We start from the raw sequence: 69,454 nt of genomic DNA on the forward strand, positions 1-69,454 counted from the left end.
TTTTCACGGACAGGATATCGGGCGTTTCTCTTTCGGTTTACAACCGCCGCATGTGTCAAAAACCGGCCGCGCCGCGCGCTAGCTGGTTAGCATCTGGCTGACTGCCCACCTCGCCACGCTGCTCCTCATCTCTGCTAAGCTAAGTAGCTAGCTGTGCGGAAGAAAACATCCGAACTAATCAATGGAACGACGCACGCCGTGCAGATGCGTGCGGAGGGAAGCCTGAAACCAACGTGCGAGCTACCACCCCAACAGTCAAATTTAACCCTGAAAAGACTGTTGCGAGCAAAGCTGAGTCGAGACGAAGGGCAAGTAATAAGGCACGCAGCTTTCAGGCTTCCGGCCGGTGCGGCCTCCCCATCAGACAGATGATCCCATGACAACACCGCGTCCCGTACGTTTTCCCCAACCGACCAGATCGATCATCTCTGCAGCGCCCCGGCCTGCTGCCTTAGCTTGGGGACAACACTAGCCGCAGGTTGGCCAATTCCTTCCGTGCCCACGCTCCAGCGTGCAAGGGGCTCCCATTCGTCATCTCTACCTGGGACTGGGACCTGGCCGGCCATGCGGCCGTCTCAAAACCACGCGTCCAGGCAAGTGAAAATGCAGATCACCAGGCTTCTGGATGGAACGCTAGAATTTCAGATGAAACGGCGATCTCATGTCCATATGATCTATCGAATATTGCAGCGATTAATGATAGTACAGTACTAATTAGTATTTGGATGAGATCTGCTGGCCAGCTGGTACACGAACGCTGTACTGTACTGTACGACAAATCTAAATTTGGTTGGGAGAGCCAATTAAGAGTTTCGTGGTGCTTGCTTGGTCTTTTCTCTGCACGGTAGTAGTGTACACGAGGAGCATCACGTCCCCCAGCCAACCCTTTTGGCAGCTAAAATCGACAGCCTAACCGACTTGATCAGGCGCACTTGGCTCCAACGCACAGCCGCCTGAGTAACTCGTTTTGCGCAAGGATATCAATAATCAATTAATTCCATTTCCATGGAGTTGGCACCACGTACATGTACATGGTTATAAAGCAAGACAAGAAAAATGGCTTCTAGCTTTGTGGGTGATGAGTAGTATCCTGCAAATGAAGCTACGTACGAGGCTAATTTGGATATGATTTGTTTGGTTGCTGGGTTAACACACCCGAGGTAGTAGTACCTTTTTGACTATCATTGTCCGTACGAGAGCTTGTCGGTTTCACCACTAATTGAAGCAAACCAAAGTGGAAACATTCTCCATGCTTGATAAAAGTTAACTGCTCTTTGTCCCTTCTTCGGCCTCCTTTCGCTAAGGGAAAATGATACATGTTGCTGCGCGGTCGTGTCTAGATGGTCCTTTTTTCCTTCACGGAATGGAGAAATGTTTTTCCTATTGTTATGCTAAAATGTTTTTCTACTCTTTTCCGCCGAAATTACTTGTCGAAATATTACATGTATCTAGACGCTTTTTGCACATAGATACATCTGTATTTGGGCAAATTTGAGACAAGTAATACCGATCGGAGGAAGTAAATTTTTTTACTGGGACAACTATTATTACCATTCTTATTGTTATGTCAAAATGATTTTTTTAAATGATTGTTTCTAAAATGAAGTACAATTTTCTTGGTTCAATCATCTTAAGGCTTCATTTCGAACGCAAGAGAATCGAAGTATTTTGTAGGTTAAAAGCTTTCAAACATACCCATTATCCCTTTGAAGCAAATAAATGGCTCTCAACAATTCTAGCTATAGAAATTTTCTGTTACCTACACATTTTGGATAAAACCAATCGGATTAAACATATTAGAAATTTTGCTTCGAGACAACTCCCATGGTAACCTCCTTTGTTTCTCTCTTCTTCTAAATTCAAGTTGACATTTCCCTCCCATAAATCCGGTGTTCTTTTTCTATCATGTGTTTCAAATGGCTTTCTTTTTCCATTCGGGCTTTCTATTTTCTATCATGTGTTCCAAAATGGCTTGGTCACAAACACCACCGGCTCAAAGTCCGATGCCTACAGGCAACAGAACAATACAAAGAGTTTTAGAATGGATTTTCCTCTGGCAAACTTGCATGATACCTTTTCCAAACTGTCGTTTATCTTCTGCTATTTTAATACTACTCAAAGCACAAAGTTTAAAAAGAGAGTCCTTAATCTTGACACACCTTTTCAATCTTTTGTATCCTTTAGTGTTGACTATCTTCAAGCATAAATACTTAATAAAGCACTAGTCCCCTAAACACGTTTTCATAAATAAATTCAAAATCCAATAGGGGGCGTAGATGCACTTTCAATTGGCAGGTCCGGGATTTCAAACAACTAAAAAACATAAGATAAACAAAACAATTCAGCTTGAATTAATTGCTTGTATCTTATTAAGCTTGTTTGCTTTGGCTATGCATTTCATTCTATTGTTGCATTCACTCATTCGATTTAGTGAACCCTTTAATTAATTGCTGGTATCCCCTCAAGTGAAAAGTAAAGTAAAATAAAATTTGTTAGTCACCTATTCAATCCCTACACACACACACACACACACACCCCACCACAGTCAACCATACCGATTTTTCTTCTTCTTGATACTTGTCGTATGCTATACTAATTGTGGTTCAGTTATATAGGGAGAAGTTAGATCTGTATTGTCGAGAGTGAAAATTAGGACTGATATTTTGCAGCCTTATGTTTACACCCTTCACTCTATACCTTAGATTTTATACCCTTCACTCGATACCAAAGATTTTACACTAATGCAACAATACCTTTCTCCGAGGTGAGTACCATCTCATGTCCTTTGAAAATAAAATGGACACAACAACAATGATGCACACGTATCATCCCTTTGTGAAGGCAGTGTCATGTTGGAGAGTTGTTCTTTATTTAGTTTTAGCACCAATTAGGTAATTGTGCTAACTGTAAGATTATTGTGTTGTCAAACTAGCCATGACGTGTGTTTCCGCTAATACGAGTCATGACGTGTTTCTCTGCTCAGGCGAGCCACATCGTGCATGGGCCACATCATGTCACTTGTTCCGTTCTATATAGCTTTTGTCATTCTTCTCAACACATAGGACATTCCATGAGTCATGTGGTTAATGGTGTGGCACATACTCTAGCTCGTTCCTATGAGCATGGTTGTAGCGAGGTGTATCAAGGTATAGTTCTTAATCATATCAGAGATGGGGTTTGTTCTGATGCTATTTAATTAATCGAATGTCGCCAGTCTAAAAGAAATTGTTTCATTTCTTTAATATTTCGAAGCAACATTGTCTCAACCTTGTAGTCTATGTATGACTTAGATGATAAAATTTGTGCAATGCGTGGTATAGGTGATCTGCGGTTTTCGAAAAACTTGACAACTAGACATGAACAACTTTCTATCACTCATGTTGTTTGTAACTCATGTCTCCCTCCGTCCCGAATTAACCGACACGAAAATATATGAAAAAAAAAAACACCCAGCCTCTCAAACACGTTAAAAATACCTCGTCTACCGACACGAAAATCCACGTCACAGGACGCGCACTCGCTGCTGGTAGTATGATTCTTAAACTTGGCACTAATCCGTTGATTTAGTGCAGCAAAATTGACTTCTCGGTGCTAAACGCCATTGTTCCCTAGTAAAACAACGGACAACATGCGCGGAAAAAAAAAGCAGCAGCGGCGGCATTCACCCACTCACTCCTTCCTCCCCGCTGCTGCTCCTACCACCTTCCAGCTCCAGCAAGGTCTGGCAGGATTTTCTTCCGCCTCGCTCCGCGGCTCGTCTTCCTCCTCGCGCGAGCGACGGCACCCCTCCCTCCCCATACCCCTAGCTCGTCTTCCTCCTCGCGCGAGCGCCTCTACCGCAGGTTGATCTCCGCTTCGGTTCTCTCGCTCCCGACCGTTTCTCCTCCCATCACCCCACGAACGGATTCCGCCTTTTAGCTCCCCGTTTCATCTCCTCAATCTTCCCCAATTCGTAATTGAGGCAAAAATCAAGGTATGCCCTACTGGGTCCTCCACCCGTGATCTAGATCCGCTTGTTTCCTGTGCTTTCTCGGGGTTTCTTATTTTGGATCTCGTGATGCTCGAAGCCCTCTTCTCGCAGTTGGTTCGCCTTTTCGGATTCTTGGTGGGTGAATGCTTTTCTTTTGTCGGTTGGTTGATTTTTCAGGGGGAAAAAAGGGAAGATTCCAGAGTGGAGTTATTTGGGAGAATTGTTGATAAAAATTACCATCGTTTTTGATCTTTCGCCTACAAGAAAATCGAGCCATAGAAAAGAACAGAAGGAGCTTTCTTTCCTCCCTTGAACACAGTGATAAGATGTGAAAGTTTCTCCAAATTTGGCTAGCTGCTTGGTTACTTGGTACTAGTTTTGCTGTGGATTGCTTCACGTGTAAAACGCCCTCGCGCCATATGATCCAGCCACATTTCGTCCACGGCCACTGGACACACGGAGAAAAATTAAATGCGGGCTAGCTGTTGATCCTTGCCTCTGTCGGTACTGCGATCAATCACCATCACAGGAATTTATTCCCCTTGTACAGCCTCCGAGTAACACCTTGTCTTTGCTTCCCATCCAACTTATGTACGGCCTATCTTAACTGTTACTATTTAGTTTGGGAACCCATCCTTCTTATTATGAGCTTACAAGGTGAATGCAGAATTGCAGATGCTCATGCTCGCAGTTGTGTGTTTACTTACCTCCTAAGAGATCCCAACATAAGCTCGATAGTGCCTGCATTGTGTCATCTGTGGAGCTGAGCTAGACGAGCAGCTAACATGTTCACCTGAATCTTTTGCTTCTTTGTAGGGATCAGTAGGCCGTGTCACATGATGGAGTCGCCTTCATCGTCCCCTACTCTACAAGATCATCTCTCCGTGACGACTGGTCCCTTGCATCTCAAAGTATGGGAGGTCGTGTGCATTGCCCTGGGAGCATTCATGGTGGTTGTTTTTTTCCTAACAGTCTGGTTCACTATCCGGAGTAGGAAGAGGATCAGACGAGCATCTGCAAATATCCCAGTCACCCAAATCCCTGCCATTTCCAAGGAAATTAAGGAAGTCAGAGTGGAGCAAGTCCCAGCAAGTGACTTCGGGGCACACGACGGAGTCCTGCTAACATTCCAAGATAAGGCTGGTGACCGGGAATCGGATAAGGACAAGGTCATGGTCCATTTGGGTGTCAGCAAATCAAGGCGTGGGGACGAGAGCAACTCGGGGTCATTCCGTTACATGGACAAGGATGCAGGCTTCCAGTCAGCTGAAGAAGGAGGGTCAGGAACTTTTCGGCAAACTTCAGCTCATGCAATAACCGCTCCTTCACCTTTGGTTGGCATGCCGGAGTTCTCGTACCTTGGCTGGGGTCATTGGTTTACTTTGCGGGATTTGGAACTTGCTACTAACCGTTTCTCAAAGGATAACATTATTGGTGAGGGTGGATATGGTATAGTTTATCGTGGCGAGATTGTCAATGGCACTCCTGTTGCTGTCAAGAAGCTTCTCAATAACCTGTAAGACTTGCCTTGCTTATCACAGTTTGATCTGCCCATGCATTGTTCCTCGTAACAGATTATCCTGCTTTATATACATTTGGTTTTCCCGTTGATGTTTTATGATCTTGCAGAGGGCAAGCTGAGAAAGAATTCAGAGTAGAAGTTGAAGCTATTGGTCATGTTCGCCACAAGAACTTGGTCCGTCTTCTTGGTTACTGTGTGGAGGGTACTCAGAGGTACTCATACTGTCCTTCAGTGTCATATTTTTTTATGCCTCTATCATTTGAAGCTTATTTTGAAAAGGACTGTAATAATTGATAGACAAAAGAGTCATTACTATCCTGCATAACTAGGTTCCGCATGCAAGCAGGCACATCACTGTGCAACACATCCCCAGACAACACTAGCAGGCGCAAGCACAGGCGGATATCGCTGATAATAATTCCACTGGTAGCAGATTTACTGCTTGCTTCATTCTGAATGGCTTGAATGCCTCATTTGTATCGTTGCTACATGTATTACTAGGAAAATAATTCTGCCCGTGGAACATAAATTCGTCAACTATAGTATAATTGTATAGAATTCTGTGACATCATTCCTAACTTCAAGTAAACTTTTCAGGATACTTGTCTACGAGTATGTAAACAATGGAAACCTAGAGCAATGGCTCCACGGAGGTATGAGTCACCGTGGCTCCCTTACATGGGAGGCCCGCATAAAGATTCTTCTGGGGACAGCTAAAGCGTGAGTTTGTCCTGGAAATGCCCCTTGTTTCGCTACTGCTGTGTCATTCTTTTCTTATCTTGTCAGTACAACTTTATATATGCTCATCATAAGGGTTCCAAAATAGCATCGTATTTCTACCTGGAGCTAATTCTACCAAAAATTAATTGCTCTATAACATAATGTCCTTCATGTCAGAAGTGAGTAGAACAGATCTAAACTGAGGGAACACCTAATGCGATGTCTATCTCCTCAGCTAAAACACTCCAATTAAAACATTTTGTCCTTTCTGAATTAGCAGTTTGAATGCTTGAACTGAAAAGAGAGTTGTATGTACCTTTTTGCAGACTTGCTTACTTGCATGAAGCAATTGAACCAAAAGTTGTACACCGTGATATCAAATCCAGCAATATTTTGATTGATGATGATTTTGATGCGAAAGTATCAGATTTTGGTTTAGCCAAGCTTCTTGGTGCTGGCAAGAGTCACGTCACTACTCGGGTTATGGGAACCTTTGGGTATGTTGTGTAACTCATAAGCAGAGTTCGATCATGCTATGATAGTGCTAGTTAATGATGTGCCACATTTACATATTGCAGCTATGTAGCACCAGAATACGCAAACACTGGACTCTTGAATGAGAAAAGTGACATTTACAGCTTTGGAGTTGTTCTCCTAGAGGCAATTACAGGAAGGGATCCTGTTGACTATGGCCGCCCAGCAAATGAGGTATTCATGAGTGGTCAAGCCATGTACTATTTTGATAATATTTGCATGTATGATGTATTTTCCTTCTGCATAATATCAAAATGGCAAGACATGATTATGGTAACATTAGGATGGCTGTTATCTCTCTAATTGAGTCCTGCTAAGTTTAATTTGTTTCTATTAGGATTTAGAATGCTTAGTACTGACTCGAAAGTATTCTATACATGTGTTCTATGCTATGTACTGACTCGAAAGTTTAATTTGTTTCTATTAGGATTTAGAATGCTTAGTACTGACTCGAAAGATTTCTTTTTCCGTATGTCGTAGCAGAACATAATGTTTATTATGGGCACAGACATTTGTGATATTCACATGACTTGATGTTCTTGCTTGTTTATCTGGCTCTTGGCTATTTGTGTGCGGTGTGATGCATCATACATGATACATATAAATACTATGTTAATGTTAAATAAACATGTCAGCAATTTATATACAAAATCTTTAGCGTAGGGTATACCCCACAGTCCACAGAACAATGTTGTAGATTGTTGTATTAAACGGTCAGATCATGTTCTGAGGCTGACTGTAATGCCTCAAGGGCCAGTTTATGGCAATTATTGGCTACATAATACCTAATAGAGGTGGAAACAGATCGGATAGTCCCCTTCTCACTTTCATTTCCATATCTTATTAATTTAATACAAATGCAAGATCGCTATAAGGAAGTACTCAACTCATATTAATGATTGGCTAAGCAAGCAACCTTTCAATTCTAAGTTCTCTAGTTTTTCTTTTCCTTTCTACAAAATTATGTACTAACTTATATGGAATTTATCAAAGCTGGAGTTGGAAATTTTCTTACTGTTTTGCATAAAAAATAACTAACAAATAGGGTTGTTCAAATTCAAATACAAACTGAATATCTAGTTAACCCCATCAGATGCAAATATCCTACAACTTCCTTGGAGAATATTTCAAAACAAACTTCATAAGATGGAAAATTGGAGGCCACCTTGATATCCGCCTCGTCAAAACAATCAGAACATGTATCTTGTTTTCCAAAATTGGAAATAGGATTCCACTCAGAATCTGGAGATTAAATATATTTACATCCATATTCTACACTATTTGCAGAACCATATTTGTATTTGTATATGTAATTATAATCTGGATAGTACATTTATTTGTATACTTTTTATTTGGATGCCGATTTTACTTACCATATTTGTGCTTTCCTGATTATGAATACTGGCTGATAATATAACTTGCTACATGTTTACACCACTAGTAACTAGCTAGAGTTCATCATATATGCATAACTCTTTTTTAGATCGACATATATGCATAACTTAGCCATTGGAGTCTTGTGTGTGCGCCAAGGGGGCAGGTTGCAGACTTGTCCTTGCCTTCAGGCATATGTGCTAAGGGGCAACTCATGCATGTCTGTGCATCTAAGTTGTGACCTAAAAATGGCATCCTTGTCTATATGTATGATAAAGGGCTATTACAAGTTCAGATGTTACAATATACATCATATCTATCTCTTCTATGTGATGCCCTTGTACAATGAAATCATGAATCATTCCTTGTGCTTTCCCAACCCAACACATGATTTTGTGCTATTTGCAGGTAAATCTGGTTGACTGGCTAAAAATGATGGTTGCCAGCAGGCGTTCAGATGAAGTGGTGGATCCCACCATAGAGACACGGCCTTCGACAAGATCTCTCAAGCGTGCACTTTTAACAGCCCTGAGGTGTGTTGATCCGGATTCAGAAAAGAGACCGAAGATGGGTCAAGTTGTGCGGATGCTGGAGTCGGATGACCCAATTCCTCGTGGGGTACGTATTATTGACAAAAAAACATGCTCTTTACTTCATCCATGTATTTCTTCGATCCTATTTACTGCTTCCTGTTTTTTGAAACATTTCATCTGAATGCGTATACTAGTTGACCCTTGATCCATTATCATATTGAAAGCCATAAAACTGTCTGTAAGCAGGACAGAAGATCTAGGCACAACCGTGGAGGCAGCACTGAAATGGATTCCCAAAGGGACAACTCCGACACAGATAAGAGCGACAACCCGGATTCCAAACCGAGCAGGAGCAGAGCCTCGTCTTCCAAATAAGCATTCCATCCTATCACATTTCTTTGCAGGCAGACAGGCCAGCTTACCACTATTAAACATTGCTGACGATTTGGTGACGAAGAAGACGCTGGAGTAACAATTTGTGTACTATGATTTATTTGTAGAAAGGGTGTTCTTGGTTTCTGCTTAACAATTTATTTCTACTTACACCAGTGGTCCTGACAATTTGCTGCTGTAAGTTGTTAACAGTGTGTACAGTTGTAGTAGTAGCTTCATGAATATACTGGCTGAACCGAATATCTGTGAATGAGAGTTTTTCAATGCAAATCCCCAGTCCCCAGCCTGGCAAAGATGGGGTCCTAACAAGAAGCACATAATGCATTGCTCACTATGAGAGGTCGAGAGAGGCACCACATAAGATGGATCCAACAGGAGAGCACAGCAATGCCCCATGGAAGAAGAAGAAGAATTAAGATCGCACGCACCAACCCCCAAAATGTACAACACCAACCCACACGATCCAAATGGCAAGATGACCAGGGCAACAACGAGATAGGAGAAGACTGGCAGGATCCCTCAGATGGCGGTGGAAGCGGAGGCCGAGGCGGCGGGTCTTGACCGGGTGTGCAGCAGCGGGGCCAGAGCCTTGACGACGATGCTCATGTTGGGCCGGAACTCCGCCTCGTACTGTACGCACAGGGCGGCCACGGCAGCCATCTGTTTGCCAAATCACGGTCAGTATCACAGACCACAGTAGAATTATATCATATACTCCTATGTTTTTACCTTGGCGACAGCCTTAGGAGGATAATCCGATCCAAGCCTTGGATCCACACATTGCCTCACCTTGTCTTCACTTAGCCTTGGTGTAGCCTGCACAGACCCAACAGTTGAGGTTTTTTCGCTCTCTTTACATCTTGTCAAGAACCAAAAAGAATCTGAAAAAGCTCTATACCCATGTCACAAGGCTCTGCTGTCCACGTGGCAGTGTATGATCAACTGGTTTGCGACCAGTTAAAAGCTCCAGCAACACGACTCCAAAGCTGTAGACATCACTCTTCGCGCTAAGCTGCCCAGTCATCGCGTACCTGACAGAACCCATAAGGAAATAACAAGTATCAGAGTAGACCGTCAATTTTCTGGCAGATTTGAATCTTGAAAGCACTGAAACAGTTTGGTTGCGTACTCGGGAGCATGATAACCAAAGGTGCCAAGAACACGCGTAGAGTGAAGGCGCGCAGCCATGTCAGGTGCCTGATTGGAGACATCAAAGTCTCCTATCTTTGCAACATCGTTGTCAAAGAGTAGTATGTTGCTGGACTTGATGTCACGGTGGACGACACGAGGCTCTGCCTTCTCATGGAGGAATTCGAGCCCTCTTGCGGCATTTACGGCGATCCTCGCCCGCTGCATCCATGATAGAACTGGTCCCGGCTGGGCGCCCTTGACACCCTTTTTACCTATGATCATGAACCAGACATACATCATCTTTGCTCAAGAAGCTTGAATGGCTCTTATATTACTAATAGCAACAAGGTCAACTACAAATGGTATCTGATCTCATCATATGTAATGTCATTCAACAGATGCAAAAAGCTTCTTTCTTGAGGCATATTAGAATGTAACAAGCTAAGGATTTACTGAAATAGATGACTTGATTTGTTTTATCCTCACCGTGAAGAATATCATGCAAAGATCCCCTTGTCGCATACTCATAGGCAAGAAGGCGTGTGCTCCCTACAGCACAGTATCCCATAAGTTGGACAACATTGTCATGCTTGAGTCTTGAAACGGCGGAAACCTGCAAAAGAAATAAAATTGAGAAGGGCAGTACTGTTGGGGGCACAAGCACCTACATGAAGGAAGGAAAGAGGTTTGAACCTGCGAAAGGAATTCTTGGTCAGGCTGTTTGCTGGAGTCGAGCTTCTTCACCGCAGATTTCTGACCATCTTTCTGTACACCAAAGAAAACTCTAGCATACGAGCCCTCTCCTATAAGAGCATCATTGCTGAAGTTCTTGGTTATTTCCTTCATTTCGTCTAGGGGAATGGCTGGTACTTCAATTGGCCGAGTTTTGCCGGTGCGGATGGCAGGGGTAGGGGCTGGCCCCCGGCTATATCCATAGTTAACCCCTGCAATTGGAGAAATTAAAATACATGCTGCAATCTGCGCAATAAAGAAGCACATTCTAACGAACAAGATGAATTTCATGAAGTTTATTCCCACACAACTGTTTAGATTTGAACTAAATCAAAAGAAAATATACTTCAAAAGTGAATAAAACTTATATTGTTGTCATGTGCCGAAAGGTTGTTGTGTGACTTGTGCCACATGATAAAACCATAATACCGCAGTCCAGAAGATTGTTAGCAACCAGTAGGAAAGTTTTTGAAGCTACAAATTGGTTAGACCAACAATTGTCAATTTGCATGTTTTTTCTAAGATTCCTCGATCGACATACTGGGAGTGAAAAACAATCTGCCATGTCAACTTTTAAATCAAGTGATAACCCCCATAGATTTAGTACCTGGCTGATTAAAAAGGAGCTTGAGTATGGACCGGAGTTGTTAACAGGTTAGTTCTATCGAAGGATTCTGTAACTGTTAGCATACAAATGCAGTACTTACTAGACAAGATGCAACTGGTTCACATGTGTAAAAATGTTAAGCAATGTTTAACACGTGTACCAATTTATTTTCTATTAAACCAATTGAATATTCCGTCCAGTGTTCATACTCCCTACATTTCATAAAGAATGGCGCTCACGTTTTTCAAAGTCAAACTTTGACCAACGATTAGATCAATTGTATGCAGATCATATGTTACAAATTTTATGTCGTTGGAAAGGTTTTCAAATACGAATCCAATGATATAATTTTTGTAACACATAAGTCTCAAATCATTAGTCTAATCGTTGGTCAAAGCAAAATTTTGAAATGCGTGCGTGCATTCTTTGTGAAATGGAGGGAGTAAATCATAACCATAGGTTGACCAGATTTTACAGCTGCAATGCTGTTCTGAGTCTGTCAGTTTGGGTGCAATATGGTAATACTTTTTAGGTACTTTTAACCTAGTTCAACCCATCTTTTTTTACAATTACAGGATTCACAGTGGTATTCAAACTAATTGGATGCTGTTAATCGTAATTGTTATGTAAGAGAATTCTCTGCAGATTTACAGTTATATCATTCATATATATTCAACAAGAGAAATGATCAACTCTTAACCATCAAACCATAGACAAACCAGGTCTGATTAATGTGAGAAACGCTACAAAATTATTTTTCACAACAACGAGCAGAATGTGCTGGAACAAAGAAATAATTAGCTACCATGAGCAAAATGTGATGGAACAAAGAAATAATTTGCAACCTGGAGCAGGGGCAGGAACAAGAGGATCGTCGTGCTTCTTCCTCTTGCCAACAGCATCGGCTCCGCAGCATGAAAAACACCCCATCGCTCCCTACAATTAAACAAAATAATATACATTTGCATCATAATATATCCATTATTGAATGCAGACGTGCAAAGCAGATTGCGTTAATCTGACATTAAATCCGCTATCGAACCCAGCAAAACATAATTTTTTGCTTTCAGAACGGAATCTGGTGATATTTATCTAAGATGCAACTGCGACCTCTGCCCATAAACATTCTTAGCCGAAAAACTAGCGAACATAGGCGCTTCTGGGGAAAATCGCCATGAACAATGAAACATCAACAGAAGAAAAGGCGAACACTGAAAACACCGGCAACATTCGACAGGCGATGAAAGACAATACAACCGCAAAATAAGGGGTGTCGTTCTTGGGATTTTTTATTGCACCAACTATTTAACGGTTATTCTTCTTCCCCTTTCCAATATTTATATTCGCCGGCAATAATGAGTTGATCGCCCAAACAAACAAAATCGCGCGCATCCGAGAAAGAGATTTCATTTTAAGCCAAATCTTGGATCGAAGGGCCGTCGATAATAAAACGGGAATCCGATCAAAACCAGAAAAGAAAGAACAAGAACGGAGGGGGTAGTACCTTGCGTTTGGTTCCTCTTCTTTGGTTGAATCGGAATCCTAAGAGCAATGCGAAGGGGATGGAGAGGAGAGGAGACGGGACGAGGAACACGACGCGGTCTTCCTCGCCCTTCCCCTTCCTCCGTTGGCTTGCTGCCTTGCCCTTGGTGGCCTCTCTCTCCCCCCCTCCTTCTCTCTCTCGCCGCTTCTTGCTTGTTGGTTTGTTTCTTTTGTCCGGCCGTTTCCTTTTTCTACTGCGCAAAGTCACACCCTCCCTCCTCTCGTGGAGCCCCTTTCCACCATCACCCGCCAATTGGAATTTTTCCGGGAAACCCACCGTCCCCTGCTATTCTTGCCATAATGCCAAGAGTTTTCTTTTTCTTCTACTTGCAGACAAAACTGGAGTATACGTAGCAGATGATGTTCTAAAAAAGGTAACGCAATATTCAGATTGGAAGGTAAAAATAGTAGCAGCTCTAAAGGCTGTTGTTTAAACATCGGCACAGTCTTCAAAATAGAATTCTGGTCATCATTTTTATAAAATCCAAAAGATTTTATATGACGAAAGCATTTCATGAGAAACTCAAACTTATGATTTGCAGGAATCATTTGCACGAAACAATTGTAGGAGCCAGGAAAATTCCGCGTAGAAGCACTTCCTCTTAATACCTAGCAACATTTGATCACATCTTCCTATTTTCTGTCAATTTTATAGAGAAGAGGAATGTGGGCTTCCATCATACTTCAACCTGTATGTATATATGTAGAACTGTTCTACATACTTTGTAAGGTCATGTGCCGAGACAGAAAAAATACATGAGGAAACCAGAATAGAAGAGACAAATTATTAGGGGGAGACCAAGCACATATGAAGCTTATATACTCCTAAGTATAAAAAAACAGGGACCTAAGTAGAATATCTCTTGCTCCAGGATCTCCTCGTAGACTGGACTATCTTCCTAGAAGCGGAGAAAAGGTTAAAAAAAAGCATCTGAAATAGAATTGCTAAAGTCTCACCTTATTATTTTTAAGAGCAAATGCAATGTGAAATGGGGGGTTTGCTTTTGTCCTTCTCCTTTGTAAGGAGTTCTGTTTTCTTGCCGTCCTTGTGGAGATCATAAAAGAAAGAGGACAGGATAAACCGTCCTCCACGTTGCTTCCTGAAACAATATCAGATGTAGGGCGGCAAACTACCTCTATTTTTTTTTTCTTTTGGGCAAACAGCTGTTTTTGTTTTAAGCTACACGACGCCAAATTCAAAGGGAACATTAACTTCGTTCACTAGTTAATGGAATTACAGGACAGGAGGATGAGTACATGGCAACAAATTTACATACAACAGGTCAATCCAGGGAATCTGCAAATTATTCTTGTATTCATAGGAGCTCTCATTTGTTTCATGTATCTAAGCTGATAATATACTCAAATCTTAATTGCATTCAAAAAATTGCAGTGCGTTGTTTCATGTTAGGTATTTTTCTTTTCAAGACCAATTAGTTGTACACCCTTCTAGAGAAGTTCTTAATCTTCAATGTCAAAAAATTTGTGTTAATCAAATACAAGTGAAAACATACATTTTAGTCAGAAAGGGTAGCAGGTTTCAATTTTTCCCAGGTCGAGACATCAAGCCATGCAAACCCTGTTAGTTGGAGTTACATTTGCAACTTTTGGACCCTGACCAGAAAGTCCCCTAAAATATGTTGACCCGGTGACACTTTTTTTCAGAGACAAGGGGAGAGAGAGTTTGAACTCGTGAACTTTGGAGATTTTAGAGGACGACCAATGCTATTTAGTTTCTACACTTCTAAATATAAATGTTGTACTCTCTCCGATCCATAATAAGTGTCTTGGGTTTAGTACAACCTTTTACTAACTCACTAAATCTGATACGCTTATTATCGGAGGAAGTAATTTTGTTTTGATCTATAATATCAAATAAACACACTATAAGATATATATCACGAGGATTTAACAATTTGACTATGGCAAAGTTAGAACATCTTAAAGTTTGACTTGAGACAAAGTTAGAACATCTTATATTTGAAACAGAGTGAACAATTGTTAAAGAAAAGGTAGAATATGGAAAACTAGGCCCGCCGAGGGAAAGACCTCCCCAAGGGTAGCGGCGCCACGTGAGATCAAAACCCGCCTTAGAACTGTGCTTTGGTATGGGACACAGACAAGGGATTTTTTTACCCTCCGGCCTGAAATTCGCTCCAGAGGGGAGTCGAATAAGGGATTTTTTTTACCCCTCGGCCTGAAATTTACTCACGAGGAGAGTCGAATCCGGAACCAAAGGGGTGCTACTAGAGCCCCTAGCCATTACGCTAGAATATGTAATTTTTTTAAAGGGAGTGAATAGTTGTTAAAGAAACTCGAAGATTTCAAGAGATATAAAGTACGCAAATCTTGTAGGTGCATGTGTTAGCTGTCGTCGGCAGATGTTTGCTGGTTCATGAATTTCGAGCAGAAGCCTAGCGAGACACAATGGTTATTCTGTTCCTTCCTCGGCCGGTTAGCTTCTCGAGGACGATGGAGTGCAGCATATAGGGCAGCTCTCATGTGAGAGGGTAAATTTAAGAAAACTGCAGTTTTTGGGCAGTTGTGTCACTGAAACACAGTGAACGGAAACTGTTTGCAAAACTGTTTTGTGGTTTTGCTTTATTTCTTACAGGTCGGACCCACCCGTCGGATGCCACGTCCGCCCACCCGATAGCCCACGATTAAACCCCTGACATCTTTTTCATTCCCGCAAGTTTTCAAGGCCGACGTGGCATCCGATAGGTGGGCCCCACATGTAAGGATTCAAGTAAAACGGCTTAAACAGCCAGTTCCAGGCTAACTGATACTACTTGACTCAAAAGGTGTGGTTTTGCAAACGGTTTTCGTAGCAACACGACTGCCCCAAAATCGTGGCATGTGAAATTTACTTCACGTGAGATCCCCTGTCTCACATTTATTGTGTATGTTATTTTTAAAAAATAAGGTCGCCTCGTTGATTCACACAAATAGAAGAGCAAGATCCAGGATTCAGCTACGGATATAATGCCACCTCCCTCACTCACCATTAGCCACCGCAACCCCCTGCTTGCTGCCACCGGAGGGCGCCGTCGGGCATTGCCCGGGGGCCTGAATCGAGGTGCTCTTGTGGGGCACCAGATTTGAGAGGATCTGACGGAAGGGGAAGGGGAAGGGGAAGGAGAGATGGTGTGTGAACGGTCGTCCGTTGAAGAAGGCGAGGACGGGGCTAGAGGCCAGAGACTTTATGGGGTCCCTGGCGGCCACGTGTATGGCGAGGCGTTCAGGCTCGCGCAGATGCTACCGCTGCTCTCCATCTTCTCGCAGGAGGCCGCGGCCACTCTGCCACACTTGTTGTCGCTGAATCAGCACCGATGTGGCGACGAGGGATCGACTTGGGGTGGTGCGCGGCCGGCTTTGCACGATTGTATCTGCCCGGTGGACCCAAATGGTAGTAGGATGGGGCTAGATGCCCATGGATGTGATGCGGTGGTGTGGATGCTGCCGCCGAACTCGGAGGTCATGACGCTGGCTTCGGTTGCGGCAAAGGTATTTGCTCAGAGGAGTGGCTAGGTTCCAAGGAGATCGCAAGTTTGAACTGAAAACTGAAGCACAACCATGGACCCCGGTCCGGTTGTACCGGACGACCCATGCCCAAATGTACTCCCCATGAGGGCAACTCCAACAACGCGACCCAAACGGACCACGTTTTGTGTCCGTTTGGGTCGCGGGCCGAACGCAAATCTCTTCCGTGCCCGGTCTTCATCCGTTTGGATCGCCCACCTTTCTAGTGTTGCGACCCATTTTGGGCGACCCATATTTAACGCCCGAATTCAAATGCCTCCTCTCTGTTCGTGGGTCGATCCCCTGTTTATTTGCCACCGGCAACAATTGAGTCCAATCGATGGCCAAATTAGCAAGCAAATTAACATATCAATGTTTAGGCCTCACTAGCAGACAAGTATAGTTCATTAAAAAAACCTAGCTTTGGCACCAAATGAGGGCGATCAACTAGAGGACGATGCCGCATCTCGATCCTGCTAGGTCGCATCTCGATCTTGTATCATCTTCCTCCTGGGCTTGAACAAAGCTCGCCTCCGGGCTTTGCTATGCATCCGCCGTTGCCCCTTCTTCTGGGACTCCATGCCCCTCGCCTCCGGGGACATCTCTTTCTTCGGCTTCTTGAGATTCTCCTGAGCGGGGGCAGGGCCGGGAGCTGGGGCTAGACCACTGGTGGCAGGGGAGGGTAGGGGGCCGGTCGCGGGAAGAGTGGCGCCAATAATTTCGTCCGCCATGGCCAGGGCGTCCGAGATGGGCAGTGGGGGGAAGATTGGAAATGCGTCTCGATGTATCGAAATGTACCGTCCAGCCAAAATGGACGGAAATGAGTCGTCCGCTGGACCGTTATTTGGTCCGTCCGAACCGCTCCGGCCGAAATGGGTCGCGCCGCTGGAGTTGCGAAGGGCAGCTACACTACTGCAGGACGGATAGTGGTAGCTCTTCAGTGAGGACGTTTTGGCGGGTGATGCAGTAGGGGGTGGAAAAAGATAAAGCCAGACGAAGGATTTCGAAGAAAAAGCACGCACGTTGAGTTCAAATCGGACGGCAGACAAAATCGACGATGACCAGCGGAAATATGCGCCACCATAGATAGAAAAACGAAAAATCCAGTGTTCCTGAAAATCTATTCGTTATCTCCTTCCGTTCTGCCTCCGCCACCGCGCAACCACTTCCCGCCATGGCGCCGCCGCCGCAGCGCCCATTCCCCTCCCGTCTTGGCCGCACCAACCTCTTCTCCTCTCCTCCCGCTCCCCTCCCTAACCGCCACAACCCCAAGAACCGCTCCCTCCCTCTCCCTCTCCCTCCCCTCCCCCCTCGCCGCCGCCGCCACCCCAAGAGCCACCCACAGCAACCTTCGCGAGAACAAGAGCCACCAATGCCGGCTCCAAGAGCCAGGGACACCAACCCCGCCTTCCGCTCACCCCACCTCCGCACCGCCTACCGCAAGCCCGTGCCCCCGGCCGGCAAGGGCGAGGCCCTCCTCGCAGCGAACCCCACCGACGCCGCCGCCGGGCGCTCCGTCGTCGTCGGCCCTTCCGGTGTCACCTTCCGTCTCCCCGGAGCGCCCTTCGACTTCCAGTTCAGCTACTCCGAGGCGCCCCGTGCAGCGCCGCTGGCCATCCGGGAGCCCCCGTTCCTGCCCTTCGCGCCGCCGACCATGCCGCGGCCGTGGACGGGGAAGGCGCCTCTGCTGACCAAGGAGGAGAAGGCGCGGCGGAAGGGCGTGCGGCTGCACACGCCGCTCGGCCAGGAGTCGCCGCAAACGGTGAGCCCTCACGGGATCATGATGGAGGTGAGGGGGAGGAGGCAGCTGGACCTGGGCAGGGTCAGCCCCGGCGACGGCAGGAGGCGAGAGGAGGTTCTAGGGGAACCGCTCACCCCCGCGGAGGTGCGCGCGCTTGTCAAGCCTCACATGTCCCATAACCGGCAACTGAACATTGGTAATTAGCTACTACGCTGCAGTTTTCAAGAACAACAACAGAAATTTAATATCCTTCTGCTATTAGTTCAGACTTCAGATTAAAGTGACATCAAATCTTAAGGAGAATTATATATGCATGCTAGATTCTCATATCATGCATGCATTAATAATACTCTTTGCTGTTGGTCTTAATTTTATGAAATTCAAAGTAACTAACAGGGTGATGCCGAAAGATCGTTGAAAGCTGGAAGATTTGCTGTTTTCTCAGTGTTGGATTGAGTAGCTAGTAGTTTTGTTACAATGAACCCACCATTAAAAAAAATAGCATGCATACTCTGAAGTTATTTCTAAAGATCCTAGCCAATTTTTAATTCGAAGTCACTCTTCTTGCAGCAGCATAACTGCCATGCCATAATGAATAGGCAGGGCTCCTGCCGGTTTCTCGAAAAAAACTACCATGCCAGGTCTACCAGATCTAGGATACGAAGTCCACCATATGATCCTACTTCACTTCTTGAACACTGAGTTTGGAATAGAGCCAGGCGATTCATATAGTTTTACACTCTGGAGAATGACATTTTAGGAATTGTCATTTCTTATTTCACTGACATGTATGTCTTGAGGCCACATTTCATTTGCAATGAAGTAGCATTTTCTAAAATGCCACACCGAAGAGTGACAAAGTTCTAGTACTGTTGCTTGCACATTAAGAATCAAGTTTTTTATTCAGATTGGAATCTGGGTAACAAATTGGATAGAAAAGCTGCCCTGAAATACTGCAGATCGAGGGCAGACCTAGGTGGTACTCAGTGGCGGATCTAGGATGCTAACGCTGGGGGTGCCACCTTTGATTGTTTAGATCACATAACATCAAAATAGTAGTACATAAAGGTACAATTTTATCGTCAACTACATCGGTATTATTTTCAAAGTCATGAAAACTTTGGCTAGAAAGCATTTTGAGGCTATGGGCAGCTAATTTGCTATATTAATGTACAAATATAACATGGTATGAGTTTTTTGCAAAATTTTAGGGGGTGCCATGGCACCCCCCCCCCCCTCCCCCTAGATCCGCCCATGGTGGTACTTGACATAATTAAAGAAAATAACTTGCTCTGGCAACCGCTGATAGGTTTCATTTCAACAGATCGAGGTATTGAGACAACATTAGGACACTTTGAGAATAGCGCAACTTGACGTTTTCCTTGATAAGCTTCTGCTGTTCTGCAGAGCTGAACTTTGTTGAAGTCTAGAGCTAATAATGCATTTTTCTGATTAATTTACTGTAGGGAGGGATGGTTTGACCCACAACATGTTGGAAATGATACATTGCCATTGGAGGCGCCAGGAAATCTGCAAAGTAAGATGCCGAGGAGTACCGACTGTTGATATGAAAAACCTTTGTTATCACCTTGAGGTATGCATCTTTACTTATATAAGAATTCAGCTGCACTCATGTGCATGTGTTAGTGCCACTCTCGTGGTATCTTCCGACATAGAATTCATCACCAGTTATGACTAAATTCATCAGGAGAAGTTGTTTATATGTTTGCTGTTAGGCCTTTGTGTTTCTTAGCAGCTCATGGAATAAGACTACTATCATCATCTATGCATGCTTGCATTTTTTTTTCCCAGCACAAGCATCGTGGCTTTATTAGGGTGCGCTCTCAGACATACAAGTACATATCATCTGCTTTTTCAGGAAAAATCAGGTGGAAAGGTCATTCACCGAGTAGGGGGTGTTGTTTTCTTATATCGTGGAAGAAATTACAACCCACGCACTCGTCCTCGTTATCCACTCATGCTTTGGAAACCAGCCACTCCTGTCTATCCAAAACTCATCCAGCTAGCTCCAGAAGGGCTTACAATAGAGGAAGCTGCTGAAATGAGAATCAGAGGGCAGAATTTATTGCCAATTTTTAAATTAGGTATGATCTTATGGGTCTGGATGCGGATTTGTATTCTGCGCCATTGTTCAGGTTCCTTGAACAGTTGAACTGGGATCAATCCTGGAATCTGGCTTCTTTTGAAATTAACCGACTCTTAGTTTTCTGTTTTTTTCCTGTGTTTTTAAATATTACATGTTTCTTAGTGTATAAACACTAGGGACAAAGCTGTGTGCATATATGATGCAGAAGCCAGAGATAATAAAGCTCCCATTATCTAAACAAAAGTGGATAAACACCAGCGCGCTGTGCACATACTTTGCTTGAAATAGTGACAATAGGTATCAATTCTGGTCAGAAACACACAAAACGGTTCATGATTTATTCTGGTTAAGTGGTTGCTTTCAGTGTGGAACCTGAACCTTCTACAAAAACCATTTAATGCATTATTTTAAAAGGTTCACTAAATCTCATTAGTCAGAGGTAATTGTTAAGTGCTTTTCTAGCCCATGGTTCTGTATTTGGCTTTCACTTTGCATTTGTTTGCAAGATCTTATACCGAACACATCAGATTATAGAAATGTTACTAGTGCTATAATTTGTATTTACCTCTCTCAGAATTATGTTAAAGGGTACATATTTTTATTTACAGAAATTTCTGGTACATAAATTAGACTAGATATTATGTGCTTCTTACTCCATATTGAAGAGGACATGTGAATAAATAGATGCATTTCTAATACCTTAATCTTGCAGCAAAAAATGGAATATATCTCAATCTTGTAAAAGATGTTCGGGATGCTTTTGAGGGAAATGATCTGGTGAAGATTAACTGCGAGGGTTTAGAACCAAGCGATTACAAAAAGATCGGAGCAAAGTTGAGGGTATTTATCCCCCCACACATTTCTTTGTTTCCGTGCCATTTTAGAGGATTGAAGTTTATCCTTCATATGCTTTCTTGTCCCCTAGACTAAAGTTATGGTTCTAAATACACAGGATCTTGTTCCTTGTATTCTTTTGTCATTCGACAATGAGCAGATATTAATCTACAGAGGCAAAGAATGGAAATCCAGATACTCGAAGCCTCTGACTCTCATTCCAAAAGTTCAAAAGAGTGATTTGTCAGTTTCATCTTTTGCGAGTAGCTCAGGTGTGTATCTTTGAGTTCACATTGATTATTATACACAAGGTCCAGTAAATTTTAAGACAATTCTGTTTCAATCAGTACAAGATCGACTGGAAACGATGCAATCTTGGTCTCACTGATTTAAAAATTAATGCTTATTTCTTTTTGAATATTGCACGTTTATTTTTATTTACAGTTTGCAGTTTTTGTTCACATCATGCTGTTTATTCAACTTTACATTTTACACTCTCAGGTGTCAAGTGTTATGTGGATAACACTGTTCCTTGTTTATGCACTTCAATAAGATCGCTTTCTCCAGCCTCTGACCTCTTTTAAAGAGCTTTGTACTCTCTGGCTGGACATAACAAGTTAACTTTTTGACGAAACATAAGAAGACGACTTGTTTTTTGATGCAGATGAATCCACTGATGCCAGCGATAATGTGGCAATAAGAGAAGTATTGAGACCCAGGATGTTTAAACTATGGAAGCGTGCAATTGAGTCATCCATAGCATTGTCGCTAGATGACAATGAAGCCGATGCACTTACACCTGACGCGCTTCTCGCCAGGGTGGAGGAGTTCAGTATCACATCTCAGGCTGTGGAGCATTCATTTCCAGCTTTGCTTGTGGGCAATAGCCCTGAAGTTGTAAATGCTGGATACATGGAAGATGAGTCTGAAGATGAAACAGGTAACCCCCAAGTGAATCAGTTTGAGCAATCACCTGATGTGAGCGAGGATGATCCCTTTGAATACGACATGCTTGAGCGTTTGGAGTCATCAGCACCATTGGGATCATTGCCAATCGATTCCGTCGTAGACCAGTTGAACAGTGAGTGAACATATGATCAGGAAATTGAGGTTTCAAGCTAATGAAGCCTATTGAAGCATCGAGCGATGATAGTAACGCACCTGGAATCGTGTGCTCGCACTGTATAGCCGCTTTAGCCTTCATCCAGTTGTAGTCTAAATGATCATAGTGCCAGAGGATTTGAAGATTGCCAGCGATGTGCCACGGAGAACCATGAAAAGGGACCTGATTGTAGTCTGCAAGCGCATCCTTTTATGTAAAGAAAACCGATCAATTTCTATAATCAATACTCCCTCCGACCCATATTCTCAAATTGCCCAAATATGTATGTTTAAAAAGCGTCTAGATGCATGTAATATTTCGACAAGTAATTCCGACCGGAGGGAGAACTAAATATAAAGCTTTGTGCATGCAGTTGTGGCAGTGTTGTGCATTGGTGCTTGAAAAGAGGGACAAGGGATTCTTGATTTGCCAGAGATGTACTATCTGAGCTCCCTGTATGTATATCTCACTTACGGAGGGTGTATCACTTGATGCATTATTCTAGTGTCCATTATCAAAACGGTCCTGGTCATCCCATAGAAATTTTAGCACGTGACGTAGAAAATTGTCTTCCCGGGTTTACCATTTTCTTTAGTTGACTAGACTATTTATGGACCGTTAAGGCTTGGCTCCGCGGCTAAGCTTACGGATCTGAACGCAAAAACAGTTTATATTGTGTGTGTAATGGCAGTCAGCTTATAGTTTTGCTGTAAAATTTAACTCCATGAATTTGGTGTACAGACTAGGCGCTTGTCAGTTACGCGCCGAATGTCCGGAAACCCGATCCACTCTGGGCCAAAGTCCCTGGCACCGGCACTGGCAGTTATCGCCAAACTGCGTGGGCCGATTCTTCACACGGCAAGCCTTATTTGACCGGCTTTTGGTGCGTACCGTCAGGCTCAGCCATCCGCCGCAGCTTACTCCAACTTCTTCTTCTTTTCTCGAAAGTACACACGTGTCCCAACTTCACCGGAAAGGTGGAACAGAGAAATGGTTGTGGAATTTGCACCCACGCCTGGAGAGAGCCAAACGACCTGCTCATGGATCTTTGCACGTATGTTAGTTCAGTACTTCACTTCAGCTCGATTCTGACCCGAGACAGTTCAGCTTGCACTTCCCTTCTTCCATTCCGGACCGTTGAGCTCCCTTGTTTCTTAAATTCGTGTCGACCATCATTTGGTCAACGTCGTCGCCCTGACCTGTCCAGGTACAAGGATCTTTCTTTGTACTAGAGGTTGCTGGTTGGCACTTGGCAGCACGCGCTGCAGGATGTAGTCAAAGCTTTCGTGCCTACCCTTAACAGCATCTGGCATCAGTTCCCCTAATAAACAAAAAGTGCTCAGTACAGTTCCCCTAATAAACAAAAAGTGGTCACAATCAATGAATTGAATTAAGAAACATTCTACTGCTAGTTCATTTTTTTTACTCCTAGGTCACATACTAATTATCTCAAATTTGCTTAAATACATATGTATCTATATCCAAAATACGTCTAGATACATGTAATATTTCGTCATTTAATACGTGACGAAAGGAGTATTTGTAGTGAGAAAATTTCGACAAGGAGAAAGACCTCATGTCAATAGAGCAGGAAAAGAGCAAGAAACAAGTAAGGATTTATGCTAAAAACTAAATCCAAAAACGTTTGATTTGGACAGGCAGACAGCACCACGATGAATTCTTCAAAACATGTGTAGGTAACAATGCAATTTTGAGTGATTTTGGGTGGCAGGTTCTAGCGGTGCAACATGGATGTACAAAGTTGCAAAAGGAAACATTCAATGTAAAATACTTCCTCCGATTCATAATTAAGTGTTGTTAATTTAATACAACTTTGAGTACAAATGTCCAAATTAAATAGATAAACAAATAAATACATCAAGTCTTTACTGCTCATTCTTGAAGTCAAGGCCGGGCCGACGGGAGTGCGGCCGCACAGGGCCCCAAAATCTGGAGGGCCTAAAGTCTCGAGTTTCTGTTATAAAAGCATGTAATCGATCAGCACTTTGTTTTTATAAAAGCATCTGACTTGGTGAAAAGATGTTAGACAGGCCTACCTGCCTAGGCGTATGTGTTCGTGAGAAAAGGCTCGCCTTTGGGAAGGGTTGTCCAATGTGCAAGTGCAACATGTAGGGATTTCACTGCGTTTCTTACTTTTGCATGGTGATTTCGTTGCATGTACAATTATTCAAAGATCTGAATGTTGAACTAAAATAACTTTATAATGGTGCGTTTGAATTACAAACCAATTTGGGACACACATGCATGATCAAGTCAATAGCATCGCTCGAGCCCTTTGTGTTTCTCGCGTTGATCGTCGAAACTAGATCTCATGTTGATAGGTTTTGATAAACTTTTTTTCCTACTAAAGAAAAACTAGTATACAGTGCTTGTACTCTGTACATCAGCAAGGATCGGTCCCCAGGTCTTTTCATTCTAGAGCAGTGCCGTAGCAGTTTGATGAGGACACGAGCTAAGTTCCGTTGTTTGCCTAATCACTAATTTTTTTCCCAATTCTCTATTAATACCCAATTAGATTGATGATGTGCCTAGTATTTCAAGAATCAATACCTACGTTATCATGAGAATTTTGCCTTATAATTGGCATCGGTTTAATTTCTTTTTGTGAGATAGGGCCCATTTTCAAATTTGGCATAGGGCCACGGATTTTGCCGGCCTGGCCCTGCTTGAAGTGTATGTCAAATAATAAGAGTGGCGTTGCATTTTTTAGAATCCTTCAGTGGCCCATGGCAAAATCCTCACCACGGACAATTTGACCATCCAGGGTTGGGCCCACAACCTTTGCAGATCCACTCGGAGACCATCCTCCACCTCAGTATGGATTGTAGCTTCACCAAGGAGGTGAAAGGGCTTATTCAGCAATGGACTTAGGTCATTCCGAGCATTGGGAGCTCCTTCTAGGGCTCCCTGAGAAGGAAAATAGAAGCGTTAGTGGGCAGGTCATTTACGCTTGGTGGGGCATCTTGAAGAAACGAAACAGGAGGATTTGCCGGCCCTCGAAATTGCCTATCCTTGGTAGGACTCCGGCATGCTCCATTGACTCAGGGGTCCTTTGTACAGTACATTTCATCCAGTTGAATGATGGGAATCGACCCGTCTTACCCCTAAAAAAAATTAGAAAGCTTAGGAGCCGCTGTTACCAGACGATCAAGTTGTATCTTATGGCAATTCAAGACAAAATATGTGTTTCTATCATGATCTTATATCAGTATACGACTTCTTTTGCTACTTCTTACGGAGTACTCCCTCCGTCCAAAAATACGGGGCACATTAGGATTCGGTTGAACAAGCCTTTGACCACAAATTACTTCATGAATATGTGACTAATGTGATCGAAATGATAACCATAAGCAAATATACTTAGTAGGAATATAACGGAAATGAATCTATGTTATATAATTATATATTAATAAAGTAATTTATGGTCAAAGCATTGGTCAAAAGAAAACTAATACGTCCCTTATTGTTGGACGGAGGTAGCAGTTCATACAGATTTTTTTTGTTTGGCAAATCATTTAAGCGTACAAAAATGGTACCCTTTGACGCAACGTAGGACCGTGCTGACATCCATCCATCGCCTTCGCCTGAAAAAAAATAATAATACGCGAGCACCACGAGGGAGCTAGAAATTCATTTCCCCGAGGAATGGACAAGGAGTAGACGATCTACCATGCCTGAACAATACCGATATGTCTGCACTTCCGGGCAGAACAAAATGCACTGACGACGACGACGAGCGATGGCAGTTAAAGTGATGAGGTCGTCGAGTTGTTGTTCATGGACCTACCTCACTCTTCTTCTTTCTTTTTTCCGGAGAAATGGACCTACCTCACTCACCACCCACCTACAGCTGCAATTGCAAGCGATGGCGAAGGTTGCTGTTGTTGGGTTTGGTAACGGCAGGTAGAATGGAGCCAGGGCCACAGCTCAGTGGAATCAACGCGCCATCACGACAACACCAACCCCGGTTAAGTCGGCATCAGCCTTTCGATCGCCGGCACTAGGACGATATGACGTTGGGTCGGGATCCTGGCAGGTGGAGCCACGCAACAACTTTAGGTGAACCATTTTTTTCAGTTAGTGGTTACTTAGGCAGGCTGCGCTCAAAGTAATGCTCCTATGCTTTGTCACACAACGAGTGGGCGCTTGGCCGTTGGATTGCCGACAAGAGCACAAGATCACGATGATCCCGGCTGATATTTATGCTGGATGATGATGATGGATGCGCACACCGACGCCTTGCCTGGTGGTTGGTTCTTCACCAGACACCCGTCCGTCCTCCAGATCGATCACATGGTGTGATTAAAATCTTCTCCTCCTCAAGACGAGCAGTCATGGCATCACCTGTCGACTGTTGTCGCGTAATGGCGCTCACAGAAACGACGGCCCAACACCTACGGACACGGTGCCCATCACTCAGTGCTCAAGACGGAAGGTAGTTCGCACGTTTGTAGTTTTGCACTAGTACCAAATGCTCTGCGTGAAGCGGACAAAATCGATGGCCAAAATGATCGATGCTGATTACCAAGAACAAGAAATGGACAGTGCCGTTTAAAGAAATCTCATTTGGGGAATAAGAACATGGTTATTTCACATTGAATGGATGATTGATACACGCAACGGAATCTAGAAAAGAACAGACCGGTTGACAGAGCGGCAAACTGCACGTACATCACTTGGCAGTTTCAGCACACCGACTCAAAAAGAAGAAGATATATGTAAGGAAACTTGGCACGTGATTCTGGTTGGCCACGACGCACCTACACCAAAATACCCATCATCAATTGACGAACGCCCACCCAGCAAGCGTAGCGTGTGGAATTTCCTTTAGGCAGACGCCGGCTTGTCAAACTTGAGCGGCTTGACCACCTCCCAGGTGAAGTCAGCATCGTCGCGGCCGAAATGGCCGTAGGCGGCGGTCTTGATGAACCTGTTGCCGCCTTTCTTGAGGTCAAGGTTGATGCTGATCATGCCAGGCCTGAAATCAAAGTTCTCCTTGACAAGCCTGAGGATCTCCCTGTCGGGGATCTTGCCGGTCCCATACGAGTCAACAAAGACAGACAACGGCTCCGGCACACCAATGGCATAAGAAATCTGAACGATGCAGCGGCGGGCGAGGCCACTGGCGATGATGCTCTTGGCGGCCTGTCTAGCAATGTAAGCACCACTACGGTCAACCTTGGTGGGGTCCTTGCCAGAGAAGGCACCCCCGCCATGGGCTCCCCATCCGCCGTAGGTGTCGATGATGATCTTCCGGCCCGTTAGGCCCGCGTCCCCATGCGGCCCACCGATGACGAAGCGGCCCGAGGGGTTGAGGTGGAAGATGGTCTTCTCGTCGAGGTACTTGGCGGGGATCACGGGCTTGATGACGTGCTCCTTGAGGTCAGCGGCGATCTCGTCGTTGGTGACGGTCTCGTCGTGCTGCGTGGAGATGAGGACGGTGTGGACGCGGACGGGGACCATGGCGCCGGACTCGTTGCGGTACTCGACGGTGACCTGGGTCTTGCCGTCGGGCCTGAGCCAGGCGCAGGTGCCGTCCTTGCGGACGTCCGTGAGCCTGGAGCCGAGCTTGGTGGCAAGCACGTGGCTGAGCGGCATGAGCTCGGGGGTCTCGTCCGTGGCGTAGCCGAACATGATCCCTTGGTCGCCGGCGCCGATCTCCTCGGGACGCCTGGTGAAGTGGCCGTGCACGCCCTGGGCGATGTCCGGGGACTGCTGCTCGATGTTGACGAGCACCTTGCAGCGGTCGGCGTCCAGGCCCACGTCGTCGGAGACGAAGCCGATGTTGCGGCACGTGTCGCGGACGATCTTCTCGTAGTCGACGGTGGCCTTGGTGGTGATCTCGCCCAGGACCATCACCATGTTGGTCTTGGTGCACGTCTCGCAGGCCACCTTGCTGTCGGGGTCCTGCGCCAGGCACGCGTCCAGGACGGCGTCCGAGACCTGGTCGCACAGCTTGTCTGGGTGCCCCTCGTTCACGGACTCGGAGGTGAAGAGGAACGTCTCCATCGCCATTTCTGATGAAGAAGCTACACGTCCTGTTGTTGGGGCAGGCAAGAGAGGGGATAGAATGGAATGTATGCACGGTTGATCTAAGGCTAGAGTTGGGTCATTTATAGCAGCGGAGGCCGTGCGTAGGTTAAGTTGCTGGTGGGATCGCGGGACTGAACAACCATGGATTGTTGTTGCCGCTGAGCCAAAGCGGCCCCGTCCTCACCAACCCAAAACCCATGTTGCGGTGGGCCACGTCACCTACCATCTACTGCTTAATTCCCCTTTCTTCTTCTTCTCCACTTGCCTATGTGAGGTGTTTCATACGCTCGCATGGTAGGCGTGGTTACACTCTCAGACTAAACAAAGGGTAGAAAACAAAAAGGCTGATGAGCTGTTTCAATTCGGACGAAACTGCACAAACTACAAAAGTGTTTCTGAGTGGCCATGCTGGCATGGACTGATGGCGATTGAAAATACTCGGAGATTTTTTTTGTTTGGCTCCCTGCCAGCCTATTTCACCGCGTCAAGTGTGGTTGGTGGAGCTAGCACTGATGACTGGTGGGTGGATTTTTTTTTTAATATTCTTCGCTAATTATAAGCAACTCAAAAAGTCAGAAATATTCCTCTATATTATGGGATTGGGCCACCCATATTTAGCCCCACACTTGTGGATGCTCCCACATACGACTATACGGATATATGCAGCAAGCCGATGCTCTGAGGTTATTTGTAAAACTGCTGGTATGTGGCCATGTAGGGGTCAATTAATCTGTCAATAGTTTCTTCAAGTTTTTTCATTTCTGAAATCAATACAACCTTTGTTTAACTCGGGGATAACGGTTTCGTTTTCAATTAGGAGGAGAGCAAGATAGATTCTTCAAGTTGGTACCAAGAGCACCAAATCTTTTTTTGTTTAAAATTATATTTTTCAGTGCATTCATTTGAAATAAAATTGTGCCTAATAGATGTTACTCCAGTATGTTTGTTTATAAAATTGGTCAAACTCTAAAAAGTTAGGCGGTCAACAAATTTTATACATTTTGTTTGTGGAAGTAAAAAATGGATTGTCTCTTCAAGGTCCAAAGCGTTGCCGCGCGCAGGATGCAGCGTGGTTATCGCCTTGCTGGCTGACATGTTCCTGAACACCATCGCTACATGTCCTGCATAATAATTCAGGCATCTATGAGAGGATGAGCAACCGAACTTGGAGTGAACAGCATGCTTCATGCAGAGACATGGAGCATGCTTCAAACCATGCCGCTTTGAGTAATCCGGCTGACGTGTAGCTGCAGGCAGAGTTAAGCATGCTTCATGTAGCTTTGAGTACCTACCGTACCGATCCATCCATACCTTTTAGGCTTTTACAGTTATAAGCAAGAATAGTTGATTCATGTTGCTTCATAAAGAATAGTTGGTTCCTAGTCTCAAAAAAAGAAAAGAATAGTTGGTTAATGGAATAAGATATTGGTCTTAGTGCGGTATCTAGCAGGTGCAAGGCCGGAGCTTGATTGATTGTCCTCCTTTGGTTTTCTCGGTAATAATCAATGTTCACGGCCGGGACCTAAACTTTGGGCGAAGAACACACTTCAGTTTACTCACTCTGTTCCGAAATAGACATAACAAGATCTCTGCTCCAGAATACAAATATTATGAAACATACAGTAAAAAATATCAATATCTACAATATCAAATCATGATCATAAGATCTTATAATAAAATAGTTTGATATATTTAGGAAGTTTAACAGTGAACATCAAAAGTTACACATCTTGCATTTTGGAAGAGAGGGTATGAAATTGTTTTCAGAACTAGGTTCAGGGTTGCCAGCATAATACAGGAGAACACAGAAAATTTTAATAGAATGCAAGTGTGAAACAAAGGGATGCAACCGTAACACGTTTAGATAAAACACATGAAAAGTGTAGCGATGAAATGAGAACGAAAAAGATGTAAGAGTGGGTGCTGAAATTGATGCATAAGAAACTAACCCATAATGGCCTCTTTGATTAGCAGGATTTTCAAAACACATGAATAGATAAACATAGGAATTTTAGTTTGAGTGGACGTAATTTTTATTACTAGCAGAAACGAATTATATGGAAAAATTCATACGGTTTGCAGGTGAATCAAATGAGTTACATAGCAAAAATTCCTAAGTATTAGAATTCTCCAGAAATTATTCAAAAATCCTTTGAATTGAAAGGCTCTTAGAATTTTGTAGCACTAATTGTGTTGATTCAGATGACATTTGTCCCGTGGATTAGGTTCCTTTGGTTTCAAGGATTGAAGTTGGAGGAAAGAATATTCCTATTGAATGGGCACCATGAATGCATTGAAACAAAGGAATGGATCCTAGGAAATTTGAGTCGAAGGCAGGAATTTAAAAATGCAGGAATAAAAGAAACGAAATCACTATGCGTACGACACTTCCGTGTCCGAAATTGGTACGACACAACGATGGATGGTTGTAGCCAGCTCGGCTGATGCGATGGATGGCTAGTACTGATTGTCGTATGAAAATCGTACGCATGATGTCGTACGTGTAGCAGTGTCGTAAAAGGAAAAACTCATGCTTACAATGTTATATCCATTTAATTTTACAGGATTAAATTAGCACCTAAGCATGTTTAATTACAACAAAGAAATTTTGTGTAAAGGTTCATGAAAGTTCTGCTATGAAATGCGTGGCAGAGAATGCTTACAAAAAGTTCGCAAAAAGTTTAGGTAATGTTCCAGATATAATTCCAAGTACTCCTACGATATTTTTCCCTTAAGATTCTATTCTTTTCATTTCTTTATAAAACTTTTTCCGAAGATTTCTATTTACAATTTTTTTTACATGAAACTGCTACCATCATGAATCTCCGATATCAGGAATATTCCCCATTTTGCACCGAAAGCAGAAAAGACTTGTCCCCAAAATGATTAAACCAGATTCGATGCTCCTAGAGAGAAGCTCATACCAATTACTAGCCACAGGAGGCCACCTTTCGTCATGCCACAAGATAGCAGAGTAGGCTGTTGTTAAGGCACAAGGAAGTTACATTTTCTTGTTGGTTTGCTGAGCCAAGTGTTTCCTCAGTAAGTTCTACAGTTTATTTATATTAAAACGCCAACGGAAGTTTTTGTCAATCAATTACACTATATAAAAGAAAAGTGCGCTCCAAGGTCCAAGCAAATTCAAGCTGACCAAGCATAAAACTTCAGAATTAGGTGCTTAAAGTATTTGGAACTGAGAATAACAGGGTACGAATATCACATATGGTATTACTGATGCAGTTTCAGCATACTAAAAAATAACAGGACGACTGATAGAGCAAACTGCACAGCTATTGCAGTTTTAGACTCGAAAACGAAGGAAAACCACAAAAGATAACAAAAGACCCGACTAGTATAAACTCAGCACGTAACTCTGTCTGCCACACCAAAATACCACTCACTAGACGCCAATGCAGCGTGTCCGCGGCGATATCAAACCCCTTCTTCCTTCTAAAGAGCAGCAACTCATTAATCAGAGATACATCCAGCAGCAGTGAAACTCACTTCCAGCAGCAGTACCAGTCCTTAAGCAGAGGCCTTGTCAAACTTGAGGGGCTTCACCACCTCCCAGGTGAAGTCAGCATCATCACGGCCAAAGTGACCGTAGGCAGCGGTCTTGATGAACCTGTTGCCACCCTTCTTCAAGTCAAGGTTGATGCTGATCATACCAGGCCTGAAGTCAAAGTTCTCCTTCACGATCTTCAGAATCTCCTTGTCAGGGATGGTGCCGGTGCCGTAGGAGTCGACGAAGACAGACAAAGGCTCAGGGACACCAATGGCATAGGAGATCTGCACAATGCAGCGGCGTGCAAGACCACTGGCAATGATGCTTTTGGCGGCCTGCCTGGCAATGTAGGCACCACTGCGGTCAACCTTGGTTGGGTCCTTGCCAGAGAAGGCACCACCACCGTGGGCTCCCCAGCCACCGTAGGTGTCGATGATGATCTTGCGGCCGGTGAGACCAGCATCACCGTGAGGGCCACCGATGACAAAGCGGCCTGACGGGTTCAGGTGGAAGATGGTCTTCTCGTCCAGGTACTTCTCAGGGATCACAGGCTTGATGACATGCTCCTTGAGGTCAGCAGCAATCTCATCGTTGGTGACGGTTTCATCATGCTGGGTGGAGATGAGGACGGTGTGCACACGGACAGGGACCATGGCACCACCCTCATTCAGGTACTCAACAGTGACCTGGGTCTTGCCATCAGGCCTGAGCCACGCACAGGTGCCGTTCTTGCGGACTTCAGTGAGGCGGGCACCGAGCTTGGTGGCAAGCACGTGGCTGAGGGGCATGAGCTCAGGGGTCTCGTCAGTGGCATAGCCAAACATGATGCCCTGGTCACCGGCACCAATGTCCTCAGGGCGCTTGGTGAAGTGACCATGCACACCCTGGGCGATGTCAGGTGACTGCTGCTCAATGTTGACGAGCACCTTGCAGCGGTCAGCATCAAGACCAACATCATCAGAGATGAAGCCGATGTTGCGGCAGGTGTCACGAACGATCTTCTCATAGTCAACAGTGGCCTTGGTGGTGATCTCACCGAAAACCATGACCATGTTGGTCTTGGTGCATGTCTCGCAGGCGACCTTGCTGTCGGCGTCCTGTGCCAGGCAGGCGTCAAGCACGGCGTCAGAGACCTGGTCGCAGAGCTTGTCAGGGTGGCCCTCGTTCACGGACTCGGAGGTGAAGAGGAACGTCTCGGCCGCCATTTCTTGCTTGGTGGAGATACCCTTATCTACCTCTGCGGATTCAAACACGACGACCATATTAGAAATTTAGAATCAAAGCACAACGGCGAATGGCTAGAACTAGCATGTTTTGGCTGACTGTAACGACGAAATACCAGATCTGAGGAATAATATTTGTTTTTTCATTCGTAACGAAGACTACTGTCAATTCCAAACAGACATGTCCACAGAAATTTCAATCTGTCGACCGTACTAATTAGCATATTAAGAAAAACTAGTACAGAGATCTGAAAGTGGATCGCACGACCGTCAACTAATTTGCAAATTAAAATAAATAGAACAAAGATCTACGAGTGTCCCGTACGACCGTCAACTAGTACTGATTTGCAAATATAAAAAGCCGTATCAGATCAGCAGTTGGCGAGATCCATATGAAGAACACCATGGGGAGAGACGCAATTTCTCGGCCACTACCCACGGGTAACTTCCTATCCCCGCGAATTTCTAAACCGTCCCTAAATTTCAGAACCAAATTTCTTAAGTTATCAACTACTAATAACAACAAAAGCAAGAATATTCCCAACTTTTCCTTTCCTCTAATGAGGAGTCGAAACAAAACAAAAACAAAGCGCGCTGAGACCAGATCTACACGGAAGAATCACCCGCTTCCAATCGCGAAAGCAAGAGTCCCTCGCACGTGAAAACTATCGAATCCAACAGGAAGAGAGAGAGATCTAGCAGACGAGAGACGGCAAACGAAGTACCGGGCGGGAAGGAGGAAGAGCTCACCTTGGGCTGCAGCTGCCGCCGCCGCTTTCGCTCCTGGAGGTAGAAGAGGGATCTAGTGGGGAGGGGGTGGTGTAGGCACGGGGGTCTCTGGGAGCGGCTGGAGCCCCGGGATTTATAGCAGCAGCGAGGGCGTGGGGTGTGGATCGTGGGGAGGAGGATGGGTCTCGGATGGTTAGTCCAGAGGGTGGGCCCGACGCGGGTGTAAGTTCTGCTGCGTGCGAAAAGTATTTTCGCCTAGGAGACATGCACGTGAGGGCCGCATCGCCAGTGAGTTCTCTGTCACTGACTGACTGGCTTGGCATGGAGTACGTTTTTTTTTGCTTCTACGCCCGCGCTGTCTTCCTCCTTACCAACCCCGTGGCCACCAACCCCACGTTGTGGGCCCGCCTCACCAAACATCTGCAATTTTTCACCTACCCCCCTGTCACGATTAGTGGCAAGTGCGAGTCAATCGTTTCCTTTTCCTCTAAATCCATGACCGAGATTACTGCGCCACGTCAGTCTTAATTCCCTAGATTAAAGAGAGGATGTGTTTAATGCTTGCACAAATCACGAGCTAAAATAAAAAGAGGTAAAAGGTCTGTATAAAGTAAAGCTGTTTTTACAGCAGAAATCCGCAGTTAAATGAAAAAATGGTATCCTCTCTCATATCCAAATTAATTCTCGCAGCTTTGTCTACATACAGACGCATGTATCTAGATGCGTTTCAGTGGTAGATACATGCGTATCAAGACAAAACTGGAACAATTAATTCAGATTAGACGGAGTGACACGTCTAAAAAAATGTTGTTTTTACCGCAAATCACAAGCTAAATGAAAAAAAAAACATACTCCGCAAAATATATATTTTTGCCGCAAAAATCACGAGCTAAATGAATTAAAAAAAGGTAACATATGTACAAAAATGTTGGTGTCACCGCAAAAATCACAAGCCACCGTAACATGTCTACAAAATGTGACCATGAATTCCTCGTTTATCTCTAGGAACATGTATAGAAGATAATTAATATTGAGTGTGACTATATCTAAGTTGCCTGATTTTTAAATAAAAGGCTTAAATCTAAGTTGAGAAATCACAACCGTAGTATTTAGATCACTTTCAACAAAAAAATACACCAGTATTTAGATCTCATTTTACAATTTTTTTCATCATCCGTTCCGAATCTTAAAACATAAATCATATCCAACTGCTAAGTGATCGACTTATCCCTAATTAAAAAATCAAACAACTTAGATATAGCAAAACTCATTAATATTTTATTACCCCCTCCGTCCAACAAAAGATGTCTCAAGTTTGTCTAAATTTGGATGTATCTAAACGTGACTTAGTGTATAGATGCATTTAAATTCAGTCAAAGTTGAGACATCTTTTGTTGGATGAAGAAATATGTATTTTCATATAGCACGTCTTTTTTAGAATCATGACGCATCTACATTCCTCGACGGCGAGGATAGTAAAGCCGGGATGCATTTCCCGTAAGACAGATTATGATTAACTTTTTCCTGGCGTACGTATGGCAAGTCCTAACACTAGGTTTCACAACAGGGTTGCACGTGCACCCATATGGGCAGAGGATTCACTCTCGGATGGAATGGAATATTGAAAAGTGATATCCATATGCTGCTTGACTTGTGGTGGAAGTCCTCCTAAACCCTTTTTCAGTTTCAACGTTTCTTCAAAGAGAGGAGTGGTTCTAAAGAGATTCGAATTTTACTTGTTGTTCTAGCAAACTCTGCGGTCAACGTGATGCGAGCAGAGCAGGCAAAGTGCAAGTCAAAACATACAGAGCAACACACGGGTTTCATTCATGTAATGCAAGATTTTTTTTTCATTTCTTTTTGTGGCTTTCGAATGCCATCTTCCCCACCACCATCGCAACTCCCTTTGTAGAAAGAGAGATTCCAATTGACATTCTCTATGAGAAGCCTTTCTCTTCTGCTATTTTACTAATGGCCATGGCTATCGTATGCGTCTGTTAGCTAAACGCTGTGACGCACCTCGCTAATATAGATCAGGCTCATCAAACTGCATGCATGTGTTTCATGGCGGAATTGTGCCGCCATGATGCTAATGATGAGATGTAACCAGCATGGTTCGTGCCGAGAGGACGCGCCGGTTGCACACCTAAGAGTTGGTGTAATTAGTATACCAACCGGCTTGGTTTGGAGACCTGAAATCAGTTTATTTAGATACTCCTCCATATTAGTTGACGAAATTTCTTCACAAAGAATATTAGTTGTCAACATATTACATGTATCTAGAAACTTTTTAGGTATAGATATGTCCATATTTTGATAAATTTGAGACAATTCATATGGATCAGATGGAGTAATTAATTCATGATTTAGTTTATACATATTGGCCTTGGGTGAGGTAGATAGAGTGAATCGAGAATATCTAGCATTCAGTTCTTCACGGAATTTTCCGTGTTGATTTCAACGATTAATTATATTACTTCCTCCGTCCAACAAAGGATGTCTCAACTTTAATTAAATTTAAATGCATATATGCATTAAGTTATGTTTAGATACATTCAAATTTTAACAAACTTGGAATCTCATTCGATTAATTTGTTTTCTTCTCTGCAAAATGCCATTTTTATACCTAGGCCCCTTGTGTCCCATTCAATTTTGTTCTTTTAGCCATTGATCTCCTTACTGAATTCTGGTAGCTCTCGGTCTTAAACTCTTCCCCCGTTTTCTCTCGTCGTTACAGCATTGATTCCCCTTAATTCCTCTGCTAGAGTAGGTCTAACATACATTTATGTACGGTGTATACAGACCCGCATGCGTGCACAGGTGAATGGTATCACACCAGGACAACTGTAAGTCCAGGTTCATCTGGTACCAAAAGAGGCAAGCATGGAAAGCCACGCGCTTGTACGTTGCGAAATTGCTATAAATGAAAACGGGGAAGGTTAGTTTGACGGCAGCACATTTTTTTTTTGTGAGAATCAACCGCAGCACAGTTTGGTTCCCGGCAGGCCACAGTGATCTACTCCAGTATGCCGCTGGCCCATTTGGCAAAGCCAAGGCGGATACTACAATTTGTTTGTTTCTTTTGTGTCGAGCCCACCGGAACATATTACGCCAGTCAGCCTGAATGGGTCCATTTAGGCGAACCGTCATTTAGGCCCGGAATCTCTACCTGGGCCACACATGGGCATGATAGATGAGTGGTCGGCATGCGAAGCTACAAACTCCTCTCATAAAAAAAAAACGCTCAAAAAAATTCAAAAAAAAAAAAAACAAGCTACGAACTCCCGGCCACGGCGCTCGGATTGAGCAGCATGACGGCTTTATCAAGAGGCATCGCCTCCGTCCATCAGCAAAAAAAAAAGGCATCGCCTCCGCCGGCGCCACCGCTATGCATCCCAGGCGCTTGAGTCTATCATATCAGGTTGTCGTTCTTGAGTCTTTCGAGTTGTTACTGAATATAAGGCGAATCCTAGTAATGTGTTGGTCATATTGCAGTAGGTTTGCGTCTGTTTAAACTGAACATATTGTTTTTTCTAGAACAAAACTGAACATATTGTTGTTCGGGTACCGTCGTGTTGGGCTTGGCCCCCTAACCTTCTTCAAAAGCAATGAGAATTGGCGACGTGAACGAGTTTCCAGGAAAACTCTTGTTCGTAATGGTTACCTGTGTTTGTGGTCTTCTGCCTTGATCGTGCAGCGGCAGCGTTTTGGTACTGTTTGTTTGAGATCTTTTGCGGTACCTTTAAATCGTTTGTGAGCCATCTATTTTGTTAGATCCTAAAGCCCACATAAATTTTTACTGTTGGTAAAAACAACATTATCAAAAGAACGGAGCAGTAGTACGTGGAAGGGTAAAATCGGTAATCCTGAAAAAAGTGGAGGCACAGCTTTAAAAAAAAGTAAAAAGAAAAACACTACCGCAGTTAAAAAGGAAAGCCCAGGCCCATATGGCCGAGAGAGCCGTCGAGCCGTCCGGCTTCCCTCGTCGCTCGAAACGGAACGAACTGTTCTTGTTCTCATCGGCTCACTCTGCGATTGGGGAATTTGATGTCTAGCCTCCTGCCTAGTACATTGAGTATTTGGCCCTCCGATGTAATCCCTCAAATATTGTCCATAAATGTTATCTTTTTGTCTGTTTGGAAGAACAAATGGACATGTATCCCCAGTGCCCAGTGTCCACCCTAGTCACCCAACGGCGTCCCCAAACAGGTCTCCCCCAAATATTTTTTTTTGGTCTCCGTCTGCGCCCGTGAGACTCGCCATGGGGCGGTTCTTCCCCATCTCCATTTCCAAAGACAGAGCTCTTCACAAGGAGAGCCAAAACCATGGCTCTTCACCTATACACCACCAGATCTCGCCGGCGAGCACCACGGCGAGCCAGAACCCGCTGCCGCCACGGCCACCGTACTAAACCCGGGCAATCCCCCCTTAGCTGCGACGATACTTCACTCTCCTGTCTCCTCCCCCACTTCTCTGTTCCAAATCAAAATCAACATCAAAATCAGCTAGCTCATTTGAGCATGAGCTCCACCTCATGACGAGGGGCCTCGTGAGCGTCCAATTTCTTTCTCGGCTGCATGCTATGGGCAGCAGCACCAGCAGGTGCAGCTGTGGACCGGAGGGAGGAGGGCAGCACCGGCCCGGCCGACCATAGCTACGTGCTGACGGGGTTCGCAGCCGCCGCGAAGAGGGCAGCGACGAGCAGCGTGAGAGGGCCGGGCTGGGCGGAGGGGAACGCTGTCGATCCGGGCGCGACGACCATGACCGGGCGCACGCAGCCGCTCGTGCGCTCGCAGGCCTCCATGCGCGTTCAGGTGGGGGATTTCAGGGGCAGCTCCCCATCTCCCTCTCCCTCTCCTGTCTCATCTCTACCGGAGCACGGGCGGCGCGCCGGGGTGGCCGTGGGGTCGCACCACCGCGTCGGAGCCCACGAGCACCTTGCCGGATTCGGCGTCGATGGCGCCTGGGATGCGAGGAGGAGACGGGAGGCGCCGGGTGGCGGCTGCAATCAGCCTTCGCTTGCCGTCCATGGCGGCTCGTGGGGAGGCACAGAGATTTGGGAAAATGGATGGAGGCGACGGGGGATTCGTGTTTCGGGAAGAAGGTGCTCGCGTGGGAGAAAAAAAGTGGTCCTGGACACCGGACACCCCAAAATTTGAGAGAGGTTTGGGGGTTTGTCAGGACAAAATGGACAAAATGTCTGCGTGGGGTAGCACATTGGTATTGGTAGATGTTTTTTTGGGCAGCATGTCCATTTCGGACAAGACGGACATTTGGGATGATTTTGGAATAGCACAATGGAGATGCTCTAATGGATGATTTGCCCCAGTCTTAGTTCCAATTGATGATTTGTCCTCTGACACGTTGAACTGCTTGCAACCCAAACACCCTCGATCGTCTTCTCCGATTCCAACAAGCTGCTCCTGCTTCCTCTACAGAGGCGAGACATGGTGCTCTCCCATGATGTTGTCGCGCCTGACCGACCAAGTCATGCTCCCCGGCGAATCGCAGCACTGCGCGGACTGATTCCTCCGCCAAGCAGCACACGACGCGCCGGAATTTCGACCCGCCAAACCGCTGTCGTGCGCCATCGTCGCCGGCCATCACGGGACAGGACGACGATGCGTTTCTGACGGATGACGTTACTACCGATCCGCGTTTTGGGCCTCATGGGCCTACTCCCGTCAGGCCTCAGTGTTTTTGAGGAAACACAATTGCAGCATAAAAATCTAAATTGCCCCTGTCAATTAACGTTCTACTGCTCTCTTCTTACTTCAGTATCAAAAGGCACCGTAAAAATCCTCGTTTGTTTTACCGCGTCAGACCGCGACAGGTTGTAGACAGTAGACACTGCGTCCGATTTCCATCAAATTTTATTTTTTTTGCGGGTAGATTTCCATCAGTTTTCGCAGTGTTATACACTCGGCAAACAATCCCTTTATGGCTAGTTCGTCGTAAGGAACAAGATTTGTTGGGTGGTCATCTTGTCTCACGTGCTAAAACGAACGTCTGGCACAAACCTCCTTCTCGATGCTATTGCTATATATATTGACATTCACCTTGTGAAGGAATTCTCCCCAATGTTTCTGGCACTCGAGATCTTCACATCTTCACGGATTCGTAGTGACGGTAGTGTTGCCAAGCTTGGTCGTACCGTCGTAGTTGGGTGTTACTTTTAGTTTGCATGTACAGATGTACTCTGTTACTCTGTACTTTGAGTTTGCCGTTGTGTGCATTGTGTCCACTTTGTGCGTGGTGCAGGGTATGGCCGGGTTTCTGCATTAATATATAGTGTGTTCTACATGGATGCCTCTGCATGCTCTCGATGGAACAATTGCACGCCTCTGATTATGCTTTTGATGATCAAGCTACTCATTAAGTTAAGCATTCATCTTTAATCCATGTGTCGACCTTTAATTGTGTGATCTTTGGACCCACGTACGCGGCGTGTATAGGGTGGTGGGGGTATTGGGGTTAGCCTGCGGCTAAGATAGATAAAGCAGATCGACTTGTCTTGTCTCTACATCTCCCTATGCGTGCTCTTTTTCAAAGGAATTTCCACCTTTAGCCAAATGGTGGACCAAAAGTGACGAACTGCCGGGCCAATGGTCCTCTCAGGCTCTCAGCCAGGCCTGCTCTCAGCTATGCATCTATATAAACTCGTGATCCCCACTCGTATACGTGTGGGAGCTCGACCGCAGAGCTAGCCAACCTCAAAATACCATCATTAGTTGGAGATCTCAGTCTAGTTGTGTAGACTTGTGCGAGAGATCGAAATGGCTACGCCACACGGCACGGCGGCTCTAGCCCTCGCCGCGGTGCTGTGCCTGCTGCCGGCGCTGGCCAGCGCCCAGCTCAAGGTCGGGTTCTACCAGAAGACCTGCCCCAACGCCGAGACGCTTGTCCGGCAGGCCGTCTCGGCGGCCTTTGCCAAGAACGCCGGCATCGCCGCCGGGCTCATCCGCCTCCATTTCCATGACTGCTTCGTCAGGGTACGTACCTAGCGCATGCATTTCACACGATTGAGATAAATTGCTCCATGTTTTGGGCTTGTTTGTTTACCAGTGCGAATTTTAGTATCTGCTTGATGTAATTAACGCCAGGATATACATATCGATCTTAGTTCGATCCCGTACTCTGTAAGGTAGCCGGTTCGTCAGTAGTACTGCAGTACTGAAATTTGAGAGAACAAATGCAAAATGAGAAAAGGTATAGCAAAGTGATTTATATTCCTATCTATCAAGACAAAGAAAAAGAAGAAGAAAGCACACAAAATAAAGCTCGCGAAATACGAAAGTGATTTATAGCAAAGTGATTTATATGCCCTGCCCTGCTCTTTTCTCTGTAGCTTCGGTCGGAGGGAATGCATGTTCCCTGGTGCTTGCAAAAGGTGACAGAGTAGTACTAAGGAAATCTCTCTGCAGGGCTGCGACGCGTCGGTGCTGCTGACCGTGAACCCGGGCGGCGGCAGGACGGAGCGGGACGCCCCGCCGAACAACCCGAGCCTCCGTGGCTTCGAGGTGATCGACGCCGCCAAGGCGGCCGTGGAGCAGAGCTGCCCCAGCACGGTCTCCTGCGCCGACATCCTCGCCTTCGCGGCCCGCGACAGCGTCACGCTCACCGGCAACGTCTTCTACCCCGTCCCCGCCGGCCGCCGCGACGGCTCCGTCTCCAAAGAATTGGACGCCAACGCCAACCTGCCCCCGCCCACATTCACCGCGCAGCAGCTCATCGACCGCTTCAAGAACAAGTCCCTCAACGCCGAGGAGATGGTGCTCCTCTCCGGCGCCCACACCGTCGGCCGCTCCTTCTGCGCCTCCTTCGTCGACCGCGTCTGGAAGAACGGCACCAACACCCCCATCGTACGTTACGAGATCTAGCCCGTCATACATGTTGAATAATCGATCCGGACTGACGAATGAATGTGTGCGTGTGGGGTGTTTGATGAAATGACTAGGTGGACGCGGGGCTGAGCCCGTCGTACGCGGCGCTGCTGAGGGCGCTGTGCCCGTTTAACACGACGCAGACGACGCCCATCACCACGGCCATGGACCCCGGCACGCTCAACGTGCTGGACAACAACTACTACAAGCTGCTGCCGCGGGGGATGGGGCTCTTCTTCTCCGACAACCAGCTGCGGGTGGACGCCAACCTCAACGCCATGGTGAACAGGTTCGCGGCCAACGAGACCCTGTGGAAGGAGCGGTTCGCGGCGGCCATGGTGAAGATGGGCCGCATCCAGGTGCAGACGGGAAGGTGCGGACAGGTTCGGCTCAACTGCAGCGTCGTCAATCCCTCCTCCTCGTCGTCGATCGAGCTGCCGTCACTCTCCCTCGCCGACGAGGAGCAGGAGGGCGTCGTCGCTACCAGCTAGGGATCTAAGATCGGACCCAGCGACTGTTACATGTGTTTGCTTGTGTTTTGCTTACTTTTGACGCTGAGATCCCGTTAGTGCACTTTTACGTGGTGTGTGCCGGCCGGCATGCGCGCTTTATATTGGATTTTGGCATTGCGTAATAATAAGTGCGTATCAGTTTTATGCTGCGTGTTTCAATATCTTCACTGCGCTGAGAAGTGAATCAGGATTATTTCAGGACCGGCGCCCTCAGATGCCAGATCACGCGAGCCTACGCCCCAAGATTTTGGCGCCGTGGAAATATTGGTTGGCCTGAGCGCCGCTTGTTGGCGGTTGTCTCTTGGCGGGTTTCAAATTTCAGAAACAGAAAATTTGCATACCCTAGTACCATACCGAAATTTCAGAAGTTATTTCAGTATCGCTTCGAGCAAATTCATTGAATTTTAACCAGATTTAAATTTTATTGAAATTTTGTCAGAGTTTGGCCTCAAATTTTGAACTATAAATTATTTTGATACCCACAGAAATTTCATTAAATTTTAAAACCTTGTATGGCTGAGAGCCCATCAAGCGATGGGCCACATGATGTGGGCCATATTCTTATCCTTGACGGTTGTGTCCGTCCGTTCCGTACTAGTGACTTTTCCGATCGATGGCCACCAAAAACACACATGCTAGACTACCACAGAATGAGTCATCACAATTGGGTGCAAACAACGATTACTAGCGGTTCATCATTCGGCATGTAGTTTCTCTCTTTTTTCTGACAGCGCATGTAGTTTCTGTTAGGGCATGTGCACTAGTCTAGACAACACTTGTATGTACTACACAGCCACACCATTTATAGATAGTATTACCCACGCGTGCTATAATGGCCTGTTGTTTTCAATTGTCTACGTACATCACGATGTGCTGAAAGAGTGCTCTCTTGCGTTACCAGAAACCATCTGTACAATGGGTGAAAAGCCATCGTTAACCAGCGAATTTCAAGGGAATCGTCTGTCTGCTGAATTAATGACGACCTCTTTATCTCTCCTCCTTCCAGATCATCCAACTCACTAAATATCCTAAGTGGCATCTCTTCCAGACAGCTTACATAGGATACTGTACATGCCCTTAGTGATAAGGAAGGACATCACGTGCGGAGCAATACTTGTCGTGTCTCGGACAATTTCATCAAAAAGACATGTTGTGTGAAACGATTTTTTCAGCACCATCAGTGATATTCTTCTGATCGATTCTAAAGTAGACTAGCTAGACTCTAGATGCCCTCAGTGCTGTCTCATGGAACTAACACAGAGGCTACCTTCAGAGAGCAACTAGTTGATACCAAACAATCCTAAAGATGTGGCTACACTTTATTTATTATTAGGTTCACTATATTTTGAAAAAAAATGTCACTATTATATCTGCCCATAAGTTGATCGATTTATTATCAAACTAAATTGGAATTATCAATGTTCGTTGATTTTTCTATAAATTTGGTCAGGTTTTAAAATTTTGCCTTGAGACAAATTTAGAACATCCTATATTTAGGAACAGAGATACTCCCTCCGACCCATATTATTTGCCGTTGATTTAGTGCAACTTTGTACTAAATGCGACAAGTAATATGAGTCGGAAGAAGTAGTATAATTTAATTGTTGTCCTATGGGAATTTTGGGGCGCCTAAAAACTTAAGGTTGTTAGAAACTTGAATGATCCTGCATATCTCAAGATCGCAGTATTGCATAGGTTTGACATCACCATTTAGTCAAGAAAGTGGTTTACGTCTTGGCTATGAGATAGTCGAACCTAGATGGTGAAATATCTGAAGGCAAGTTCAACAGGATTTGTTACTTAGTACTCCCTCTGATCCTAAATTCTTGACTCAAATTTGTCCAAATATGAATGTATCTATTCTTAAAAAGCGTCTAAATACATGTAATATTTCGACAACAATTTAGGATTGGAGGGAGAGTACCTTTCTTTTCTACCCTACTCATTCTCCCTTCTCACTTAATTATCTGTTTTTCAAGGTATTTTTTTTAGTTTGGACCCATATATCATATTATTATTATTATTATTTCCTCACATTCTTGGTCCTTGTGCCAAAACTTTTTTAGAGCCAAAGGCCCCGCCCAGTTCCATTTCATTGAAATGAAACACACAATCCAGTTTTACATGATAGCTCATTGAGGTAATCTGGCCCTACAGGGCAAAAGAGGAAAACAAACGACAATAGTAGTAAAGCAAGATCACAATTATGGCGCAACAAGGACAACAATCTATCAGGTAATGAGAGCAAGCCGAGCTCCAAAAGCTTGAGGAGTCCCAGGTCCAGCGATTATCACGCGGCGTTTCTTCAGCATGCCAGGATCTGGGAGCCTCCATTATCTTGATTTCCAGCACCAGCAAGTATCTGTCGAGCAGAGATAAGCTCCTTTGAGGGCATAAGATTCTCCATCGTCTCAGGAGGCGAAGCAGCCTGTGCCAAATAACCTGAAGTCCAGACCAAGAGACACGGCCAAAGTGAAGATCATTACGGAATTTCCACATCGTTCACATAAATGCAGAAGAAATCATGTTAGTCACTGCATGTTTTGTATTACAAATCCACTTAACAGCCACATCTTCATAACAAGCAATCACAGGCAAATGCATCATTGATGATAGTTCAGTCTAGATTAGTTGCACAATATCACAGGAGAAGAAAAGATGTTCAATAGATTCCTCCTCACAGCACATCAAACAAGATACATCGTCCAGGTGTTGTCTTTTTGTCAGATTATCTCTAGTAAGCAGTTTATTATGAGATAACAGCCATAGGAAGAAGTGCACTCTAGGGGTAATATAGAGTTTCCAAAGCGCTGAGATATAAAGTGGGGTAATCCCCCTATTGTTAATCACAACATATAAGGACTGTACATTATAGATGCCTGAACTATGAAGGCCCCCGACCAAATGGTCTTGTTCCTCAGACAGAGTTACTTCACTAACAATAGATTTTAGATCAAACCACCTTTGCATCATATTGTGGTCAAATCCTCTCCTAAAGGTGAGCTTCAGATCAACACCATCCCACACATCAGCAATACAGACTTTTGTTCATTACAGATGTAGTAAAGTCTCCAACATTGGGTGGCCAGGCTAGAAGTTCCAAACCATTGATCTTCCCAGAATCTAACAGATTTGCCGTTTCCCACCACCCAATCATAACCCAGCTTAGCAGCATGACAAGCTCTCATGATTCCTTTCCAAAAGGGGGAAGCATTATTGGGGGAGCTGGCCAGGATGTTAGGCTGCACCCTATCATATTTGAAGTCAATAATTTGCTTCCATATTTTATTAGAATCTAATTGGTATCTCTTTATCCAAGATGCCAGGAGGGCAAGGTTGAGATCTCTAAGATTGGGTATTCCCAAGCCACCAAAGTCTTTGCTAAGTGAAACCAGCTCCCAGTTAGCTAGGTGGTATTTTTTATGTCCTTCATAGTTGTCCCACAAACAGTGGGCCATTTGAGAATTAATGGTTTTAATGGCCCATGTAGGAAATTTTATCACCGAAAGTAGATATATTGGAATGCTGGCTAGACATGCTCTAATAAGCACCAATCTACCTCCATAAGAGAGCAATCTCACCCTCCATCCAGCAATTCTTTTAATCACTTTGTCTACTACTGGTTGAAGATCTTTTTTCGGTTTACTGTGGTGAAGAGGCACTCCTAGATATTTAATGGGGAGTTGAGCTATTTTGTAGCCAAACACTTGGGCCATATTACTAGCATCAGATTCAGAAATTCCCATAGGAATAAGGTCACTTTTGTTAAAGTTAATTCTCTTGCCAGACAATTGTTCAAAAATAGCCAGGATCCATTTAAGATTTTGAGCTTTTTCAATATTATTCTCAAGAAAGAGGAGTGTATCATCTGCATACTGCAGAGTAACCACTTCCCCAGGTCTCAAATCAGATAGCAAACCACATATTAAGGATGAGTTGGCAGCTCTATAAGCATCCCAGTGAACACATCAGCTAATAAATTAAAAAGTAGTGGAGATAGGGGATTCCCTTGCCTTAAACCTTTGCCAGTTTCGAAGTAGTGGCTCTCAACATCATTAATTCTAACACCCACAGACCCTTTCAAAACTAGGGCTTGGATTTTATTCCTCCACTTCTGGCTAAAGCCTCTTTGTTTTAGCATTGTTTCCAAGAAGGACCAGTCCACTCTATCATACGCCTTCTCATAATCTAATTTAAGGATAATTCCCTCTTCTTTCTTTCTATGTAACTCATGAATAATTTCATGCGCCGAAACCACACTTTCCAGTATAAATCTCCCTTTAATAAAGACTGTCTGATTTGTAGAAATTAATCTATGAGCACAAAGCCCAAGTCTATTAGTGCAAGCTTTGGCAAAAATCTTGAAGTTACAGTTAGTGAGGGCAATGGGACCATATTTCTTTAGGGAAGTTGCATCAGCTTCCTTAGGAATGAGGGTCAACATGGCAAAATTGAGCCGAAACAGATCAGCTTGGTCTAAGTCAAAATCTCTAAAGAGAGCCAACATGTTTGTTTGATTACCTCCCAAAAATGTTGACAGAAGAGAAAAGGAAAACCATTAGGGCCAGGGCCACCCTCATGATAAGATTGGAAAACGGCCTCTTTAATTTCCTCTTCAGTAAAATTTTGGTCTAACAGTTCATTTTCCTCATCAGTGACTAGCTCATCCTCAGTCCAAAAATCATTTCCTAAAGAGATATCCAATTTATCTTCTTTGCGAAAATGGTTCTTATAGAAATCTACAGCAAGCTGTAGCATTCCATTATTCTCCTGCACCAATCCACCAGGGCCTTCTAAAGCAATAATTTTCTTTTTTCTTCTTCTTTGGTTAGCTAGGGCATGGAAGTATGCAGTGTTTTTATCTCCCTCCACCACATCTCTTTCTCTGGACCTTTGTCTCGCTTTAGTCTCTTCTTGTTTCCAAATGGAGGACAGTTCAGCTTTAATAGCTTGCATTCTAGTGTTTTCCTCAGGTAATAGGGTACATGTTTCTGACATGATATCAAGACAGTTGTATTCAGCAATCAGGTGTTTCTTTCTTCTCTTTTGTGCAGCTTCAATGTTCAAGCTCCAGCCTCGCAAAAAATTTCTTATCCTCCTTATTTTAAATTGACAGATATCTATAGCTGTGTGACATGGGCAGGGTAAGTTCCAGTTTTTCAAAACCATAGTGTCAAAGCCATCTATTGATAGTCACCATTTTCAAAACGAAAGGTTTTCCTAGGGGGTGCAGCTGGTTCTCCACATCGGATCACCAGAGGTGTATGGTCACTACCAATCCTAGGTAGAGCTGTTAAAACAGCAGAGGGGTGGTGAGATTCCCAGCAAGTGGTCATAAAAACTCTATCAATAGTAGCCATGATCCTATTGGACTAATTGTTGGACCAGGTGAATTGTCTATTGGCTAGCTTTAGTTCCATCAGTGCAGCAGCATTAATCCAATCATTAAACTTGTTTGACCAAGAGAGATTGATGTTGACATTACTTTTGCCGTGGGCTTCTCTAATGAGATTAAAATCGCCTCCTATTAGCATAGGTAAGTTACAATCATCGCAAATCTCACTAAGTTCATCTAGAAAAGCTTGTGTATGCTCTTCATAGGAAGAGCCATAGACAACAGTCATCTGCCACTCAAAACCATCCTGTTTGTTTTTAATAGAGCAGGAAACAGTAAAAGACCTAATGGTCCAAACCAGAACATCAAAAAGTTCCTCATTGATCCCTACCAGTATCCCTCCAGCAGTATTCTCAGCAGGCAAAAAATTCCAAACAATATTAGCATTATCTACCAAGGTGGTCAAGAAGCCTGGACTAAATTCCATCTTTTTTTGTTTCAGATAAAGCAATGATATCTAGCCTATTAGCCCTAAAAATCTCAGCTACATGAGACACCTTATTAGGGTCATTAAGACCCCTAACATTTCAGAATAGATGTGTCATCATGAATATTAATTGGTATTTTCCTATTTTTTCTACCACCACCTTTCCTTATCCTACAGGATAACTCCCTGAATTCATCTTCTTCTATGTTGTAGTCATGGTTTTCTAGGTGGTCAGAAAGATTATCACACTCATGTTCTTCTATGATATCTTCCATAGTGAGATCAATATCACTGGGTAGGAATATTTCAGGTTGTTCTTTAGCCAGATTTTCCATTCTAGTAGTTTCTAATTGTTTCATTTTAGCAACATTGTAATGCATATCAGTTCTAGATGGTCCCCTGTTAACATCATTCAGCCTTAGCAATTAAAGAGGCACTACAAACTGAAGCAAATGAGTGTTTGAGGACAGCTGATTTACCTTTGTTTTGTGCCAAAACTGTTACTTTAAATAACCATTTTTTCCAACTTTTTGATCCACAACGTCTAAAAAAGGAAAAAGAGAATATAAGTAACAACTAGGTGCCCTTAATTAAAAGGCTAATTAAAATGGATGGATAGGAGACGACGCCAAGGTGCAGAGGCATATGCCTATTCTGATTCAGTGAGCCGCGCGTGGTTTGATCTTCCGGTTATCCATTCCCTTTGATGACGTGCGCGCTGTGCGTTTGTCTTTACGCGGACTTTTGGCAAAAGTAGTCCTACGTAGCACGGTACCTCCAGGAGGCGTGTGCCCAGCTGGACACAAATAGCGTGAAGTCCATGTGCGCATGCTAATTTCTTCAACCTGCCCCCCCTGACAATATTCTCGCGCGCGGTGGCACGAAGCTAGCGGACAGATCTCTATCTTGTTGGCACAAGCAAACGACCTGCTCGCCGGTCAAATTAATCAAAGGTCAGACAATGTTGCACATGATGACATGAAACAGAGCAAAAACTAATCGGCTGCTTCCTTTTGGCATAGAAGAATCGGCCGACAAGATCATGTACACACTGCACCATGAGCATATATGGGACAAGAGTCACACGCAACGTACGGATTAATTTATGCTAGTATGGAGTACTAGATTATATCAGGATATGTCGTTATTGTGATTTTTTATTACATGTATCTAGACGCTTTTTAGGCATACATAAATCAGTATTTAAATAAATTTGAGCACTTAATATGAGACGGAGGGAGTACAAAACATGAAGTATACGGAAGAGTTGGATCTGAATATATACGAGTTCGGAATCGGCTGGCCAAATTAAGGACAAGACGCTGGTCACTCCATGTCGCAGCGCCGATTATGCAAGGATGGTGCTTTTCAATTCTAGTTCGTCTTCGTCGTCGCATTTTTTGAGCTCTCTCCTGTTTCCCAATGAGTGACATCTTCTGCCCGATTTTGTGCTGGAACGTCCGAGGTCTCCACAACCCTACGTGTCGCCAAGCCGTCTGCCAGCTCGCTACGGCCGCGGAGGCCTCCATTCTCTGCCTTCAGGAGACCAAGGTTTCGTCCTTCGACCCGCCCTTAGCTCGTGAAACTGCCGGCGCCGTCTGCTCCTCCTGGTTCTTCCTGCCAGCTGTCAGCACACGCGGTGGCATTGCCATCTTCTGGAACCCCGACTTCGTCTGCATGACTAACCTGACGCTGCACCGCTTTTCAATCTCGGCCACCATCACGCTGCTCCGGTCCGGCCTTGCTTCGTGCTCTCCACGGTCTACGGGCCGGCTAAGGACGCCCTCAAGCCCGAGTTTCTGCAGGAGATGAAAGATCTCACCCCCCCACCCGGTGTACCGTGGACCATCGTCGGTGACTTTAACCTTATCTACGAGGCCCGCGACAAAAACAATCTCAACCTCTGCCGCCGCCTGATGGGCCAATTTAGAGCTGCCATCGACCACGCGGAGCTCCTCGAGCTGCGCTACTCCAACCGCAAGTTCTCCTGGAGTAACGAGCGCGAAACTCCCACGCTTGTGAAGCTCGATCGCATCTTCTGCAATGCGGCTTGGGACACCTTGTTCTCTCCCTGCTCCGTCCAGGCGCTCTCCACGTCTCACTCCGACCACTGCCCCCTCCTCGTCGCCCAGTTCCGCCCCCCCCCCCCCCCCGCAAGGCTCGCTTCCGCTTCGAGAACTTCTGGCCTAAGCACCCGGGTTTCTTCCCTACCGTCGTCTCGGCCTGGGGACAGCAGATTTCTTCTCCAAACCCGCTCACACGCCTTCGCCTCTTGCTTGTGCACACGGCCCGCGCCCTTCGGTCCTGGAGCAAGGGGCTATTCAGCGACGCTTGTTCCCAGCTGTACCTTGATTTAGAGATCATCCTCCATCTCGATGAAGCGCAGGACAACTGGCCTCTCTCTCCCCTCGAATTCCACCTCCGCAAGGCTCTCAAGGCCAGAGTTTTGGGCCTAGCGGTGGTTGAGCGCGCCCGACGACGGCAGGCCTCCCGGCAGACTTGGCTCAAGGAGGGAGACGCCAACACTAAATTTTTCCATGTCAAGATCAACGCCCGAAAACGCAAGGATTTCCTTCATCAGCTCACCACCAACTCCGGCATCCACGTCTCGCACGACGACAAAGCGGCCACCCTCCTTCATCACTTCACCAACGTGCTAGGCACGACGGCGCCACGGTCCTGCACGCTTGCCTGGGAAGGTCTCGAGCTGCCCCGACTCCCCGCTGTCGGCATCGACAATCCCTTCACCCTTCTCGAAATCTGGGAGGCCATCAAGGCGTCCCCGGCGGAGAAGGCGCCGGGCCCCGATGGTTTCACCGGCACTTTCTACCGGCGCTGCTAGGAGGTGATCAAACTTGATGTGCTTGCTGCTTTCAATCACCTCTACAACCTCGCCGGAGGGAACCTCGCCGCCCTCAATTCGGCGTTCATCTGCCTTATCCTCAAGAAGGACTGCGTCACGACCGTGCATGATCTGAGCCCAATCAGCTTGATTCACTCCTTCGCCAAGCTCTTTGCCAAGGTTCTCGCTCGTCGCCTCACCCCTCTCATGGGGGATTTGATCTCGCCAGCTCAAAGCGCCTGCATCAAGTCGAGATGCATTCACGACAATTTGCTCTTCGTCCGCAACACCGCTCGCTCTCTCCACCGCCGCAAGAATCCCTCCCTCCTCCTCAAGCTTGACTTCATCAAGGCTTTCGACACCGTGTCCTGGGAGTACTTGCTGGAGCTGTTACAGCGTCTTGGGTTCCCGGCACGCTGGCGCGATTGGATCTCCATGCTTCTGTCCTCGGCGTCCTCGTCGGTTATCCTTAACGGGACGGATGGCGACGGCATCCCCCATCGTCGAGGTCTATGGCAGGGTGACCCCCTGTCCCCGCTTCTGTTCATTTTGGCGATCGACCCGCTGCAGTGCATCCTTCACCACGCCACGACCCTTGGAGGGCTGTTGCCGTTGCCCCTGCACAACTCCTCTCGCCGAGCGAGCCTCTACGCGGACGATGCCATTGTTTTCATCAACCCCGTCCATGAGGAGCTGTAGCTTCTTCTCTCCATCCTTGATGCCTTCAGGGACGCGACGGGGCTTCGAATCAACACGACCAAATGCTCGGTGGCAACCATTCGCTGTTTTGAAGTTGATCTCAAGACGGTGCTCCAGCCCTTCCTCGGCGAACGGGTGGACTTCCCTTTCTGGTACCTCGGTCTCCCCCTCTCCCTTGGCCGGCTTTGCCTTGCTCACCTCCAACACATCCTTGGCGGGTTGGAGGGGAAAATGGCTCAACTTCGGCGGCCGCCTGGCTCTCATCAACTCCGTGCTCAGCCCTTTCCCCGTCGACGCAATGACTGCGCTTCGTCTGCCCAAAAAGTTCATCTGCTCCTTTGACAAGATTCGGCGGCGCTTCCTCTGGAACTTGGACAATCAAGATATTGCCAGCGGCAGATGCAAGGTCAATTGGTCCAAGGTTTGCTTGCCGCGCGGCCTTGGAGGGCTGGGCATCCTTGAGCTCGCCGCCTTTGGCCGCGCCCTGCGGCTTCGTTGGCTTTGGTACGAATGGACGGCGCCCGACCGGCCCTGGCACGGCTTGGAGACCCCCTGCGACGACTCGGACCGGGCGCTCTTCGCTGCCGCCACCCAGGTCAACATCGGCAATGGGCGCATGACTGTCTTTTGGGACTCTACTTGGCTGGGCGCCTCTCCGCTCCGTTCCGCCTTCCCCGCCCTCTACGCCCTCTCCCGTCGGAAGCGACGCTCGGTGGCTCAGGCGCTTTCGAGGAATCAGTGGGTACGCGACCTTCGGCCGTCCATCGAGCCCGCTATGCTTACGGAGTTTATCGGTGCTTGGACGTTGATCGCAAACGCCCCTCCGCTTCGTCCTGATGCTCCGGACTCTATTCGTTGGGCGCTCACCGACAATGGCACCTATTCCTCCAAGTCCGCCTACCTGCTCCATTTCCTCGGTAGAATCAGCGCCCCGCTCCAGCTCTCCCTCTGGCGTTCCTGCCGCCCCCCCCCCCCCCCCCCGATGCTGAAGCTCTTCGCCTGGCTCCTCTCGCAAAACCGGCTCTGGTGTGCTCACCGTTTGCAACGGCGGGGATGGCCAAACTGTTATTGCTGCCCTCTTTGTCGGCGGAATTTGGAAACTGCGGTTCACCTCTTCTTCGAATGCCCCTTCGCCCGTTTCATTTGGTGTGAGGTCGCGGGCTGGCGCAACTGCTCCGGCTTGGGCTTGGCGCTGCGCGGGGATGCCACCTCCTTCGGGTCCTGCTACGACCTCGCGATCGGGAACTCGCCGGTAGGTCACTGCAAGGGAGTAGCTCTCTTTTCATTCTTGTTTGCTGGTCCATTTGGCGGGAGAGGAACTCCCGGATTTTTCACGACAAGGACACTCCAGCTCGCCAAATCGTCTGTTTCATCAAGAACGAAGCCTAGGAATGGGCCTTCGCCGGCGCTGAGGCCTTGCGGAAACTCCTTTGGGAACCACCTTGAGTTTCCTGTTCCCCTAGTTTCTTTCCTTTTCTTCCTTTCTTTTCTTTCTCTTTTGCCTTAGGGCGGCTATGTACATTTTTTTCCTCTGCTTTAATATATGGAAGCCAGCAGTTGCTGGACCTTTCAAAAAAATAATCAAGGTAGTGGAGTCATTCCTCAAAAAGAAGTGCGAGATTTAGCACACTCCCCCTAAACTAGGGCGTACCTTAACATGGCCCAATCTTAAGAGTCATTCTTTCAGTTTCTACTTGGAGATAAGCATACACATATGGCAAATAAAGAGCCAAAGCAAACATGTGCACTAAGCACAACCAAGCAGTCAAAAGTCAAGCTAATGTCCTGTGTGAGAATCTAATGGGCCGGAGAATCAGTTTGTTAACTCTACTCTTTTTTCGCTGTCACCTTTAGTTACATATGTGTTGGAGACTTGTGGTAGACTAGCTAGCAATCGTGCTTTGTCTTTTCTATGTCGGGTCATGCATCATGGACACGTTAGTTCTATAGCTTTTCAGTTTCTCACTACAAGTACATGAAGCATGTCTCATCATTATAGGCCAGTAAAGGTGGCCAAGACATACGCAAAGCGGACCATCATTGGCTTTGCATATGTACCCTGAATATGCAATAATATGCTTGCACAGCTCTCATATTTAGCTCAAGTTGGCTGATAAGAGTATAGTGTAGCTGCTGGACTAAAGGTCTAGAGCACAGTAGTTAAGTGTTACGCTATCTTAGCCTTTACAAAACATATAATTTGTCCTTAATTAGGAACCAAGGATGGATTGTTAGACAAGCTAGTTAGCTGCTTTGGCCGCACCATGATATATATCCATCGCCATAAAGAACCAAACGTGTTTAAATTCAGTCTGGTATGAAACGAACCCCTCCGACCCTGTAGCCGAAATCAAAGGCAACGATCGCACGTAATTAGATCCGCGAGCATACAAATTAACAAAAAACCAACATAATCTCATATGCATATTATAAGCTGCCACAGCCCAACAGCCCATCATAATGACGACACATATTATATGTATTATGTTATGACACATATCATGTCTACGGCAATATCTCACACTCATGTGCATTGTTTTTCTTTCGAGAAAGCGGCTACTCCAGAAAGAGAATTTAATATTTTACAGACTTGTGGACATGTTTTTATGTGGAAACATGCATGTCCTCAGAATACACACAAGAACTAATCCGTCCGGGGCTTGAGCTGCTAGCAGCTACAAGGTGTGGACTACGATAAGGTCGTACTAGTTGATGTCTTTGAGAGGCAGATGGGTGACCTCACATAGGTTAGGTCAGTCTCTCCTTTTGGAAGATGCGGCTGTTACATTTCTTTCAGATGTTGCAGTGTTGCACATGACTTGTGAGATTGCCAAGTCCATCGTCTGTGCTCATTTCACAGAAATATTTGCATTGACTTATATGCTATTTGGAAAATTTCTAACCGCGATTGAGTCCCCGGACGTGCACCCAAGCTGCGGAGCTGTCTTCTCTTCTACGAATTCTGGTGTGGAGAGAGCAAGATCAGTGGGCATGAACGTGACAGAAGACGTGGCAACACTTGGGCTTCACTTTGCATCTGACGCTGTTAATAGTGGCCAAATGCATGATGGGCTTGTCGAAATTAATTTTCTCAACAATTGTTGTTATGTTTGCTAAAAGAACAATTGTGGTTAAGTAAAAAATAAAATAAAAATAGTTTAGTTTTGAGTTCCTCCGTCCCAACTCCAAATATTCAACGCCTTCTACTCTTCTCATATTTACTCCTTTGTATAAGAGAGCAATACTTGTAATAGGCAAAAATGAACCACACTACTGAAACTAGAGTAGGAAAAAAGACTCAATTGTGGTAAGTACACAAAAAATTAAGCTGCATCTCTTTAAAAGAAGCAAGTGCAATTTTAGATTGATGAGCTTTTTCTTAAATTTGTAGATAACTGGAAAATTACCAAAAACTAAACAAATCTAAAGAAACCCATGCTAATCAAAAGTTAAAGACAACACATGCAACCATATGGTCCTGTTGATTGTACAGAGAGGTTGCCGGTATTGGTGTGGCCAAAGAGCTGCAACCACGCTCTACCCTCATGGCCTCCCACCTCGAGTGCCGTAAACCCTCCTATATATAAACCCCCTCACACTGCCTCCATGTGATGGGCATCATCTTAGGCATCTAAATTACACTAGCTTAGCTCCAACCAGAGAAAGACATCATCTTCGTGCACCCGATTCGAACAAACTAAAGCAGAGTCGACGATGGATCGCGTGATGGTGGTGGTGGCGCTGATGGCCGTGGCGGCGGTGTGCCTCCGGCTGCCGGCGGTGGCCCGCGGGCAGCTGCAGGTGGGGTTCTACAACACGAGCTGTCCCAACGCGGAGTCTCTGGTCCGGCAGGCCGTGGCCAACGCCTTCGCCAATGACTCCGGCATCGCCGCCGGCCTCATTCGCCTCCATTTCCATGACTGCTTTGTCAAGGTACCGAACCCATCGTTATTCCTTTACATCTCCATCCTAACAGGTTTTTTCTGCTAGCAACTTAATTCGCTGGAAAATAACTAATTTGTTTTGAAATTAGTAAGTTTACTAGTATAGTTTTTTTTACTGCAGCAGCAGCTGTGTGTCAAGGAAGGTCCTAAAAGTAATCTCTGATCAATAATGCACTGGAGTAACAGATTGTTTGTAGGTTCGAATATATCGATCTACATCTAGCTTGCCCATGCACGGAAGAAACGTATATACTTCTTCCGTCCAAAAAAGATGTTTTAAGTTTGTCAAAATTTGAATGTATTTAGACATAACTTAATATATAGATGCATTCAAATTTAGTCAAAGTTGAGACATCTTTTACGAAAAAAGTATATGAAGTCGATCCTATCCCTCTCTCGTCAAAATAAAAGTGAAAGCAGGGTCTCACTTTGCTCCTTTCTCCCGAAAGAAGAGTCAAACAAAGCAACAACTATCTAAAAGAAAAACAAGGCTGTTATTCTTTTACTCGCTCCGTTCCATATTAAGTGCTGAAATATTACATGTATCAGACGTATTTTAGTACTCCCTCCGTACAACAAAAGATGTCTCAAATTTGTCAAAATTTGAATGTATCTAGACATGATTTAGTGTATAGATGCATTCAAATTTGGTCAAAGTTGAAACATCCTTTGTTAAACGGAGTGAGTATATAGATACGTCCATTTCTAGACAAATCGGAGGGTGTACATGCTTCTGATATCCAGACACAGCTAGTCATAGCTGTTTTTCTTTCAAAATATTAGATTAGGGAGAATGGGAGATCACACGCATCACGTATGTTCGTACCGTGCCTCTGTCTTGTCCAGATAACAATATCACGATGCGGTTTACATAAAAAAAACATGATTCATTGTGCCTCTGTTCGTCGTTATTACACAGTGGGTGCGGAGCAGCCTTAACGATATGCACATGCCTCACACTGACCTTTAGATAGATGCTAGTTCAAAATATCACTCGTATGTCAGCAAAGATATTGCATTTTGTAAGTCAGATCGCAATGCACGTTCACATATGTTTAGCAGAGGTGAGAAATAGTAATTGTTAACGGTTTGGTATTTTTTAAACGATTGAGAAATAATTATTTCTTAGTCGATGATAACAAGCTTTTGATTCAATCAAAAGCGATTCGTGTAGAATTAATGCAGATCTTGATTGGATGCCTAGAATTATTGACTGAAAAATACTATATTTCAGGTGACCGAGAAATAAACACTCCCAATTGTTAATTACTTACATGACTTGTCTCCTCCATCGTTCAGGGTTGTGACGCTTCGGTGTTGCTGGTGTCCGCGAACGGCACGGCCGAGCGTGACGCGGCGCCAAACAAGCCAAGCCTTCGTGGTTTCGAGGTGATCGATGCCGCCAAGGCCGCTGTGGAGAGCAGCTGTGCACGCACGGTCTCCTGCGCTGACATCGTAGCCTTCGCGGCCCGCGACAGCATCAACCTCACGGGCCAGGCCGCGTACCAGGTCCCCTCTGGTCGCCGGGACGGCAACATCTCCGTCGATCAGGATGCCATCAACAACCTCCCCCCGCCCACCTTCACCGCGCAGCAGCTCGTTGACCGCTTCGCCAACAAGACCCTCACCGCCGAGGAGATGGTCATCCTCTCCGGCGCCCACTCCGTCGGCCGTTCCTTCTGCTCCTCCTTCCTCCCCCGCATCTGGAACAACACAACCCCAATCGTAAGATCTGACCGTTCGTACCACACATGGGTGTCTATCCATGAATTGATCCATGACCATGACACTCCATTTTGGGCGAATTAACATGCAGGTGGACGCCGGGCTGAGCTCGGGGTATGCAACGCTGCTGCGGTCGCTGTGCCCTTCGACCCCGAACAACTCGACCACGACGATGATTGACCCGACCACGCCGGCGGTGCTGGACAACAACTACTACAAGCTGCTGCCGCTCAACCTAGGCTTGTTCTTCTCCGATAACCAGCTGCGGACCAATGCCACGCTCAATACCTCCGTAAACAGCTTCGCAGCCAACGAGACGCTCTGGAAGGAGAAGTTCGTGGCGGCCATGATCAAGATGGGGAACATCGAGGTGCTCACGGGGACTCAGGGGGAGATCCGCCTCAACTGCAGTATTGTCAATAACCGCTCGTCTGTTGGGATAGAGATGGCGCACTACAACCCCGGATCCACCGCCTTCATTAACGAGGTCGCGACGAACTAATGAAATATATGTGTATTATGTAGGTTAAGATCAGTGTTTTTGTGTGCGTGTTTTTTAGTATTTCCCATGCCGTGCGTGCAGGACTGTACTATTGTGTTTGAATTTTGATGGTCACTGTGTGCCTCTGTGGTTCCTTCACGTGAATAAATTAAGGTTGTTTGTTGATGGCTTGTGATATTTTTTTTCCGGGCTTGCTATTTTTTGGACCACTGAGGAACAACAACTACTAGTTAAGTGTCCGTGCGTTGCAACGGAAAGATAAACATTCTGTACCTTAACAAGAATAATGGCAAATACCGTTCATTTACCAGGTTCAGCATACAGGCTATGGAGTGATAAGGAGGAAACTAACACGTTCGTGCATTTACCTGCCAATTATATGTGGGGTGTGCTTCTGCTTATTTTCTGGGCAAAACCATCAAGACGTACTTGTTCCAATCCAGCCTCACATCAATTAACTAATTTTACCAAGTCTAACACCACAAAAACCTCGCAAACATTCGACCACGAACTCAATGACAGTTTACATCCAAACAGATCACGCGATAAAGGAAAACCGCTAAAATTACTTATTTCAACATCAAAGAACAAATTTAAGTTAAGCGGCCTCTGATTTTGTGTACATCCTCATGGCGACAGCCAGGCCCAGAATGGTCAGGGGGACAGTGAGCTTGAGGATCTTGATGATGAACTCCGAGGTCTTGTTTTGGTTGTCGTGCGGCTGCTTAGGCGGTTATTAAAGGAGACAAATAGATTCTTGAGCAAAGAGAAAGACACTCAAATGGCATGACCACCTGGGATTTTGGTACTCTGTACTCCTCATGCAAAACTATGGAGATTTTTCTAGTGTGCAAACTAAATTGTGGTACAAGAGCAAAAGAAATATCCACAACCAGTTTCATCTTACGAAGAAGCTCGTGAACCAATCAATACGACAAAATATCATCTAACCAACAGAACGTAACCTCTCTTTTTTTAGAAAGGGCAATAGATAACTAACTAAACACATGGATCAGCTGAGTACTACAACTCTTAGAACCAAACAGACAAGTTTTTACATAGTAAATGGTAGTAACTAACCAGTGCTCTGCAGACAGCAGGGAACCAAAAGGATTGTTCTCTTTTGTCTACTAGGTCGGACAGGATCAACAAGGAGAAGGTTGCAAGACCATGTACGCATGATATGATTTTTCGGTTATGACCGTCGGAAATTACACCAACAAACTGAAGTCTAGAAGTAAACCAGAGTGAAATAGGCAACTTTGTAACATAGTAAAAGTTAATTAATTGCTGAGCACTTCATCAAAATTAGCAAATAAGTGCAGCGAAATATATATGACTCAGCTTAAAAAAAACATATATGACTCGAAGATGAAAATACGAGCAGTTAAGCATATATCAAATTTATCTAAACTATAAGTTATTTTTCAAGGAAAAATAGACATGGTTATAGATCAGTCAAGGAAAGAATCGGATGCAGAGGTTTCCACTTACAAGACCAGACTGTTTAGAATGAAAGTCATTCTTGATGACCAGCTTGCTAGGTATCAATCTAGCCCCTCGGCTTTTTCATAGTCAAACATGTACCATCATAAATCAGTTCTGACATAGTAGCTAAAAGAAATCATGCAAGCAACCATGTCACAACCAGGACACCAAAAGAATCTGTGTTCAACCAAGTCATGTATGAATTTTACGTGCATATCAGAACAACCTCTGCAACTGTAGGCTCTTCAATTATTGTAACATCTTAAATTTTCAAAACTCTCCATATGCATTGCATTTCATAGGCATCATGCCACCCTTGCATTTAATCACATTTAAAACCCCAAAGTTTAACCCAGAAAACCCTTTTACAAAAGTGCCCTTATTTGAATTTGGGCTTTGTACTTGCTTTTGAATAAATGCATTTTAACCTATGAGGGTTTTGGCAAAAAAAGGGATTTAATGCATATATAAGGCTATCCCATAATTTGGCTTTTGAAATTGTTTAGAAAAACAAGTTATTTTGATAGTCTAAAAGGCCTTAGAGGCTAATTTATAGGCAAAAGTATTTTTAAATATTTTATTTAGAGGGAATTCTTGTATCAAAAGTCAGATCATATGAAAAATATGATTTTACAAATTTTGTTGCAATTTATTTGGAGTGATTTGGAGCTTTGAATCAATTTTGGTGTTCAAAAACAGAAAATGGAAAAAGAAAAAGGAAAAGAAGAAAAAAAAGAAAGAAAACCGAGGCCGGCCCGGCCAAATGAGCCGAACTGGCCTGTTAACCGGCCGCGCGACCAAACTAGACCGAGCTGGCCCAGCCGAGCCGCCCTGTCGCTGCCATGTGGGCCCCGCCGTCTTCTTCTTCAACTGCCAAACCGAACAAACAAGCCACGACGCCCGCGAGCACGCGCCCGCGCCTCCACTCCGATTCCTTCGCGTCCACGACCCCAAATCCGAAACCGAGCGCGTCACATTGAAGCCCCCGTTTTCCTCTTTTTTTACCCCCTCCTCTCTTGCCCAAACCGCCACCGAGTTGCCTGAATTTTGCCGTCACATCTTGCATCTGCCGCCGCCGTTTCGAACTTGTCGCCGGCGAACCAAGAGGTCCGAGCCACCGCCACTTGTTTCCCCTTCTTCCCCTTCTCAATGCTCAACTTTTGACGCGGGTACTTTTTATTTTGGAGCACCGAAGCTCGAGTTCGCCATCTCGCCCGAAGCTCGCCGGAGCCCGAAGCCACCGCCGCCCTTCCCGAGCACCAAGTGCTCACCTCCGTCCACGCCGAGGGAGACCATCGCCGCCAAAACCTTCCCCGAGCCAAGCCGCACCGTTTCCCCTTCTTCCCCGAAGCCGAGGACCGCCAGAACGCCCGTGCCGCCACCGCCTGAAGTCGCCGCGGACGCCGAGCTCGCCGGAGAAGGGAACCCTAGCCGGAGGTGAGCCAAATTGCGTCCCGTCTGTCCGATCCCCATCCTAAGGCTGAGATTAGTTCACTTAAGTGAACCAGTACCCCCCTATAGGATCGTGCCACGTGTCAAGTAATTTTTAAATCTTTTTTCTCGGCCGAATTAAATGTGAACTTTGCAGAAAAGCCCCTATAACTTCAAACCTTCGTATCTTTCAAACCGTTTGACCAAATTTGAAATTCTATACCTTTCTGGAATCCTCAAAACTTGTAGAATCTTTTTGTATAGTTTAATTTTGATTTTGAACAAATTTACCAGAAGCAAATTACAGAATGCTTAATTATGGTTTATTATTCAAATGAATGATTTCAAACTAGTTTTGAGCATGTTAGCTTGCTAAAAAATTATTTGAGTATGCTCTCTATCCACTGGGACCAGAGGGGAAATTATTTTGTAAATGATATGGCCACACAAATTTAATCTTGCTCCATGCTTTACAAAAATCATATAAGCTTTTAATTAAAGCCCATCCTTGTTTCATGCATAGCAATTACCTCCTTATTATTGTATTAATCTTTCCAAATCTTTTGAGAAGCCTTTCAAAACAGAAACTAAACAAGTTACATTTAGAAGTAATCCTAAGTGTGCATCATCATGTCATATGCATCATAGCATATTTTTGTATTGAATGGCATGCTTATTGTGTGTGTGCTTTCTTTTATTTTAGATTGTGTGGATTGTGAACCTTGTTGTTGCGAAAAGTGCGAGAACTATCACAACCTTGGACAAGGCAAGTTCACTTTGATCATATTCCAAATATTTTTACTATGGACCAGTTGTTTTATTAGATGCATTAGGAATATTACTTGTACCTCTATGCTAGCTATAAATCCCAAGTAGTATAATTTACCCTTGCCATTACTTTGCTACCAAATTGCCATCGATTGTAGTTGAATGCTAGGCTATGGTAGTATCGTGGGGGAAATTACTACATTATGATATTGTTATGCTTATGGAGAAATGAAATGTTTTATTAGAGTAAGGCAAAACAATTAATTTAATGAACCATCCTGGGTGGGCAGCTTTGAGGATTTTGAGAATTAGCGGCGTCAGGTCCATTTCTATGGGTCCCTCTGAGTCGACTTCCCGTGGATTCGGGAAGGGATCGTCCATGGACGTCTCTCCCGTGGATTCGGGGAGCACCTACGTTGCAAATGTGGAATGCCACCTGGGGTAAACGAGACTGGACTAGTTTCCTATTTAGTAGCTTCCAGTACAGCCACAATGCTATATGGGCTCTAGCGAGACAAGAGTAAGTTGTATGAACCTAGACCCGAGAAATTATACTGAGGTAGAATGTGTAGGGGACGGTCGCTTCAGATGGTATCAGAGCATTGTGTTGCCTGTAGGAACGTGACCCTAGCATGGATTGGACCCAAAAGAGACCATAGGATTATTCTATGCATTTCATACCACTTTTAGTTTGCATATTAGTTACAATCATATTCATACACACTTGCAATCGTACCATTGTTTAATGCATACATACTACTTGTGTTTCCACTTCATTCACGCTTGCAAAATCATTCATCCACTTGCATTTTCAGATTTTATATGCATTTATATCCATCTCATACTACACTGTCATGCTTTCCACTATTACAATTATTCGTCATGTTTGCATAATATACACCTCATATTGTCATTGTTACATTTATGCATTTACCTACTTGAACATATGACTGATTCTCTCCTTCCCCCAAAAATCTTGTAGATGAACGGCCCACCAAACTTTGGAGACGAACCCCCCTTCACACACGTCCACTACCCAACAGTTGATGATGACATCCCCTTTGGAAGACAACTAGCTACTTTGTGCACGACGCTGCACGTGGCAGCACCCTGCTTCCGAGGACGTGCTGAGCCGGTGGGATCTCAGGGAGGAGCACGCCGATGGGAGATCGACACCGAGATCAAGAGACGGGCTGTTGTTCCATTGACGCCCGACATCACCTACTCCGTGCGCTACCCCGACTTCATGCTGGGACTCTAGTTCTCCATGCAACACGCGATAGCTCGTGTGTGCGAGGCGTACCACGATGACCTGCCACCGGACTCCTTCTTCCGTAGCTTCGGGAGGCGAGTTGTTGGCGGGAATGCCGTGGGACCGGAAGTCCTAGGCGATGACCCGCACATGGAGGATGTTCAATTTCAAGCTCTGGAGCAGAACATGGTGGACATGGGGAAGAGTCTTTACAACGAGATGACCCGAGCGGACATAGCTGAAGACGAGGTGGGGATACTCAAAGGACAACTGGCGCAGCAGGCAACTGAGCTGACCCGCAGGGGGAACGTCATTCTGAATATGCACGAGATCATGGAGCAGATTATGTACGAGAAGGATCTCCTGCAACTCAACTTTGATCAGCTCCAAGCCCAGGTCACCAACGCCGCCCCTGCACCTGCACCAGCACCCGCACCTGCACCAGCACAGGCTCCGCCACCCCCTCAGGACGAGGAGATGGAGCCACAGGAGGAAGAGCCTCAGGAGGCGCAGGAGATGAACACTCCTGCCATTCCAGGGCGAGGGCCTCCGGAGCTGCCAACTTCCTCTCACTCCCTTAGACTCAGCTTGAAGCCCGCCAAACTATTTATCTTATTATATTCATTATCGTGTTAGTCATTGACCATGCCGTCGTTGTGGTATGGCAATGTAGATTTGTGTGTTTGCTTGCAACTCTTTACTTATGTTTTAGGCTGGCATGCCTTGTGAACTACTTGCTTTTGGATGTTAAAATCTTAGTGGATGCTTTTACCTGTGTTATTTTTACCTTGTTCATGATTGAATTGCTATACTTGTGATATGCCTGTTGTTTGTATTGTTGTGTTGCCTGTGTTGTGGGGCTTAGTTTTCCCCTAGACCCTGTTTATCTTTTGTCCTCATCTATGCTGTCCCAAAATAGATGTCGCTGAGACGTGAACCCTGCCGCAGTGCCGACAACACTGAAGAGGGGCGGGACAACAACACTGCCACCATGCAGCAACTGCTGGCCGCTCAGACCCAAAACTTGCAAGCCTTGACCCAGCAGATGAACAACAAAACAACAACAACAACAACCACAACCACAACAACCAGCACCCCAACCCACCACCTCAAGTGGACATGTTAACCAGATTTCTGAGGTTGCGACCGCCTACCTTCACCAGCTCCTCGGAACCGATTGTGGCTGATGATTGGCTCCGCTTCGTGAGCAAGTGCCTAGTGACTGTGGGCTGCATTGAGGCGGACAAGGTGAGGTTTGCTGCTCACCTCCTTGAAGGACCTGCCGCAGCTTGGTGGGAGACCTATCAGATTACCACTCCCATAGAAGAGGTCACATGGAAAATGTTCCAAGATGCCTTCCGCACCGCCCACATCTCTACGGGCGTGTTGAGCCTGAAAAAGAGATAGTTCCACAAACTAAGGCAAGGGAACCGAACCGTGTCAGAATATATCGAGGCTTTCAACAAATTGTTTCGCTATGCCCCGGACAATGTCAACACTGATGCCAAGCGTCATGAAAGGTTCTTGGATGGTTTGAACGACGAACTCGTCGTTCAACTGGCAGTTGTCTACATCCCAACCTACCAGTCCCTCATGGACAAAGCCATCATTCTTGAGAACAAGCATAATCAGATGGAAAACAGGAGGAAGATGCCTCACAATGGCAACAACCATGCTGGTCCACACCAGAAGCCGCGGACCTCGTATGAGGGTAGTGGCAGCTCCTCGATGGTTAAGCATGGGAACCACCATCAGAGTTACCATGGAGGGAGTGGACACCATCACTGCCATGGAGGTCAAGGACACCACCACCAGGGAGGGAATGACAGCCGGCACCACCAGCACCAGCACCTGCGTCCGAGGAACACCAACGGTAGGGGCAATGGCCAGAACAACGGAGGCAACCCAGGGCAGAACCGCATCACTGGCAGAGACCTGAGCCAAGTGGAATGCTTCAAGTGTCACAAGATGGGACACTACTCCAATGATTGCCCAGAGAAGTTTAACGAGGCGGGAGCAAAGCCCAACCCATTCCAGAAGGGTAATGTGAACCATGTAAACCTGGAGGAAATCACGGAGGAGCAAGGTATCGTAATCGGCACCTTCCGCCTAAATTCTTTTGAAGCACTCGTACTGTTTGATACTGGTGCATCGCATTCTTTCATCTCAAGGAGTTTTGTGCATAAGAATGGGTTAACCACTAGTACCTTAGTGAACCCTATGAAGGTGAAGTCACCTGGGGGAGAGATGATAACGGCTTATGAATGCCGAATGCTGGCGCTACAAATTGAAAAACACAACTTCCCCACAGACCTGATAGTGTTAGGATCAAAAGGCTTGGATGTGATCCTAGGAATGGATTGGTTAGCCAAGTATGAAGGACTTATAGATTGTGTCAAGAGGACAATCACACTCACAACCCCGGAGAAGAAGCGAATCCGCTTCAGGTCAACCTATGAACTTGAGAGACCCAAGGTGAATTCTCTTAAGGGGGTTAGCCTAGAGGATGTACCGGTAGTGAAAGAATATCCGGATGTGTTTCCAGAGGAATTACCAGGCATGCCACCAGACCGTGATGTGGAATTCCTAATCGAGTTATTGCCTGGAAGTGGACCTATAGCCAAGAGACCGTATAAGATGGCTGTAGATGAGTTGAAGGAACTAAAGAAGCAACTCGCAGAACAGTTGGCCAAAGGATTTATTCGCCCTAGCTCATAACCATGGGGAGCACCAGTCCTATTTGTGGAAAAGAAAGACAAGAGCCAAAGGATGTGCATAGACTATCGTTCACTAAATGAGGTGATGATAAAGAACAAGTACCGACTACCCATAATAAATGATATATTTGATCAATTGAAAGGAGCCTGTGTATTCTCAAAGATCGATCTTCGATCGGGATATTTTCAGTTAAAGATCCGAGAAGCGGATATACCCAAGACGGCATTTACCACCAGGTATGGCCTGTACGAGTACACAGTGATGCCTTTTGGATTAACCAATGCCCCAGTGTACTTCATGAATATGATGAACAAGGTATTAATGGAATATTTGGACAAGTTTTTCATAGTTTTCATCGACGACATTTTAATTTATTCGAAGAGCAAAGAAGAGCACGAAGAACATTTGCGTCTGATCATGGAAAAGCTTAGAGAACACAAGCTTTATGCCAAATTCAGCAAGTGTGAGTTTTGGTTGTCCGAAGTAGGTTTCTTGGGATACATTGTGTCAGGAGACGGAGTTGTTGTTGACCCCGCTAAGGTAGCAGCGGTAACTGAATGGGAAGCCCCTAAGAACGTCGATGATGTTCGCAGCTTCTTAGGACTTGCTGGATACTACCGGAGATTTATTGAGAATTTCTCCAAGATAGCCAAACCTATGACTGAACTTTTGATGAAGGAGAAGAAATTTGAATGGACCGATAAGTGTGAAGAAAGTTTTCAAGATTTGAAGAAGAGGTTGGTGTCAGCACCCATCCTCGTTTTGCCCAACTTACTAGAAGACTTCCAAGTGTACTGTGACGCCTCACGTTTAGGATTGGGATGTGTTTTGATGCAAGGAGGAAGAGTTGTAGCATACGCCTCACGACAACTTAAGAATCACGAAAGAAATTACCCCACTCATGATTTGGAACTAGCATCTGTAGTGCACGCACTCAAGATTTGGAGGCACTATCTCATGGGAAAGCATTGTGAATTATTCACCGATCACAAGAGCTTGAAGTATATATTCACACAGAAGGAGTTGAATTTGAGACAAAGGAGATGGTTAGAGTTAATCAAGGATTATAAGCTGAATCTACAATACCATCTAGGCAAGGCTAACGTAGTAACTGACGCTTTGAGCTGTAAGGGCTATGTCAATGGACTTACAGTTGGAGAGTTACCTGCTGAATTGTGTGAGCAATTCAAGGACCTCAGGTTAGAGATAATTCCGGAAGGTTACTTAGCCAACATGGAAGTACACCCACCTTGCTGGATAGAATTAGAGAAGCTCAGAAAAAAGACTCATAAATTAGAGTGATAAAGCATAATATGGTTATCGAAAAGGCAAAAGGATTCATTGAGGATGACCAGGGTACCATATGGTTTGAGAAACGTATTTGTGTACCACAGGACACCGAGATCAGAAAGCTAATACTTCAAGAAGCTCATGATTCACCATACTCAATTCACCCCGGAAACACCAAGATGTACATGGATTTGAAAGAAAAGTTTCGGTGGACAGGATTGAAGCGAGATATCGCTGAGTATATCGCTCTGTGTGATGTATGTAGAAGAGTTAAGGCTGAACATCAGAAGCCAGCTGGACTACTACGACCGTTGTCAGTGCCGGACTGGAAATGGGATAAAGTAGGCATGGATTTCATCACCGGCTAGCCAAGGACAATATCTGGATCTGATTTGATATGGGTAGTAGTTGACCATTTGACCAAGGTTGCCCATTTCATACCTGTGAAGACCACCTATAGAAGTGCTCAGTTGGCCAAATGCTACATGTTTAGTATTGTATGCCTACATGGAGTTCCTAAGGAGATCGTCTCAGACAAAGGTACCCAATTTACCTCAAGATTTTGGAGACAATTGCACGAGTCTCTAGGCATGAGACTAGAGTTTAGCACATCGTTTCATCCATAGACAGATGGACAAACCGAAAGAGTGAACCAAATCCTCGAGGATATGTTAAGAGCTTGCGCTCTGGACTATGATTCTAACTGGGATGAGAATCTACCTTATGCCGAGTTCTCATACAACAACGGTTTTCAAGTGAGTATTGAAATGACACCATTTGAAGCCTTGTATGGCAAGAAATGCAGAACACCATTGCTATGGGATGGAGTAGGAGACCGTAGTCTATTCGGACCTGTCGCACCAGTGGCACCCGGGGTACCACCGCTGCGCGACGCGTGGGCCCTGTCCCCGAGTTTCCGGGAAGGTTCCATCCCAGGCAGCGGCTACGAGCAGTCCGGCAAGCTACCAGCCCGGAAGGGCTAGCGGGGCTTTGGGGAATATTTCCGCCTGGGCACCTCCCAGGAAGCCGCTTCCCGGGGGAGGTTCCCGGGTGCGCTGGGACCGGGCGCTTCCCAGGGAGCGACTTGCCGGGATAGGGGGTTCCCGGGCGCATGCCCCCGCCTCAAGCGTGGGGCCCAGTGGCAAGATCAACAGCGCCACGCGGGCGCGTGGCGGGCGTGGGGTGCGTGGCCCCACCGAGGCAAGAAGTAAGGCGCACGGCTCATTAAATGAGCCGACAGGAGGAACGTTACCCGTCCAAGTCAAGTGAACAGTGGCTATCCAATCCTACTCTAGGGTTTTAGGGCCCTAGCGGAGGAGGTGGCGTCCATGTGCGCCACCAGCTCACCGAGGGAGAGCTGTATGCCTCTCCGCTCGACATTTGTAGCCCATGCACCGTGGCACCTGTGCCATCCCCTTGAGTATAAAAGGAGGACCCTCGCCAGCGGTCAAAGGGTTCAAGTCCTGCTCAGTTGGGGTTCCGGTAGGTTCCAGTTCCGGTCAAAGGCTCCATGTTCGCAAGTTTGGTTAGCTCTGGGTAGCAGGTAGCGTACGCAAGGGAAGAGAGAAAGAGAGCCCGGGGACCTTCCCCCATCAGGGTGTAAACACTTGATTTGCAATCAATACCAGCTCAGACAAGCAGGACGTAGGGTTTACACCTCCGGGTGGCCCGAACCTGGGTAAAAACGCGCTTGCATGTGTTCTTTGATTAGCGCGCACTTCTAGTACATCGTTTCGCAGGCCCCACAGGGCCCATCGGCCGAGCCGGCGATCGCCGGGGCGAACCCCGACGCCCCTGCCGAACTTAAAAGGGGGCCATGACCGCACGCCCCCGGTGTCGGAGCACCGTGCGACGACATCTAGCGCGCCAGGTAGGGGCGCGGGAGAAGAGGTCGCTGGTGGTCGCCGGCATGAGCGTTTGCATCGACGTCGGCCTCGCCTTCTTTGCCGACGAGACTAGTCACCATGCCCCCCAAGCGGGCTGGTGATCCTCGCATAGACTCGCGTGAAGCCCCAGCGGCGCACACGCGGTCGCATGACGTGCGACCCGAGTCGGGGGCTCAGGAGAACCCCGAGCCCTCAAGGGTGCAGCAAACACAGCTGCCTCCCCCGCCTCCTCGGCCGTCTGCTGACAATCGGCCGAGGGGACCGGCTGCCCCCAGCACCGGGGCCAGTCGCGCGCGCGCGCATGGTGCCGCCCGCGCCGGGCAGCGGGTTGAGTCGCGTGCCGAGGACGCTCAGCGACAGCGGCACCAGGAGCATACCGAGTCGCGGGCGACCCCCGGGGGCTCGCACCCTGCGCACCCGGAGGCGTCCGGGGCCAGAGTGGGAAGCAGCCGCTCGGGAAACCGGCTGCCCCCCGCACGAACCCCGGCGGAAGCCATCATCGCCGCACGCGTCATGGTGCGGTTCGAACCGCAACAAGGCACACCGGCGCACGAGACGTGGGGCGAGGAGTTAGACGCGCTTCTCACTCTGGCCGCCCAACAGCCGCAAGGCGAGGGCGCCTCGGTAGGCTCCGGCCACGGGCAGAACCCGGAGCACAGGGACGCGCCACCCGCCTCACGACAGGGGGAGAATCCTCCCCCTCCGCAGGGAGGCCAAGGAGACGGGGGCCCGGAGGGGTCCTCAAACTCATCGCCCACTGTTCCAGGGGGCGATGCGCGCGGCATCTTGAATGCCCGCCAGCAAGAGGATTTGCGCC

General features: G+C 45.8%; 7 protein-coding genes across 7 annotated transcripts; 4 read left to right on the plus strand and 3 right to left on the minus strand.

Moving 5' to 3' along the window:
• Positions 1 to 4,599: 4,599 nt before the first annotated feature.
• LOC100844169 (probable receptor-like protein kinase At5g18500) lies at positions 4,600 to 9,332 on the plus strand. Its single transcript, XM_024459397.1, has 8 exons — positions 4,600 to 4,627; positions 4,787 to 5,486; positions 5,600 to 5,704; positions 6,090 to 6,212; positions 6,539 to 6,709; positions 6,791 to 6,920; positions 8,529 to 8,738; positions 8,900 to 9,332. Exons 1-8 carry the CDS (start codon positions 4,615 to 4,617, stop codon positions 9,026 to 9,028), a joined length of 1,581 nt encoding a protein of 526 aa, XP_024315165.1. The 5' UTR covers positions 4,600 to 4,614; the 3' UTR covers positions 9,029 to 9,332.
• Positions 9,333 to 9,409: 77 nt separating this feature from the next.
• On the minus strand, positions 9,410 to 13,241 carry LOC100836542 (pto-interacting protein 1). Its single transcript, XM_003565674.4, has 8 exons — positions 13,021 to 13,241; positions 12,362 to 12,452; positions 10,871 to 11,121; positions 10,664 to 10,790; positions 10,176 to 10,449; positions 9,945 to 10,077; positions 9,776 to 9,862; positions 9,410 to 9,706 (listed from the first exon to the last, which is right to left on the minus strand). The coding sequence occupies exons 2-8, from the start codon at positions 12,444 to 12,446 to the stop codon at positions 9,566 to 9,568; spliced, it is 1,098 nt and encodes a 365-aa protein (XP_003565722.1). The 5' UTR covers positions 12,447 to 12,452; positions 13,021 to 13,241; the 3' UTR covers positions 9,410 to 9,565.
• A 4,445-nt stretch (positions 13,242 to 17,686) lies between these two features.
• On the plus strand, positions 17,687 to 22,745 carry LOC100845286 (CRS2-associated factor 2, chloroplastic). The gene is made up of 6 exons (XM_003567583.4): positions 17,687 to 18,517; positions 19,788 to 19,915; positions 20,201 to 20,426; positions 21,141 to 21,268; positions 21,381 to 21,534; positions 21,927 to 22,745. The coding sequence occupies exons 1-6, from the start codon at positions 17,755 to 17,757 to the stop codon at positions 22,349 to 22,351; spliced, it is 1,824 nt and encodes a 607-aa protein (XP_003567631.1). The 5' UTR covers positions 17,687 to 17,754; the 3' UTR covers positions 22,352 to 22,745.
• A 4,190-nt stretch (positions 22,746 to 26,935) lies between these two features.
• LOC100844978 (S-adenosylmethionine synthase 3) lies at positions 26,936 to 28,486 on the minus strand. The gene has a single exon (XM_003567582.4). It carries the CDS (start codon positions 28,398 to 28,400, stop codon positions 27,213 to 27,215), a length of 1,188 nt encoding a protein of 395 aa, XP_003567630.1. The 5' UTR covers positions 28,401 to 28,486; the 3' UTR covers positions 26,936 to 27,212.
• A 3,095-nt stretch (positions 28,487 to 31,581) lies between these two features.
• LOC100843457 (S-adenosylmethionine synthase 1) lies at positions 31,582 to 34,055 on the minus strand. The gene is made up of 2 exons (XM_010232547.3): positions 33,897 to 34,055; positions 31,582 to 33,160 (listed from the first exon to the last, which is right to left on the minus strand). The coding sequence occupies exon 2, from the start codon at positions 33,126 to 33,128 to the stop codon at positions 31,944 to 31,946; it is 1,185 nt and encodes a 394-aa protein (XP_010230849.1). The 5' UTR covers positions 33,129 to 33,160; positions 33,897 to 34,055; the 3' UTR covers positions 31,582 to 31,943.
• A 6,483-nt stretch (positions 34,056 to 40,538) lies between these two features.
• On the plus strand, positions 40,539 to 42,414 carry LOC100844460 (peroxidase 1). Its single transcript, XM_003567580.4, has 3 exons — positions 40,539 to 40,867; positions 41,300 to 41,737; positions 41,833 to 42,414. Exons 1-3 carry the CDS (start codon positions 40,652 to 40,654, stop codon positions 42,247 to 42,249), a joined length of 1,071 nt encoding a protein of 356 aa, XP_003567628.1. The 5' UTR covers positions 40,539 to 40,651; the 3' UTR covers positions 42,250 to 42,414.
• Positions 42,415 to 55,182: 12,768 nt separating this feature from the next.
• Positions 55,183 to 57,974, plus strand: LOC100846093 (peroxidase 1). The gene is made up of 3 exons (XM_003567585.3): positions 55,183 to 55,566; positions 56,877 to 57,302; positions 57,394 to 57,974. Exons 1-3 carry the CDS (start codon positions 55,348 to 55,350, stop codon positions 57,802 to 57,804), a joined length of 1,056 nt encoding a protein of 351 aa, XP_003567633.1. The 5' UTR covers positions 55,183 to 55,347; the 3' UTR covers positions 57,805 to 57,974.
• Positions 57,975 to 69,454: the final 11,480 nt, after the last annotated feature.

Source organism: Brachypodium distachyon, chromosome 2 (assembly GCF_000005505.3).
Source record: "Brachypodium distachyon strain Bd21 chromosome 2, Brachypodium_distachyon_v3.0, whole genome shotgun sequence".
Classification (NCBI taxonomy): Eukaryota; Viridiplantae; Streptophyta; class Magnoliopsida; order Poales; family Poaceae; genus Brachypodium; species Brachypodium distachyon.

What these genes read in the sequence shown, in the direction of transcription:
- LOC100844169 (XM_024459397.1), top strand. An exon ending in AAGAAGCTTCTCAATAACCT is followed by an intron (nt 5,487 to 5,599) that starts GTAAGACTTGCC and finishes ATGATCTTGCAG; the next exon opens with AGGGCAAGCTGAGAAAGAAT. An exon ending in TGTGTGGAGGGTACTCAGAG is followed by an intron (nt 5,705 to 6,089) that starts GTACTCATACTG and finishes TAAACTTTTCAG; the next exon opens with GATACTTGTCTACGAGTATG.
- LOC100836542 (XM_003565674.4), bottom strand. Translation starts at nt 12,446, where the DNA reads ATGGGGTGTTTTTCATGCTGCGGAGCCGATGCTGTTGGCAAGAGGAAG. An exon ending in ACCAAGAATTCCTTTCGCAG is followed by an intron (nt 10,791 to 10,870) that starts GTTCAAACCTCT and finishes TTTCTTTTGCAG; the next exon opens with GTTTCCGCCGTTTCAAGACT. An exon ending in TTTGCATGATATTCTTCACG is followed by an intron (nt 10,450 to 10,663) that starts GTGAGGATAAAA and finishes TCATGATCATAG; the next exon opens with GTAAAAAGGGTGTCAAGGGC.
- LOC100845286 (XM_003567583.4), top strand. Translation starts at nt 17,755, where the DNA reads ATGGCGCCGCCGCCGCAGCGCCCATTCCCCTCCCGTCTTGGCCGCACC. An exon ending in ATTGCCAATTTTTAAATTAG is followed by an intron (nt 20,427 to 21,140) that starts GTATGATCTTAT and finishes TTAATCTTGCAG; the next exon opens with CAAAAAATGGAATATATCTC. An exon ending in AGATCGGAGCAAAGTTGAGG is followed by an intron (nt 21,269 to 21,380) that starts GTATTTATCCCC and finishes CTAAATACACAG; the next exon opens with GATCTTGTTCCTTGTATTCT.
- LOC100844978 (XM_003567582.4), bottom strand. Translation starts at nt 28,400, where the DNA reads ATGGCGATGGAGACGTTCCTCTTCACCTCCGAGTCCGTGAACGAGGGG.
- LOC100843457 (XM_010232547.3), bottom strand. Translation starts at nt 33,128, where the DNA reads ATGGCGGCCGAGACGTTCCTCTTCACCTCCGAGTCCGTGAACGAGGGC.
- LOC100844460 (XM_003567580.4), top strand. Translation starts at nt 40,652, where the DNA reads ATGGCTACGCCACACGGCACGGCGGCTCTAGCCCTCGCCGCGGTGCTG. An exon ending in TCCATGACTGCTTCGTCAGG is followed by an intron (nt 40,868 to 41,299) that starts GTACGTACCTAG and finishes ATCTCTCTGCAG; the next exon opens with GGCTGCGACGCGTCGGTGCT. An exon ending in ACGGCACCAACACCCCCATC is followed by an intron (nt 41,738 to 41,832) that starts GTACGTTACGAG and finishes TGAAATGACTAG; the next exon opens with GTGGACGCGGGGCTGAGCCC.
- LOC100846093 (XM_003567585.3), top strand. Translation starts at nt 55,348, where the DNA reads ATGGATCGCGTGATGGTGGTGGTGGCGCTGATGGCCGTGGCGGCGGTG. An exon ending in TCCATGACTGCTTTGTCAAG is followed by an intron (nt 55,567 to 56,876) that starts GTACCGAACCCA and finishes TCCATCGTTCAG; the next exon opens with GGTTGTGACGCTTCGGTGTT. An exon ending in GGAACAACACAACCCCAATC is followed by an intron (nt 57,303 to 57,393) that starts GTAAGATCTGAC and finishes ATTAACATGCAG; the next exon opens with GTGGACGCCGGGCTGAGCTC.